At 42.0% G+C, this 72,089-nt stretch overlaps 4 protein-coding genes across 8 annotated transcripts in view; 1 reads left to right on the forward strand and 3 right to left on the reverse strand.

Annotated features, from left to right (window-relative positions):
* Window positions 1-2,909, reverse strand: part of LOC115173462 (C-type lectin domain family 4 member F) — a 10,982-nt gene extending 8,073 nt beyond the window's left edge. For 2 of the 4 annotated variants that reach the window (XM_029731539.1, XM_029731537.1), the window contains exon 1: window positions 2,571-2,907. In XM_029731539.1, coding sequence (XP_029587399.1) covers window positions 2,571-2,646 — 76 coding nt within the window. In that variant the 5' untranslated portion in view covers window positions 2,647-2,907. Of the gene's footprint in view, window positions 1-2,570 lie in introns of all 4 variants that reach the window. The other 2 variants (XM_029731538.1, XM_029731540.1) reach the window with 2 other exon arrangements.
* A 19,015-nt stretch (window positions 2,910-21,924) lies between these two features.
* Window positions 21,925-32,578, forward strand: LOC115173465 (CD209 antigen-like protein D). 2 transcript variants are annotated; one of them, XM_029731545.1, is made up of 8 exons: window positions 21,925-22,338; window positions 26,608-26,694; window positions 29,656-29,778; window positions 30,117-30,188; window positions 30,303-30,377; window positions 31,270-31,433; window positions 31,546-31,673; window positions 31,773-32,578. In XM_029731545.1, exons 1-8 carry the CDS (start codon window positions 22,263-22,265, stop codon window positions 31,939-31,941), a joined length of 894 nt encoding a protein of 297 aa, XP_029587405.1. In that variant the 5' UTR covers window positions 21,925-22,262; the 3' UTR covers window positions 31,942-32,578. The 2 variants fall into 2 exon arrangements, with proteins under 2 accessions (XP_029587405.1, XP_029587406.1); XM_029731546.1 differs by having other exon boundaries at window positions 26,614-26,694.
* Window positions 32,579-46,448: 13,870 nt separating this feature from the next.
* Window positions 46,449-55,353, reverse strand: LOC115173466 (CD209 antigen-like protein D). The gene is made up of 8 exons (XM_029731547.1): window positions 55,208-55,353; window positions 51,486-51,572; window positions 49,134-49,256; window positions 48,717-48,788; window positions 48,528-48,602; window positions 47,475-47,638; window positions 47,232-47,359; window positions 46,449-47,132 (listed from the first exon to the last, which is right to left on the reverse strand). The coding sequence occupies exons 1-8, from the start codon at window positions 55,275-55,277 to the stop codon at window positions 46,964-46,966; spliced, it is 888 nt and encodes a 295-aa protein (XP_029587407.1). The 5' UTR covers window positions 55,278-55,353; the 3' UTR covers window positions 46,449-46,963.
* A 13,759-nt stretch (window positions 55,354-69,112) lies between these two features.
* The window catches only part of LOC115173467 (C-type lectin domain family 4 member E), a 4,065-nt gene continuing 1,088 nt past the window's right edge, over window positions 69,113-72,089 (reverse strand). Inside the window, exons 2-7 of the mRNA XM_029731548.1 lie at window positions 71,902-71,988; window positions 71,457-71,579; window positions 71,234-71,287; window positions 70,676-70,827; window positions 69,636-69,766; window positions 69,113-69,436 (exon numbers count right to left, since the gene is read on the reverse strand). Coding sequence (XP_029587408.1) covers window positions 69,244-69,436; window positions 69,636-69,766; window positions 70,676-70,827; window positions 71,234-71,287; window positions 71,457-71,579; window positions 71,902-71,988 — 740 coding nt within the window. The 3' untranslated portion in view covers window positions 69,113-69,243. The remainder of the gene's footprint in view (window positions 69,437-69,635; window positions 69,767-70,675; window positions 70,828-71,233; window positions 71,288-71,456; window positions 71,580-71,901; window positions 71,989-72,089) is intronic.

Raw genomic sequence — 72,089 nt, forward strand, 5'->3', positions numbered from 1 at the left:
CAGCACTTCTAAGGACGATTTGAAACGCGTGTCTTGCTTTGTTTTCTATTGGATTAACTGGTAGTTAAAATGACTAAATAGAAAATATATTATTATTTTATGGTGATTAAACCAATGTTCTCATTACATTTCACAATAATCAGATTTTGAATCAATGGTTGTGTGGTGAGAGATGTTTACAATCCAAATGAATGCACAATGACAGGTTGAGTGAAAGACTGACTGAGTTACAAGTGTGACCAGTTTAGTTGTACTAAGAGTTGTGAAAATGTACCAGATACTTGTGAAAATTTGACCAAAGCGACAAAGTAAAACTGTAATGTAAAATAATCAGCACAGATCACTGATAAGGCATGAAGCGTACATGAAGTGTTGCATGCAAACCAGCTAACAAATGTGTTTCCTGCAAACCCTTTGAATTGTAGTCTCTAAAATCTCTTTGTGATGCAAGTCATTTTTGTCCTAGCAAACATGTTTTGAAATAGGGTATGAATATGTTTTGTCAAATAAAGTTAGTGTATTATAAATATAATTTTTGAAGGGGCCATCTGGGGATTTTTTGGTAAACTGCTGAGGGATGGGGCTGGAGGAATATAACCTCTCAAGTTCATAGATGGAGCTATGGGAGCAAGGATGGACCACCCATGACCATGAGATAAAAATTATAGTTTTAACCATGATTTGAAGCCATACAGTGTTTGTTTACAATTATTGAATATAAACAATGGCGTAAAACAAGCTTACATTTGCCTGATGGGGTAATACAGTTGAACTAAGCTGATGAGGCGTTTATAAGTAATACTCTTCAAGAATCAACAGCTATATAGCATTCATTTAAAAAACTGATCCTAGATTGCCCCCTAAAGATTATAGATATATATATACTGCTCAAAAAAATAAAGGGAACACTTAAACAACACATCCTAGATCTGAATGAAAGAAATAATCTTATTAAATACTTTTTTCTTTACATAGTTGAATGTGCTGACAACAAAATCACACAAAAATAATCAATGGAAATCCAATTTATCAACCCATGGAGGTCTGGATTTGGAGTCACACTCAAAATTAAAGTGGAAAACCACACTACAGGCTGATCCAACTTTGATGTAATGTCCTTAAAACAAGTCAAAATGAGGCTCAGTAGTGTGTGTGGCCTCCACGTGCCTGTATGACCTCCCTACAACGCCTGGGCATGCTCCTGATGAGGTGGCGGATGGTCTCCTGAGGGATCTCCTCCCAGACCTGGACTAAAGCATCCGCCAACTCCTGGACAGTCTGTGGTGCAATGTGGCGTTGGTGGATGGAGCGAGACATGATGTCCCAGATGTGCTCAATTGGATTCAGGTCTGGGGAACGGGCGGGCCAGTCCATAGCATCAATGTCTTGCTCTTGCAGGAACTGCTGACACACTCCAGCCACATGAGGTCTAGCATTGTCTTGCATTAGGAGGAACCCAGGGCCAACCGCACCAGCATATGGTCTCACAAGGGGTCTGAGGGTCTCATCTCGGTACCTAATGGCAGTCAGGCTACCTCTGGCGAGCACATGGAGGGCTGTGCGGCCCCCCAAAGAAATGCCACCCCACACCATGACTGACCCACCGCCAAACCGGTCATGCTGGAGGATGTTGCTGGCAGCAGAACGTTCTCCACGGCGTCTCCAGACTCTGTCACGTCTGTCACATGCTCAGTGTGAACCTGCTTTCATCTGTGAAGAGCACAGGGCGCCAGTGGCGAATTTGCCAATCTTGGTGTTCTCTGGCAAATGCCAAACGTCCTGCACGGTGTTGGGCTGTAAGCACAACCCCCACCTGTGGACGTCGGGCCCTCATACCACCCTCATGGAGTCTGTTTCTGACCGTTTGAGCAGACACATGCACATTTGTGGCCTGCTGGAGGTCATTTTGCAGGGCTCTGGCAGTGCTTCTCCTGCTCCTCCTTGCACAAAGGCGGAGGTAGCGGTCCTGCTGCTGGGTTGTTGCCCTCCTACGGCCTCCTCCACGTCTCCTGATGTACTGGCCTGTCTCCTGGTAGCGCCTCCATGCTCTGGACACTATGCTGACAGACACAGCAAACCTTCTTGCCATAGCTCGCATTGATGTGCCATCCTGGATGAGCTGCACTACCTGAGCCACTTGTGTGGGTTGTAGACTCCATCTCATGCTACCACTAGAGTGAAAGCACCGCCAGCATTCAAAAGTGACCAAAACATCAGCCAGGAAGCATAGGAACTGAGAACTGGTCTGTGGTCCCCGCCTGCAGAACCACTCCTTTATTGGGGGTGTCTTGCTAATTGCCTATAATTTCCACCTGTTGTCTATTCCATTTGCACAACAGCATGTGAAATTTATTGTCAATCAGTGTTGCTTCCTAAGTGGACAGTTTGATTTCACAGAAGTGTGATTAACTTGGAGTTACATTGTGTTGTTTAAGTGTTCCCTTTATTTTTTGGAGCAGTGTATATATTGCCAGATAGAGGAAGCTTTATGTTGAACATTCTGCACATCCTGAGCATACAGCATGATTATAAAAATAGATTTTAGTTACAGATTTTAGTTTAGTGCTTACCACCATCTTTTCCTTCAGTCCTTTGGTGCTTTTTGAACTTCACATCAGCGTGGACTATTCCTTCAGACATACTCATCTAAACACTTACACCAGACACTTATTACATCAACTTAAATAGACACTTATTTTATATGATGGGGACAGAGGGAGGGACTATGTTGAAAAAAAGAATTGTGCAATGACATGACTTCTCTTTTCTCTCTTTGCAGCATTAATTTTACTAACCAACTAAAATCAGTTATTAATACAAGTACTAATTAATAAGTGGTAGGCATATTGATATTGTAAAGACCTTAACCCAACACGTAGCGACCTTGTATTCCACACTGGAAATCACCAAGCTGCTGAATGGCGTTATTGTTGTAAACCTACCATAACAGCAAGTGGTACACACACACACGCAGACCCACACACACACAGCTGATATAGCTTTCCTGCCTGACACTGAATTGGCTCTAGAACTTCTCATCTATTGTTATATCTCTGGTAGACAATCACACTCCTTTTAAACGCCTTAGAGTTCAAAATAGAACAAATCCTTGGTTCCCTATAGAACTTTCAGATCTCATTATGATGAGAAATCAGGCCTGGGCCAAGGTTCGAAAACTGACTGGCAGTGTTTCAGGCTATTGTGAAATACTGTAGATATACTTCCTCAATGAAGAAAGCTACCTCAAGCTACTTTCTAAGCTCTATCTCAGAGTCTGCTGGTGATCCGTCAACATTTAGGAAAATAGTTAATGCACTGAAGCGTGGAAATTCCTCTCCTTCCCTGCCTAAGCAAGTTGTGTCAGACTTTCTTTAAAGATAAAATAATGGTTAAAAGCCTGGGCAAAAGACTTGCTGGCATGAATGACCAGTTCCTGAAGGAAATTGCAGAACGGCACAAAGTTCTGTAACCAATTTAAGGAAAATAGATTGAAAGGGAAACGTGTAGCTCGCGTCGTGGATAAACTGTATATTGATAACCAGTTGTTCAAAGACAGACTACTCCATGGCTATTTTTTAAAAATTACAAAGTTCTCAGAGGAGGCAAATAAGGAAACACAGAATTGTAGCCCGGTTATGGACTGTAAAAGTACAACAACGAAAAAATTGCTTTTCTATCTTCAAAAATAATGAATTGGACCACAAAAGCACTAATTCAACATGGTGGAGATAAAAACTCAGTAAACAGAAGGAACAGTATGTGTGGATGGATGGTGTGGTGTGTGTTTGTTGGTGTGGCGTTGAGTGAGAAAGGAAATGGTTGCATATCCCAGAACCAATGTATTGCTGTGAGCGGGTGTGTGAGAGAGCTTTCAATGTTGTTCAGATGATGGATATACTTTTATAATGAATTATACATCTTATTTATTGTCCTTTCATTGTGGAACAGCATTTATAAATAAATTATACATCTAATGTATTTATTGTCCCATCATGGGGAACGAAATGTTACAAATAATTTATACATCTCATTTATGATCCTATATTGATGGAACGGTCCACAACCCTATACACCCACCTGAACGACCCAGATACTAAGGAGAAGTCCCCAGATACTAAGGAGAAGTCCCCAGATACTAAGGAGAAGTCCCCAGATACTAAGGAGAAGTCCCCAGATACTAAGGAGAGTCCCCATCTGTTTTATGGGCCTGCTGTAAGCGGCCTGTATGCAGACAAAATGCGGTCAGAGACCTAGAGCAGCAACGCCCCCTCAAGATTCTGAGCCTGCCTGGTCCTGCAAAGCCAAAGCCCCCTGAAGGGAGAGGATAATATAAAAGGAAATTCTCAAACCTGCTAATGAGAACCTTGACGACCTTGTACCTAGCCGGTGGGGGATTCCGGTGGGGTGACCCACCCAGGCAGTGGCAGTGCTGGCAACACTAGCTGCAGTAACCCATGGGGGGAGGCGGTCACACTCGGACATTCAGAGAGGGGTATATTATTGTGGCCATGGTGGCACACAATCAATATTCTGACTGCACAGAGATGCTTGGGAATATGGTCAATACCATCATCTAGAACGTGACAATGGTTAATAAAACCCATCGTTTTTTCACAGTTTCGCAGGCCTTCTCATACAGCTGCAACTGTATATGCAGTCGTAAATCAAGACCTTTCTTGAGTTGGGCTCTGGGATGGTGCAACTGTTGAGAATGTGAGTCTATGGTTGTTGTGGGGGGAAGGGGTTGAGTGTGTATGAGTGTGTGTATCCCACAACGGTTGCGAGGGAGTAAAGATGTTAGGGACGATATAGGATTACAGGATGATCCACAATAATTGTTAGCTAATATAATAATTGCTTGCCATAATGTAATTTTGGTAATGGCAAGAGGTAAAAATCCTTTGCATAAATTGCCTATATTACTACAAATATGAATAGCTAATTATGGAAAATAAGATAAACAGGATTTAAAATATGGCTACATATAATACGAGGTGAGGGCGATGGAAATGCATTTCGCGGTTGATCTGCTTCTGTTCTGTGGGGAGCACACAGTGCCATTTTCAAAGGATGGATCCAGGTCTATCCGGGGCTATGGGATCTGGGGAGTCGGGGGTGTTCTGCCGGGCATTGGGATGACAAACCAACTCAGGATGAGGAGGGCTTTTAGCAGGTGGAATAGTGGGGACCAATAGGAGGTTTACTTAGTAGTTATGCAAATATCATGGTGAATTTCAAACACAGATTCAACCACAAAGACCAGGGAGGTTTTCCAATGCCTTGGAAAGAAGGGCACCTATTGGTAGATGGGTAAAAACAATAACAGAAGCAGACAATGAATATCCCATTGAGCATGGTTAAGTTATTATTACACTTTGGATGGTGTAGCAATACACCCAGTCACTACAAAGATACAGGCGCCCTTCCTAACTCAGTTGCCGGAGAGGAAGGAAACTGCTTAAGGATTTCACTATGGGCCCAATTGTGACTTTAAAACAGTTACAGAGTTTAATGGCTGTGATAGGAGAAAACTGGAGCTGGATCCACAAGATACAAGGCAGGGCTTAACGTGACCACGTCCTCGAGTAGAGTACGGCCATAAGGTACTCCCGTTACTCCTATGATGAATTGCCTACTTTTCTCATAATCTGACAACGGCAGTATTCTTTTTTTTTTAAAATCATTTCATAAACATTTTGGATATGCTTGGTTGGTCATTTTTTATCAACTTCTATGTTGATTAAGAAGACAATCTACATCATACCTAAAAACACTTTCATTATAAACGTAAACATTTTAGTATGAACAGAGACTGTTGCATGGAATGCACGTCATGATTAACAGCCAATGAGACGATTTCAACTGTATACACAACTTACAGTTGAAGTCGGAAGTTAACATACACCTTTGCCAAATACATTTAAACTCAGTTTCACAAATCCTGACATTTAATCAGAGTAAAAATTCCCTGTCTTAGGTCAGTTAGGATCACCATTTTATTTTAAAAATGTGAAATGACAGAATAATAGTAGAGAGAATTATTTATTTCAGCTTTTATTTCTTTCATCACATTCCCAGTGGGTCAGAAGTTTACATACACTCAATTAGTATTTGGTAGCATTGCCTTTCAATTAACTTGGGTCAAAACGTTTTGGGTAGCCTTCCACAAGCTTCCCACAATAAGTTGGGTGAATTTTGGCCCATTTGTCCTGACAGAGCTGGTGTAACTGACTCAGGTTTGTAGGCCTTCTTGCTCACACACGCTTTTTCAGTTCTGCCCACAAATGTTTTATAGAATTGAGGTCAGGGCTTTGTGATGGCCACTCCAATAGCTTGACTTTGTTGTCCTTAAGCCATTTTGCCACAACTTTGGAAGTATGCTTGGGGTCATTGTCCATTTGGAAGACCCATTTGCAACCAAGCTTTAAATTCCTGACTGATGTCTTGAGATGTTGTTTCAATATATCCACATAATTTTCCTTCCTCATGGTGCCATCTATTTTGTGAAGTGCACCAGTCAAAGCACCCCCACAACATGATGCTGCCACCCCAGTGCTTCACGGTTGGGATGAGGTTCTTTGGCTTGCAAGCCTCCCCCTTTTTCCTCCAAACATAATGATGGCCATTATGGCCAAACAGTTCTATTTTTGTTTCATCAGACCAGAGGACATTTCTCCAAAAAGTACGATCATTGTCCCGATGTGCAGTTGCAAACCGTAGTCTGGCTTTTTTATGGCGGTTTTAGAGAAGTGGCTTCTTCCTTGCTGAGCGGCCTTTCAGGTTATGTCGATATAGGACTCATTTTACTGTGGATATAGATACTTTTGTACCCGTTTCCTCTAGCGTCTTCACAAGGTCCTTTGCTGTTGTTCTGGGATTGATTTGCACTTTTCGCACCAAAGTACGTTCATCTCTAGGAGACAGAACGCGTCTCCTTCCTGAGCGTTATGACGGCTGAGTGGTCCCATGGTGTTTGTACTTGCATACGATTGTTTGTACAAATGAACGAGGTACCTTCAGGCGTTTGGAAATTGCTCCCAAAGATGAACCAGACTTGTGGAGGTCTACAATTTTTTTTGTGAGGTCTTGGCTGATTTCTTTAGATTTTCCTATGATGTCAAGCAAAGAGGCACTGAGTTTGAAGGTAGGCCTTGAAATACATCCACAGGTGCACCTCCAATTGACTCAAATGATGTCAATTAGCCTATCAGAAGCTTCTAAAGCCATGACATCATTTTCTGGAATTTTCCAAGCTGTTTAAAGGCACAGTCAACTTAGTGTATGTAAACTTCTGACCCACTGGAATTGTGAGACAGGGAATTATAAGTGAAATAATCTGTCTGTAAACAATTGTTGAAAAGTAGATGTCCTAACCGACTTGCCAAAACTATAGTTTGTTAACAAGAAATTTGAGGAGTGGTTGAAAAACACGTTTTCATGACTCCTACCTAAGTGTATGTAAACTTCTGACTTCAACTGTACATTTCCAACATACTTTACTTGACATGTCTGTCATGAAACATGAGTCAGTATAAAAACACATCAGTCAGCTTGCTAATCAATCAAAATCAGCTGCAATTAACCTGAGTGTCAACAGGCACTATTACGCTATTGGCCAATGTAACTCATCCCCATTCAAATACATGATTATTGATGACTAGAACTATGGTTTCCATAGCTACCCTTCACAAAGTGAAGCCTTGCTCTGTGGAGGTAGTCATCCTGGTTGACCTGTTTAAAGCGTTCTGGTTGAACACTAATGTATAACACTCCACAGTTTAACACTGTACAGTTACACTGTATACAGTAACTACTATTTAACTGGCCAATGGGGGAGCTGGCAAGTGAGACTACAATGATGATGGCTGGATTAGTCTCCATGGGAGAATGATCAGACATGCTCGTAGCACTGGTAGTAGTGGAGGGGGATGGAGCGATGGAGATTGCCAATGTAAGGACGAGAGGGGAACGAGAGAGAGTAGGTAGCTAAATGTTGAGAGTAGTTCTTACAGTGAGGGAAAAAAGTATCTGATGCCCTGCTGATTTTGTCCGTTTGCCCACTGACAAAGAAATGATCTGTCTACAATTTTAATAGTAGGTTTATTTGAACAGTGAGAGACAGAATAACAAAAAAAAAATCCTGAAAAACAAGTCAAAAATGTTATAAAATGATTTGCATTTTAATGAGGGAAATAAGTATTTGACCACTCTGCAAAACATGAATTAGTACTTGGTGGCAAAACCCTTGTTGGCAATCACAGGTCAGACGTTTCTTGTAGTTGGCCACCAGGGCTGCACACATCTCAGGAGGGATTTTGCCCCACTCCTCTTTGCAGATTTTCTCCAAGTCATTAAGGTTTCGAGGCTGACAGGTTTCGAACCTTCAGCTCCCTCCACAGATTTTCTATGGGATTAAGGTCTGGAGACTGGCTAGGCCACTCCAGGACCTTAATGTGCTTCATCTTGAGCCACTCCTTTGTTGCCTTGGCTGTGTGTTTTGGGTCATTGTCATGCTGGAATACCCATCCACGACCCATTTTCAATGCCCTGGCTGAGGGAAGGAGGTTCTCACCCAAGATTTGACGGTACATGGCCCCGTCCATCGTCCCTTTGATGCGGTGAAGTTGTCCTGTCCCCTTAGCAGAAAAACATCCCCAAAGCATAATGTTTCCACCTCCATGTTTGACGGTGGGGATGGTGTTCTTGGGGTCATAGGCAGCATTCCTCCTCCTCCAAACACGGCAAGTTGAGTTGATGCCAAAGAGCTCCATTTTGGTCTCATCTGACCACAACACTTTCACCCAGTTGTCCTCTGAATCATTCAGATGTTCATTGGCAAACATCAGACGGGCATGTATATGTGCTTTCTTGAGCAGGGGGACCTTGCAGGCGCTGCAGGATTTCAGTCCTTCAAGGCGTAGTGTGTTACCAATTGTTTTCTTGGTGACTATGGTCCCAGCTGCCTTGAGATCATTGACAAGATCCTCCCGTGTAGTTCTGGGCTGATTCCTCACCGTTCTCATGATCATTGCAACTCCATGAGGTGAGATCTTGCATGGAGCCCCAGGCTGAGGGAGATTGACTGTTCTTTTGTGTTTCTTCCATTTAATAATAATCGCACCAACTGTTGTCACCTTCTCACCAAGCTGCTTGGCGACGGTCTTGTAGCCCATTCCAGCCTTATGTAGGTCGACAATCTTGTCCCTGACATCCTTGGAGAGCTCTTTGGTCTTGGCCATGGTGGAGAGTTTGGAATCTGATTGATTGATTGCTTCTGTGGACAGGTGTCTTTTATACAGGTAACAAGCTGAGATTAGGAGCACTCCCTTTAAGAGTGTGCTCCTAATCTCAGCTCGTTACCTGTATAAAAGACACCTGGGAGCCAGAAATCTTTCTGATTGAGAGGGGGTCAAATACTTGTTTCCCTCATTAAAATGCAAAACAATTTATAACATTTTTGACATGCGTTTTTCTGGATTTCTTTGTCGTTATTCTGTCTCTCACTGTTCAAATAAACCTACCATTAAAATTATAGACTGATCATTTCTTTGTCAGTGGCAAACGTACAAAATCAGCAGGGGATCAAATACTTTTTTCCCTCACTGTACATGTGTGATTCTTTACCACTCAAGAACAGTGTTATACTGTATTTTCTTTACCATGTCTTCACTGTGATATACAGGGGATGTAGGCTAGTCAGAATGGAACAGGAAGTTGCAGTTGAGGTTTACTTGATACCTATAAATAGCTGTGAGGTAAAAACTAGGATATTATCTTCTGATACAATCTCAAGTAATTCATTTTTTACCAGTAGAAGGTCTCAGGGGGAACTCCAAGTCGGTATGACTTTATGTCTACCTCTCTTTTCAAAACATTGGCTGTGACAGGACAAATCACAATGTGCTATAACATATTATATAAATCCTACCCTTTTGGCCCTGGAGCTCGCACGCGTCACACTTAGCCACCTGAGTGAGGAGACAATCATGATGTAGAAATACCAGTTAGAGCGTACCTCATAGAATAAGAACCCACATAACAGCTAAGGGCTGGCACAATTACAGTTTAACCCTGTGACCGACGGTTATGGATGAAGACCGCCACAAAAATAAAATAACCGCCATAAACGGGGAAGCTGGGCATGAGTGTGTTTGAGTCTGTTTCTGTGGTGACAGACTCTTAACAAAGAGCTGCTTCCGGTCACAACTTGCAGGCTTGTTTACGCTGCTGTGCGTTTTTGTTGCCGTTATTACTTTGCTACCTGACGGTTTTTACTTTTTCATTACCGTATATTTTTACTTTTTCCCCTCACTCAACTTTTTTTTTTCCTTCAACTTTCCTACCCCGGAGGTTTTATCTGGACATGGTTCGTCAGGACTTCAAACAGCCGAAGCTAAGTAACATTAACATGATGCCTTCTAATTGCAGTCGTTGTACTCATAATATACAGGAGAACGATCGCCTTACGGCAAGGATAACTGTGCTGCAAGGCCAGCTTCAGACGCAATCGTTAGGCAAGGGTCATTTCAGTGTAGGAAAGAATGAAACAGCGTCTGTGCCACCAGCAAGTACAGATAGTAACGTTAGTATAAACCCCCTCGCACGGTCCCCGCAGCCGGACAACTTTCTCATGGCTTCTGGAGGGAAACGCTGTAGGAATGCTCAACCGGTGTCGCTTATTCAGCCGACAGAAACTTTCAACCGGTTCTCCCCATTAAGCGAGTCGGAGTCGGAGGCCGAGACTTCTCTGGTCTCTGCTCCTCCCGTTGTGGGGTCTGAGACGCCGACAGCTCCCACCATTAGCTCTGACAAATTGAAAACCCTAGTCATTGGCGACTCCATTACCCGCAGTATTAGACTTAAAACTAATCATCCAGCGATCATACACTGTTTACCAGGGGGCAGGGCTACCGACGTTAAGGCTAATCTAAAGACGGTGCTGGCTAAAGCTAAAACTGGCGAGTGTAGAGAGTATAGAGATATCGTTATCCACGTCGGCACCAACGATGTTAGGATGAAACAGTCAGAGGTCACCAAGCGCAACATAGCTTCATCATGTAAATCAGCTAGAAAGATGTGTCGGCATCGATTAATTGTCTCTGGCCCCCTCCCAGTTAGGGGGAGTGATGAGCTCTACAGCAGAGTCTCAACTCAATCGCTGGATGAAAACTGTTTTCTGCCCCTCCCAAAAGATAGAATTTGTAGATAACTGGCCCTCTTTCTGGGATTCACCCACAAACAGGACCTGGCCTGCTGAGGAGTGACGGACTCCATCCTAGCTGGAGGGGTGCTCTCATCTTATCTACGAACATAGACAGGGCTCTAACTCCTCTAGCTCCACAATGAAATAGGGTGCAGGCCAGGCAACAGGCTGTTAGCCAGCCTGCCAGCTTAGTGGAGTCTGCCACTAGCACAGTTAGCGTAGTCAGCTCAGCTTTCCCCATTGAGACCGTGTCTGTGCCTCGATCTTGGTTGGGCAAAATTAAAAATGGCGGTGTTCGCTTCAGTAATCTTACTAGTATAAAGACCTCCTCCATTCCTGCCATTATTGAAAGAGATTGTGATACTTCACATCTCAAAATTGGGTTACTTAATGTTAGATCCCTCACTTCCAAGGCAGTTATAGTCAATGAACTAATCACTGATCATAATCTTGATGTGATTGGCCTGACTGAAACATGGCTTAAGCCTGATGAATTTACTGTGTTAAATGAGGCCTCACCCCCTGGTTACACTAGTGACCAAACCCCCCGTGCATCCGGCAAAGGCGGAGGTGTTGCTAACATTTACGATAGCAAATTTCAATTTACAAAAAAAAAAAACAATGACGTTTTCGTCTTTTGAGCTTCTAGTCATGAAATCTATGCAGCCTACTCAATCACTTTTTATAGCTACTGTTTACAGGCCTCCTGGGCCATATGCAGTGTTCCTTACTGAGTTCCCTGAATTCCTATCGGATCTTGTAGTCATAGCAGATAATATTCTAATTTTTGGTGACTTTAACATTCATATGGAAAAGTCCACAGACCCACTCCAAAAGGCTTTCGGAGCCATCATCGACTCAGTGGGTTTTGTCCAACATGTCTCTGGACCTACTCACTGCCACAGTCATACTCTGGACCTAGTTTTGTCCCATGGAATAAATGTTGTGGATCTTAATGTTTTTCCTCATAATCCTGGATTATCGGACCACCATTTTATTGCGTTTACAATTGCAACAAATAATCTGCTCAGACCCCAACCAAGGAAGATTAAAAGTCGTGCTATAAATTCTCAGACAACCCAAAGATTCCTTGATGCCCTTCCAGACTCCCTCTGCCTACCCAAGGACGTCAGAGGACAAGAATCAGTTAACCACCTAACCGAGGAACTCAATTCAACCTTGCGCAATACCCTAGATGCAGTTGCACCCCTAAAAATTAAAAACATCTGTCATAAGAAACTAGCTCCCTGGTATACAGAAAATACACGAGCTCTGAAGCAAGCTTCCAGAAAATTGGAACGGAAATGGCGCCACACTAAACTGGAAGTCTTCCGACTAGCTTGGAAAGACAGTACCGCGCAGTATCGAAGAGCCCTCACTGCTGCACAATCATCCTATTTTTCCAACTTAATTGAGGAAAATAAGAACAATCCGAAATTTCTTTTTGACACTGTATCAAAGCTAACTAAAAAGCAGCATTCGCAAATGGAGGATGGCTTTCACTTCAGCAGTAATAAATTTATGAACTTCTTTGAGGAAAAGATCATGATCATTAGAAAGCAAATTACGGACTCCTCTTTAAATCTGGGTATTCCTCCAGGGCTTCATTGTCCAGAGTCTGCACAACTCTGCCAGGACCTAGGATCAAGGGAGATACTAAAGTGTTTTAGTACTATATCTCTTGACATAATGATGAAAATAATCATGGCCTCCAAACCCTCAAGCTGCATACTGGACCCTATTCCAACTAAACTACTGAAAGAGCTGCTTCCTGTGCTTGGCCCTCCTATGTTGAACATAATAAACGTCTCTCTATCCACCGGATGTGTACCAAGCTCACTAAAAGTGGCAGTAATAAAGCCTCTCTTGAAAAAGCCGAATCTTGACCCAGAAATTATAAAAAACTAATCGGCCTATATCGAATCTTCCATTCCTCTCAAAAATTTTAGAAAAAGTTGTTGCGCAGCAACTCACTGCCTTCCTGAAGACAAACAATGTATACGAAACGCTTCAGTCTGGTTTTAGACCCCATCATAGCACTGAGACTGCACTTGTGAAGGTGGTAAATGACCTTTTAATGACGTCAGACCGAGGCTCTGCATCTGTCCTCATGCTCCTAGATCTTAGTGCCGCTTTTGATACCATCGATCACCACATTCTTTTGGAGAGATTGGAAACCCAAATTGGTCTACATGGACAAGTTCTGGCCTGGTTTAGATCTTATCTGTCGGAAAGATATCAGTTTGTCTCTGTGAATGGTTCGTCCTCTGACAAATCAATTGTAAATTTCGGTGTTCCTCAAGGTTCCATTCTAGGACCACTATTGTTTTCACTATATATATTTTACCTCTTGGGGGATGTCATTCGAAAACATAATGTTAAATTTCACTGCTATGCGGACGACACACAGCTGTACATTTCAATGAAACATGGTGAAGCCCCAAAATTGCCCTCGCTAGAAGCCTGTGTTTCAGACATAAGGAAGTGGATGGCTGCAAATTTTCTACTTTTAAACTCGGACAAAACAGAGATGCTTGTCCTAGGTCCCAAGAAACAAAGAGATCTTCTGTTGAATCTGACAATTAATCTGGATGGTTGTACAGTCGTCTCAAATAAAACTGGGAAGGACCTCGGCGTTACTCTGGACCCTGATCTCTCTTTTGAAGAACATATCAAGACTGCTTCAAGGACAGCTTTTTTCCATCTACGTAACATTGCAAAAATCAGAAACTTTCTGTCCAAAAATGACACAGAAAAATTAATCCATGCTTTTGTTACTTCTAGGCTCGACTACTGCAATGCTCTACTTTCCGGCTACCCGGATAAAGCACTAAACAAGCTTCAGTTAGTGCTAAATACGGCTGCTAGAATCCTGACTAGAACCAAAAAATTTGATCATATTACTCCAGTGCTAGCCTCCCTACACTGGCTTCCTGTTAAGGCAAGGGCTTATTTCAAGGTTTTACTGCTAACCTACAAAGCATTACATGGGCTTGCTCCTACCTATCTTTCCGATTTGGTCCTGCCGTACATACCTACACGTACGCTACGGTCACAAGACGCAGGCCTCCTAATTGTCCCTAGAATTTCTAAGCAAACGGCTGGAGGTAGGGCTTTCTCCTATAGAGCTCCATTTTTATGGAATGGTCTGCCTACCCATGTGAGAGACGCAGTCTCAGTCTCAACCTTTAAGTCTTTACTGAAGACTTATCTCTTCAGTAGGTCCTATGATTAAGTATAGTCTGGCCCAGGAGTGTGAAGGTGAACGGAAAGGCTGGAGCAACGAACCGCCCTTGCTGTCTCTGCCTTGTCGGTTCCCCTCTTCCCACTGGGATTCTCTGCCTCTAACCCTTTTACAGGGGCTGAGTCACTGACTTACTGGTGTTCTTCCATGCCGTCCATGGGAGGGGTGCGTCACTTGAGTAGGTTGAGCCACTGACGTGGTCTTCCTGTCTGGGTTGGCGCCCCCCCCTTGGGTTGTGCCGTGGCGGACATCTTTGTGGGCTATACTCGGCCTTGTCTTCGGACGGTAAGTTGGTGGTTGTAGATATCCCTCTAGTGGTGTGGGGGCTGTGCTTTGGCAAAGTGGGTGGGGTTATATCCTGCCTGTTTGGCCCTGTCCGGGGGTATCATCGGATGGGGCCACAGTGTCTTCTGATCCCTCCTGTCTCAGCCTCCAGTATTTATGCTGCAGTAGTTTATGTGTCGGGGGGCTAGGGTCAGTCTGTTACATCTGGAGTATTCTCTTGTCTTATCCGGTGTCCTGTGTGACTGTAAATATGCTCTCTCTAATTCTCTCTCTCTCTCTTTCTTTCTTTCTTTCTTTCTCTCGGAGGACCTGAGCCCTAGGACCATGCCTCAGGACTACCTGGCATGATGACTCCTTGCTGTCCCCAGTCCACCTGGCCATGCTGCTGCTCCAGTTTCAACTGTTCTGCCTGCGGCTACGGAACCCTGACCTGTTCACCGGACGTGCTTGTTGCACCCTCGACAATTACTATGATTATTATTATTTGACCATGCTGGTCATTTACGAACATTTTAACATCTTGACCATGTTCTGTTATAATATCCACCCGGCACAGCCAGAAGAGGACTGGCCACCCCTCATAGCCTGGTTCCTCTCTAGGTTTCTTCCTAGGTTTTTGGCCTTTCTAGGGAGTTTTTCCTAGGGAGTTTTTCCCAGCCACCGTGCTTCTTTCACATGCATTGCTTGCTGTTTGGGGTTTTAGGCTGGGTTTCTGTACAGCACTTTGAGATATCAGCTTATGTACGAAGGGCTATATAAATAAATTTGATTTGATTTTGATTTTTGATTTGATGAAACCTTTGTTGCTCCTTGCTGAAACAAGCAAGGTGTTTTAGCAAACAATGTTTGTTTTTAGCATCCTATAGGGACCTGACAGGAAGTGATCTAAGCAGCTACTTGAGTCAGTGTGTTTGGGTGTGTGTGGTGGTGTTAGAAGAGGAGAGTAGAGGAAGTTCTCTCTGCAAGCAGCAGCATACATCACAACCACAGAGGGTGAAGATCAGAACATAAAGATGATATCTTTGGTTCTGTTAAGAATTTGAGGGGATTTCTCAGCAGACCAAATGCAGACTAAACTTAAATAGCACATAGTGCAGAGTCTAATGAGGAAACCTGACAGGGTGTGATACAGGAGCTGCATTAATGCGCAGCAAACAGTATAAACCATAGGATTTTCATCAACCCAGTATAAAAAATCATGGTCTTTGCTCCCTTGACTTTACAGTGCAGAATGGGGAGATTAAAGGTATGCAGTATTTGTGTACGTGTCACTCACCACTCACCACAGGTAGAACTCATACAATCGGACAGAACAGCGGTGGGGATTCTCACTGTTCTCCCGCACCTCCTCTTTCTCCTCGTCCTCCTTCTTCCTCCTCTTCGCTGCCACACCGTCTGCATCTGCTACACACAAAGGTCCATGATTACATGTGAATCAAATTTGATCTATATCATTTTACTAAATGCATTAGTAAAAACAGCAACCCACACTTAAATCCCCGTTGTCAAGGCAACAGTGGCAAGGCAATAACTCCCTAGGTAGGAATAAACCTTGAGGGCAACACTCTCACATGACAACAGAAACATATGCAAAACACAGTATCAGAAAGCACAAAAAATGCATGAATGAGACAAGACAAAGATTTTTCCTTTAATGAGTCGGACGGGAATGATATAATCCAAACACCCGTATAGGCCCTCATCCCCGTCATTTACTGGAGAAAGAAACAGAGATTTTGCAGAAAGAGATCAGGGTGCCTTGTGAGGATCAGGCTACAAGTGGCCTATCTTCCTTTGCCTTTCGTACTGTTAGCTAACGTTAAATCACTGGAAAATAAATGGGACGAACTAAAAACATGTATATCCTATCAACGGGACATTAAAAACTGTAATATCTTATGTTTCACAGAATTGTGGCTGAACGACGACATTAGTAACATAAAGCTGGCGGGTTATACACTCTATCCGCAGGATAGAACAGCAGCCTCTGGTAAGACATGGAGCGGGGGCCTATGCATATTTGTAAACAACAGCTGGTGCACGATATCTAAGGACGTTTCAAGGTTTTTCTCATATGAGGTAGAGTATCTAATGATAAGCTGTAGACCACACTATCTACCTAGAGAGTTTTCACTCTGTATTTTTTGTAGCTGTCTACATACGACCACAGACTGATGCTGGCGCTAAAACCGCACTCAATGAGCTGTATACCGCCATAAGCAAACAGGAAAATGCTTATCCAGAGGTGGCGCTCCTAGTGGCCAGGGACTTTAAATCAGTTTTACCTCATTTCTATCAGCATGTTAAATGTGCAACCAGAGGGGGAAAAAAAAAAAAACTCTAAACCACCTTTACTCCACACACAGAGACGCGTACAAAGCTCTCCCCCGCCCTCCATTTGGCAAATCTGACCATAATTCTATTCTCCTGATTCCTGCTTGCAAGCAAAAATTAAAGCAGGAAGCACCAGTGACTCGGTCTATAAAAAAGTGGTCAGACAAAGCAGATGCTAAACTACAGGACTGTTTTGCTAGCACAGACTGGAATATGTTCTGGGATTCTTCTGATGGCATTGAGGATTACACCACATCAGTCACTGGCTTCATCAATAAGTGCACTGATGACTTCGTCCCCACAGTGACTGTACCTACATACCCTAACCAGAAGGCATGGATTACAGGCAACATTCGCACTGAGCTAAAGGGTAGATCTGCCGCTTTCAAGGAGCAGTACTATAACCGGAAAGCTTATAAGAAATCCCGCTATCCCGACGAACCATCAAACAGGCAGAGTCAATACAGGACTAAGATCGAATCATCCAACACCGGCTCCAACGCACGTCGGATGTGGCAGGGCTTAGAAACTATTACAGACTACAAATGGAAGCACAGCTGAGAGCTGCCCAGTGACACAAGCCTACCAGATGAGCTAAATAACTTCTGTGCTCGCTTCGAGGCAAATAACACTGAAACATGCATGAGAGCATCAGCTGTTCTGTGCGACTGTGTGATCACACCTTTCGCAGCCGATGTGAGCAAGACCTTTAAACAGGTCAACATTCACAAGGCCGCAGGGCCAGACGGATTACCAGGACGTTAACTCCGAGCATGTGCTGATCAACTGGCAAGTGTCTTCACTGACATTTTCAACCTCTCCCTGACCGAGTCTGTAATACCAACATGTTTCAAGCGCACAACCATAGTCTCTGTGCCCAAAAACACTGAGGTAACCTGCATAAATGACTACCGACCCGTAGCACTCACGTCTGTAGCCATGAAATGCTTTGAAAGGCTGATCATGGCTCACATCAACACCATTATCCCAGAAACCCTAGACCCACCCCAATTTGCATACCGCACCAACAGATCCACAGATGATGCAATCTCTATTGCACTCCACACTGCCCTTTCACACCTGGACAAAAGGAACACCTATGTGAGAATGCTATTTATTGACTACAGCTCAGCGTTCAACACCATAGTGCCCTCAAAGCTCATCACTACGCTAAGGACCCTGGGACTAAACACCGCCCTCTGCAACTGGATCCTGGACTTCCTGAAGGACCACCCACAGGTGGTAAGGGTAGGTAACAACACATCCGTCACGCTGATCTTCAACACGGGGGCCCCTCAGGGGTGCGTGCTCAGTCCCCTTCTGTACTCCCTGTTCACTCATGACTGCATGGCCAGGCACGACTCCAACACCATTATTAAGTTTGCCGATGACACAACCGACAACGATGAGACAGCCTACAGGGAGGAGGTCAGAGACCTGACCGTGTGGTGCAAGGACAACAACCTCTCCCTCAACGTGATCAAGACAATGGAGATGATTGTGGACTACAGGAAAAGGAGGGCCGAGCATGCCCCCATTCTCATCTACAGGGCTGTAGTGGAGCAGGTTGAGAGCTTCAGGTTCCTTGGTGTCCACATCACCAACAAACTAACATGGTCTAAGCACACCAAGACAGTCGTGAAGAGGGCACGACATTAGCTATTCCCCCTCAGGAAATTGAAAACATTTGGCATGGGTACCCAGATCCTCAAAAAGTTTTACAGCTACACCATCAAGAGCATCCTGACGGGTTGCATCACTGCCTGGTATGTCAACTGCTTGGCCTTCGACTGCAAGGCACTACAGAGGGTAGTGCGTATGGCCCAGTACATCACCGGGGCCAAGCTTCCTGCCATCCAGGACCTCTATACCAGGCAGTGTCAGAGGAAGGCCCTAAAAGTTGTCCAAGACTCCAGCCACCCTAGTCGAAGACTGTTCTCTCTGCTCCAAGAGGCTTCTAAACAGCTTCTACCACCAAGCCATAAGACTCCTGAACATCTAATCAAATGGCTACCCAGACTATTTGCATTCTGATATAGAATGCAGTGATGTGTACTGAACCTATCCGCCATAATAAATAAATACCAGTGGCAGCTGCATTCACATAGACAATATTGCCATAGTTTATAATTGGTATGTTGACTGACTGCTATTTAATGAAAGCCATGACCTATTCCTATTAAAGAAGCCCACTTTAAATCTTAATTTCTTATGTCATCAACAAGCTTTTTGAAAGACAGCAGTTCGTCAATCCAGATACCCAGATTTTTACAAGCGGGGACACTATCAACGAGGGCATCATCAAACGTACATATGCATAAATCATCAGATACATTTTTACGTGATTTGGAGAATAACATAGACTTGGTTTTACCTGCATTAAGTACCAATTTCAGTTCAACAAAGGGTTTCTGCAAAGCAATGAAGGTAGATTGAAGCTCCAAAAGAGCCTGGTCAGCTGTGGGGGCAACAGCATACACAACAGTGTCATCTGCATACTGGTATATGTAACATTTCTCTGCAGATAGACCAACATTGTTTTAATTAACCAGAAAAAGTACAAGACCTAAAATCAATCCCTGTGGGACGCCTTCCGTAATATCTAGGAAAACTGACTTAACACCATCAGAAAAAAAACGTATTGAAAAGAATGCCAGTGATTACAGATGTCATTCAGCCATGTCAGCCACGTTGTTTTTGTAATCTTCGAACCAATCACATGATGCCTGATCCATACTGATTGCAGACAATCTTTGAATCAATAAAGAGTGGTCAACAGTATCAAAAGCCTTCAATAAGTCAATAAAGAGGGCAGCACAGTGACTCCTCCTATCCATACCCTTTACCACATCATTTAACACCAAGGTTGCAGCCGAGATGATGCTATGACCCGCCCTGAAACCAGACTGGTGAACAATTAGAATACATCTCATAGCTAGGAAGAATCTAAGATGACAGTTGATTAATGATTCTACCATTTTTACTAAGCAATGTTAGGGCTGCGTCAATTCCATTCTGGTATCAGAACAAAATTTAACACTAGGCTACTGAATATATTTTCAGCTGTTTATTAATAGAATTAGTCAAGCAGAATAAATGGTAAATGCAATCTCGTATATACGGGTTCACTATAACACCTCGCAGGGCAAACAGAGAACTGAAAATGACATAAGTTCTTCATTAAATACTCTGACAGAGATAGTTCCCGCTCACTGCTGGCCTGTCAGAGGGAGGATGAGCGTGGTTTAAACTTACTCATCCTATCGTTGGCGTGCAGGCTGGTCCCAGCCTCTAGACGCATCTTTGTTGCCAAGCATAGTTGTCTTCTAGCTTATCTTCATGTGTGTACCCGAGAGTCAGACACCCAAGGACAGTGCCTGTTTTTATGCTACAGTTAGGACAGTTTCTGCTTTTGTGCTACAGCCATCTTCCATTCTACCAGCCCCTCCCGTACACCTGTCCTTGAGCGGCCCCAAAACCAGGCATTGTGTGTGTGTGTCAAGAGTCTACTCAGCCTACACTCCTACTAGCCAGCAACCCTCCAGTTAGTCATGTCTATTATATGTTGCTCAATCTATGTTAATACAATATAAACCTCAGTGCATTACAGTCCATTCATACTTAGGCCTACATCTACTGTAAATGGTAATGCATCACATCTAATAAGTGAAATAAAACCCAACAATAAGACAATTTCAAGATAGGGCGATAATTATTTAGGTCGGGGGGGGTCACCACCTTTGTGGAGAGGGAGCACATGGGCTGCCTTCCAAACCCTGGGGATAGCACCCGAGATAATCAGATAAAAAATGTGTCAATGACTCAGCTGCAGCAAGAAAGGATCCAGCAAATGAACCCCAGTTGATTCTTTCTTAAGCAAGGCATCTAGCACATCACAAGTAAAATGTTGTTGAACTGAAAAAGATTCTCTAGAAGTTGGCTGATCTTCCATCCAGCCAAGTAAAGGCTGAGAGAGAAAAGAGCAGTCGACTCAGTGACCTGTGTCAAGTAAACCACAATGTCTTTCAAATAAAAAGCTTGCCAAGATAAAATGCTGATTAAAAGCATCATAAAATGCTGATTTAAAGAGTCTGACAACTTTAGGCCACGCTTCAGTGCATTATCTATTTTCCAACATTTTGACAGATCACCAGCAGACTCTGAGATAGAACTTAGAAAGTAGCTTGAGGTAGCTTTCTTCATTGAGGAAGTACATCTACAGTATTTCACAATAGCCTGAAACACTGCCAGTCAGTTACCGAGTCTGTCACGGCTGTCGTAGGAATGAGCGGACCAAAGTGCAGCGTGTGTCGTTTCACATTTTAGTTATACTGTGAAACTATGCAATACATAAATAAACTGAATGAAAAACAACAAACCATGACACAGAGGTGAAACATACACTACTCAAAATTAATCTCCCACAAACCCAGGTGGGACAAACACCCACTTAAATATGACCTCCAATTAGAGACAACGATGACCAGCTGCCTCTAATTGGAGATCATCTCAAACAAAGTCCAACATAGAAATACAAAAACTAGAACAACCCAACATAGAAATACAAAACTAGAGCATAACAACATAGAAAAACTAAACTAGAAAAAACCCCTGTCACGCCCTGACCTACTCTACCATAGAAAATAACAACTTACTATGGTCAGGACGTGAAAGAGTCAGTTTTTCAAGTCTAACTTCTCAAAATGAGATCTGAAAGTTTTATAGGGAACCAAGGATTTGTTCTATTTTGAACTCTAAGGCGTTTAAAGGGAGTGTGATTGTCTACCAGAGATATAACAATAGATGAGAAGTTCTAGAGCCAATTCAGTGTCAGGCAGGAAAGCTCTATCAGCTGTGAGTGTGTGTGGGTCTGCGTGTGTGTGTACCTCTTGCTGTTATGGTAGGTTTACAACAATAACGCCTTTCAGCAGCTTGGTGATTTCCAGTGTGGAATACAAGGTCGCCACGTGTTGGGTTAAGGTCTTTACAATATCAATATGCCTACCACTTATTAATTAGTACTTGTATTAATAACTGAATTTAGATGGTTAGTAAAATTAATGCTGCAAAGAGAGAAAAGAGAAGTCCTTTCATTGCACAATTGTTTTTTTCAACATAGTCCCTCCCTCTGTCCCCATCATATAAAATAAGTGTCTATTTAAGTTGATGTAATAAGTGTTTGGTATAAGTGTTTAGATGAGTATGTCTGAAGGAATAGTCCACGCTGATGTGAAGTTCAAAAAGCAACAAAGGACTGAAGGAAAAGATGGTGGTAAGCACTAAACTAAAATCTGTCACTAAAATCTATTTTTATAATCATGCTGTATGCTCAGGGTGTGGAGAATGTTCAACATAAAGCTTCCTCTATCTGCCAATATATACATCCGTAATCTTTAAGGGGCAATCTAGGATCAGTTTTTTAAATGAATGCTATATAGCTGTTGATTCTTGAAGAGTATTACTTATAAACGTCTCATCAGCTTAGTTCAACTGTATTACCCCATCAGAACAAATGTAAGCTTGTTTTACCCCATTGTTTATATACAATGTAATTGTAAACAAACTCCGTTTGGCTTCAAATCATGGTTAAAACTATCATTTGTATCTCATGGTCATGGATGGTCTGTCCTCGCTCCCATAGTGCCGTCTATGAACTTGAGTGGTTACATTCCTCCAGCCCCATCCCTCAGCAGTTTACCAAAAAATCCCCAGATGGCCCCTTTAAAATTATATTTATACTACATTGACTTTATTTAACACATATTGATACCCTACTTCAAAACATGTTTGCTAGGACAAAAATGACTTACATCACAAAGACATTTTAGAGACTACAATTCAAAGGGTTTGCAGGAAACATATTTGTTAGCTGGTTTGCATGCAACACTTCATGTACGCTTCATGCCTTATCAGTGATCTGTGCTGATTATTTTACATTGCAGTTTTACTTTGTCGCTTTGGTCAAATTTTCACAAGTGTCTGGTACATTTTCACAACTCTTAGTACACAACTCGTTAGGTTCTTATTTTTCAGAGTAAATAACCCACAGACACTAGAGAAGCTTTAACCAAGTTTAATTCTTCCCAAAGGTTCTGTACAGCTGTAATCAGACAGTAAAACTTCTCACATCACAGTTATATACATCCTACTTAAGACACTCCCTCTCTCCAATCCTTAGTTTATGCCCAAGAGAAAGAAGGTAACCAGATACTAACCCTGATTACTCCTTTAAGGGTAACTGACCTCAGCCCTCACCTCCTGACCTCAACCCCTCCTTCACCTAATCCCCAGCTATTCATCCATCTTCTCTATATCAACACATCGTTCTCTTCTCCTCCAAACACATTCCAAAGCCTTCTGGCTTGCTACAGACTTTCTATTCAAGGCTTCGTCTCTATCATTTATTTCATATCTCAATGTTCAAAGTTTAGCCGATTCCAACACTCTAAACTGGTCACACTTGTAACTCAGTCTTTCACTCAAAACCTGTCATTGTGCATTCATTTGGATTGTAAACATCTCTCACCACACAACCATTGATTCAAAATCTGTTTATTGTGAAATATAATGAGAACATTGGTTTAATCAACATAACATAATAATATATTTTCTATTTAGTCGTTTTAACTACCAGTTAATCCAATAGAAAACAAAGCAAGACGCGTGTTTCAAATCGCCCTTAGAAGTGCTGAAAGTAAAATGCTGCAGTACTGTAAATTACAGTTCACGTTAGGCAATACACTTAAATTACCCAACAGAATTGACAGAAATGCTACAATTTCCATAATATCTATTCAATGTGTAATCAAAGGTGTGGTCAATGAAGATATCCTCTACAATAATTCATGCAAAAAAATACATGTTTTCCAGATATAATCGTAAATGAAACTAAGTAATTAAATGACTGAAAATAAAACATGAGGATTAGCACCCATTCGTTTGCGTGAACCCTGTCTTGAGCATTTGGCCATAAATTCTCATCCACAACACAGCGAATGTCCTCATTATTCATGCACCGCAGCAAAAACCTTTTGACATGGCTAATCCAAGCTTGACATTGGTCTGCATTGATGTCGTCGAATGCCTCATTCATGGCCAGAAGTAGGGCGGCACGCTCATAGGGATGGCGATCGTACAGCTTCCACCTCCATGCTGAAAAAGATTCCTCAATAGGGTTGAGCAAAGAAGAGTATAGGGCCATGAATTGGGGATGGGCCCAAAACCATGCCTGAACCACCTCTGCAGGGGGGAACCTGACATTGTCACACTCAGTGACATAGGTTACCCCTTCACCTTGACAGGCCTGCTCAATTTCATTGAGAAACACAGTGAGATGTGCAGCGTTGTAGGATCCAAGTAATGCCCTACATCCTGCCACACCATCCTCAGAAATAGCTGCGTACATTGAGATGTTTCCCCCACATTGTCCAGGCACTTGGATGGTTGCCAGTTGGACGATGAGTTTCCGCCCACGGCGCTGAGATTTGGCCAGGTTGAAGCCCACTTCATCAACAAATATATATTTGTGATGGTTCACAGCAGCATCACCCTCTAAAATATATTTTGGTTAGTTCTTTTTACAGTATAGTTACAATATGATATTGTCATGTAACAGTAATACAGTATATAGTGCTGTACCTGAACATACTCGGCCTGCAGTTGTTTCACCCGGTCGTTGTTTCTCTCAAAAGGCACCAGGTAAATGTGTTTCATAGATACCTGGTGCCTCTTCAAAAGGTGGGCCATTGTTGGTAGGCTGATGGATGTCACATTGGCAAAGGGGTCATCGTTCTCCTCAATGGCCTGCTTTATTTCGGACAGCCGTATGTCATTCCTGGCCCTCACCATTTCCACCACTGCCCACTCCTTCTGGTCGGTCAGCACACGGCCACGGCCATGGGGTCTTCTGTCGGTTCTGAGGGTAGAACAGAGTATACTGTCAATAGATCATACTGGAAGAATACAGTAACATGTTTTGTGAATTTACATGCATTACAATATGTCATTTACTGTAAATGTAAAGCATAGTGCATATCCTTAAGACTTACCGGTTTTCTTGGTGAAATTCTCAGGATCAAATTGACAATTGACCTTTTCAGATTGGGGTGAACTAATCTATCAGCCTCTGCCATAGTAAGGCCTCTGTTTATCACGTTCAACGACGATGGCCCTGATTTCATTAGACACAACAGTTCCCTGCCGTCTGCCTCCCTCTCTCTGATGTCCACCTCTTTGATGGGGCCCATGCCCACCTCTCTAACAAGCCCCTTGTCCACAAGCTCTTTGATTTCCACCTCTCCCTTGCTGTCTTTCCTGCTCCATATTGAAATCAATTACCGTAATTTCCGGACTATTAAGCGCACCTGAATATAAGCCACACCCACTGAATTAAAAAAAAACAATTATTTTAAACATAAATAAGCCGCACATGTCTATAAGCCGCAGGTGCCTACCGGTACATTGAAACAAATGAACTTTACACAGGCTTTAACGAAACACGGCTTGTAACAAAAAATAAAAGCTTTAGTTGTCTTTTTGCACTGAGTCAATTCCTCACGCTGCTGTTTCCAACGTCTTATCATCGACTCATTAAGACCAAGCTCCCGTGCAGCAGCTCTATTTCCTTTTCCAACAGCCAGATCAATCGCCTTCAACTTGAAAGCTGCATCATATGCATTTCTCCATGTCTTTGCCATGATGAGGGTGACAAAATGACTACCGTAATCAGAATGATGGGAAGTTTGAGAGCGCTCGATTTAATCTAAACAGTAAACCAAAAAGTTGTTTGACCATAACCCGTTCGGCAATTTCATTGGTCTAATGAAAGCTTCATGCCGCCAAAAAACTGAGCACGTCACAGAATGTTTTTTTTTTTAGAAAAAAAATTTGAAAGCGGGAAAAATCCATATATTAGCCACGTCATTGTTTAAGCCGCGAGGTTCAAAGCTGGGAAAAAAGTTGCGGCTTATAGTCCGGAATTTACGGTAGCAACAACTAGTAGTCCATTATGTATGATTATCATGCATCATACATGTCATTTAGATGTTTATACTTTACAAACACACTTTATTTCTGTAGTTCTCAAAATCCATTGATAGTGGACAAACCAGTTTAAAATTCATAGGTTTACCAAACGGTTAAGTGGTCAGCCATTAAGCGCAGTTGGATGAAGTGATGGTCAAATGTATTTAAACAAATGAAAAGAGAATCATATGAAAAGTATTGTGAGCATTGCATTGTGAAAAGGCAATGACTTTATATGAAAGGTATTTCTAGATGAAACAGTGATCAGGTTTGGTGAAAAAGTTACTGTGTTATTTGTGTTATTGCTTAGTCAATTGAAAATGTGCTTAAAGTTTTCAAACAACAGCCTTTTTCATGATCTGTTTTGAGTTTGTACAGAATTATACCGCATTCTTGTGAAAACAGAACCAAGGTGCTAAAAACGAATAAACTGAGTGTTAAAAATGCTGGTTCAGGAACAGCCAATGTGAAGAGAGGAGTTTTGTCTTGTGCTCACACTTTCATGGTTGCATTCCAGCAACAGCATCCACAGCGAATGACGCCACGTACTCTGAAATCTCAATTCCCAAAGACGGACGCAACCAACAATCTACCGACACTAATGGTATGTGTGTGTGAATGTGTGTGGGTGGGTGAATATGCGCGGGATTGTGTGGGTCAGATGAAGTCAGTGCAAAGTGCAAGCTAAGCAAAACAATGAGGAAGTTTCCTACATATGGGTGAAGAAAAGGTTTACAAGATGAACAGATTCTAATTGAGCATTTTCGTCAAAAACCTTGTTCCTATGAGTCATACACTGTGTACAAAACATGAGGAACACCTTCCTAATATTGAGGTGCACCCCCTTTTGCCATCAGAACTGCCTCAATTTGTCGGTACATGGACTCTACAAGGTGTCAAAACGTCCACAGGGATGCTGGCCCATGTTGACTCCAATGTAGTGTCAAGTTGGCTGGATGTTCTTTGGGTGGTGGGCCATTCTCGATACACTCAAGAAACTGTTGAGCTTGAAAAACTGAGCATTGTTTCCGTTCTTGACACACTCAAACCGGTGCGCCTGGCACCTACTACCATACCCCGTTCAAAGGCACTTTAATATTTTGTCTTGCCCATTCACCCTCTGAATGGCACACATACACAATCCATGTCTCAAATGTCTCAAGGCTTAAAAATCCTTCACCTTAACCTGTCACCTCCCCTTCACCTACACTAATTTGGTGGGTTTAACAAGTGACATCAATAAGGGATCATAGCTTTCACCTGGTCAGTCTATGTCATAGAAAGAGCAGGTGAGCAATCCCAGGTACTTCTCTGCCGCTGCCATTACAACTATTCTGTGACATTCGATTCATTTCTGCGGTACAATTAACAACCATGGCTATAAATGCTAAAAAGCCCACTGTACTGAAGCACCTATTCTTCCCATCACTCTTGATCTCCGCCTACTCACAGGAATGCTCTCACACTGTACCCATCTAACTCTACCACTCTCTTCACTGCTTAGGCATACAACACTTTCTGTTTTATTTTTGTTCCCCTTTCTTTCTCCCCAATCTCGCGGTATCCAACTGATAGTAGTTACAGTCTTGTCTCATCGCTGCAACTCCCGTACGGACTCGGGAGAGGTGATGGTCTAGAGCCATGCGTCCTCCGAAACACAACCCAACCAAGCCACACTGCTTCTTGACACACTGCCCATCCAACCCGGAAGCCAGCCGCACCAATGTGTCGGAGGAAACACAATACACCTTGAGTCCTGGTCAGCGTGCACTGCGCCCGGCCTGCCACAGGAGTCGCTAGTGCGCGTTGAGACAAGGATATATCCCTGCCGGCCAAACCCTCCCTAACCCGGACGACGCTGGGCCAATTGTGCGCCACCCCAATTGTGCGCCACCCCACAGCCTGGGCTCCAACTTTCTGTTCTATTCTGACCCTGGCAACCTCAATCTGCCTTTCTCTCACCGGACACCTCCGATCTCCATCCCCATGATCACCCTCACAATTAACACACACAACTTTCTCCACACATTCCTTCGTCTCATGCCGTCCTGCACACTTCTCACATCTGGGCATGTCCCTCCTACACACTGCTGCAATATGCCCATAAACATGACAGCTAAAACACAGTAATATTTTCGTAACAAACTCTCATGTGATAACTGACACTTCCTACCTTGACCTTATTTGGTAACGACTCTGCATCAAAACTCAGCATGACAGATGATGTCTTCTCCGTTTAACCACCGTATCTATGTCTCATCAAGTGGCGGGTGTCACAGACACTGGGAATCCTCCATTTCAACTGGTCCTCCTCAACACTTAATGCCACTCTCGTTATCACTCCTTTCAACGGCGCCTTGCTCCGGAGAGCAAAGCACGGCACAATTCTTCTCCCTAATCTCGTAATCCAGAGTGCCCTCTCCCTCTGGGGGGAGGAAACATAATACATCATTGAGTCCATTCCAAGTTACTTTCACCAACTCAACAGTCCCCAACCTCTCCTCCACCCAACCTGCCACCACATATGGATCAACCAAACAACAAGTATCCATTCCCTTCGGGCTCCCGAGTGGCGCAGAGGTCTAAGGCACTGCATCACAGTGCTAGCAGTGGTTTGATTCTGGGCTGTATCACAACCGGCTGTGATCGGGAGTCCCATAGGGTGGCGCAAAATTGGCCCAGTGTCATCCTGGTTAGGGTTTAGCTGGTGTAGGCTGTCATTGTAAATAAGAATTTGTTCTTAACGGACTTGCCTAGTTAAATAAATCTCACTGGGCCAAAATCAGCCTTGGGACAATCTTCGCCGCAGGTTCCTCACTCTCAAGTTCCATCTCTGAACTACTGGAGAACGTATCCCTGTTTTTGTACTTGACGCCCACCTTCTTCACCACTACTTCCCTCTACACTCAACTTCTACGCAGCAGTCATCACTGCACCTGCCGCCACATTTAATTGATCCTCACTCTCCTCCTGTCCCATCTCCTCAAGCTCTTCCAAAAGTTCTGTGTCATCCTCCATTAAATATTCACAAGAAATCTTCCATGTCTCTCCTTTTATCTGTCCTTCTCCTTCACCAGATCTTTCAGAAGGCCTGTGTAATCCCCCACTCCATGTTTATTCATAATATGCTCCACTTTCTTCCTTATTTCCTTTTCCGCCATCTTCCCTACTGTGGCCTTCGCCCAACACCCCGACCGCCTCTCTGCCCACTACGGATTGTTTGTCGACTCAATGATTTAGCCGGAGTGTATTTTCTCTCGCTTCAGTTAAAATAATGTTGTGGTTGCGTCATATTTCATTGTATACTTTCTGACGCTTGCATCAATGCATGCTTCAAAGTATGTACAAACGGAGTACGCATTTGAGAAGTGTCCTCCATGCTCCGTTTTGCATACTTTGATTTGGAATCATACTGTGAACCTCCCGTGTTCCAATTTGTGTGCTCTGAGCACAGTATGCATTTTGAGAAACACCCTCAGTGTACGTTTTCTTCATGTCTAACATACAATAAAATGAAGTAGCGAGTCTTATAGGTCAGTTTAATTCATTCTCTCTCTCTCCTCAGCTGGTGACTCTGATTCTCAGGAGGGGTCAAAGGTCAGAGCAGGTGGATGTGACCCTGTCAAAGTGGTCCTGGTGACTCTCTGTTTTCTTCTGATGGGGACGGTCATTGGACTTCGGTTCCTGTGTGAGTGACCTAGATAGTGGAGATGGCTAGTCTAAAGCAGACTCTATATCGGAGACAGATTCATAGAGGCTCTTGTCCAGAGCTATGAAAATACAGAAATATCTAGGCACATTTTTAGCACAAGAGCTGGAAAATCCCCACAGTAGTGCTTCAAATGGATTAATGTTTCATGCCAGGTCATTGTCTAATTTCTGTAACTGATACAAGATCCTGTATAAAAATGTTGGTGAATAAAATAGCTATTTAATACTTTTCACAATCAACTAATATTACATTATTATGCAGAAGAATGTTGGTCAGATTCCTACAATTTAAAATGTATGTATTTTTGCAATCAGATAACAGCAACCTGTCAACCAAAAACACAGAGCTCCAAATTCTGCAAGCGGCTTGCGATCGAAATCTTACAGGTTTGGAAAAAGCTTTTAAAGAAAATGTTCACATCGGTTTTCTAATATAACTGTTGTTTATATGTAGCTGGATGTAGGGAACATGAGTCAGAACTGTTATCTTTTGGCAACTAGATTTAATGATCAAAAACAGAGAGCTTCAAGAACTGCAAGACAAGATCAAAGAGCTTCAGGAGAAGGAATGTGCAGGTGTGTTGACACATATGACCCTCCAATTAAATTGTATTGTCTACCACTAATACAGCCTTTCCATTGAATCCAGTGACATTTTCATCCTTATTAAATAATATTAGAAAAAATTGCAGCTTTTGTTATTGCTAAAACACTCAGTGTTGGATAATTCCAAAAAGTATGGATTCCTATGTCACGCTGTGAAAATGATTCAGGTTGGCATTTATTGTCATGAATCTTGCCCTGGTGGCAGGTCTGCAGCATGGTCACCAGCTGGCACACGCACAAAGTCATAAAATCAGATTTGAACCCTAACCTTAACACTAATCTTAAACACACTGCTAGCCCAAACCTTAAATGAAGACCAAACAGCTCACTTTTGTTTTCATAATCTTTGTGTGGCCCAACTAGCAGAAATCACTCAGTTCTGCCATCAGGGCAGGATTCATGGCAATAAACTTCAACCTGTGAAAAAGCATAATTATCTTTATTCACAACAGTTTGGCAACAAAATGAAGAATTGAGAAAGCAGACAACTGCACCCTCTTGCCCTACAAACACAGATGAGATTATACTACGAGGGAATGTGTTTACTCAGATGTAGTAGGTTGTATTATGACCCAAGATAAAAACCTGTTTCAGATAGCAATCCTGAGTTAAACTCAAAACCACTTCAAATCAAGTTGTCAACTTCAGAGGCAGTCTATTTTTGTTTTAGTTCCTCCTTATTAATTGATGCAACAATATAGCATACTTGAATAGTTGTGAGATAATCCTACAGTATGTCTCATATCCACATGGATTGTACACCATTAGTAACATAAAACAAAAGGCATTTGACTATAGGTAGGCATAGAGATCAGTGTAGTGTACGGGGCACTGACAATGGTTATATCTGTTCTCTCCACAGGGAATAAAGACTATCCTAAACCTATGAACTGTGCTAAAGACTGGGAGTATTATGGGGGGAAGTGCTATTACTTCTCCCCTGATGAACTGACCTGGGCTCAGAGTCGGGATGAGTGTATCACCAGGGGGGGACACCTTGTCATCATAGGGAGCCTAGAGGAGCAGGTATGACTATTATTGATTCTCTCAGTTGTTTTGATGCACATTTTTCCTTTCCTCTACTAACATAGAAATGACAAATCTTGACATAATTCTCCAAACAATGTTTCTGGTGAAGAAATTCTTAGATCAGAAAATTGGTTCAAAAATAACTACGGAGCCTGAAGAGAAGTTCTGGATTGGGCTGACGGACAGTATAAAAGAGAACGAGTGGTTATGGGTGGATGGTTCATCTCTAAGCACAAGGTTTGAATGCATGTTCAAATCAATATCATAATACAATCACCCTAGATGAAAACGTATTATGATCATACCTCTTATGTATTATCATCCTTCACTCCATAGCTTCTGGATTGGTAACCAGGAGCCTGATGACTGGAAAGGAGAAAATCCCGACGGTGAAGACTGTGCTAGAATGGGGGAACCGGGTGGTACTAAAGACGCCAAGAGTTGGATAGATTTCAACTGTAATAAGACTCAAAGAAGAATATGTGAGACAAAATCCCCCTTGTGAAACAGTATCTTTAAGAAACTCAAAAGTTCCTTAAATATGTCTCTGAACAACAAGTATTTTTTGCTGGCATTGATAAAAAGAAGTGAGGAGAAACTGTATTGTGACTGGTTTACAGTAGATTACTGCTGATATTCACATCTTTATTTGTAAAACAAATGTTATGGTGTAAAACAAACCAAATCTCCAACTGAGTCTAATGAAAAACATGTCAGATATATTCAGTTCACACCTCTTCACTTCTCAGTAGGCTACAGGTGTTGGATCTTAATTTTCCCAGTATTGTTACAGCAACAGGATTTGAACTTTAGTCCTTCAATCAAATGTTGCTTGATTGGTGGTTAAGCTGTTACCTGGCCAAATTTAGGCTACATGAAAAGTGCAGTATTGTTAAGTGTGTGGGTTTAACATTTAATTTATGTAAATCATGAAGCATAACTGCATTTTGCGGTGCAGAAATATTCTCAGAAACAAGAGTGATAAAATAAAATCCTACACCTGTACACCATCCTCAGTGTGTTTTGTACATGTATATTTCTGCTTATCAGTGTTGTCTCTAGACCAGTCATTTGAGAAAAAAATATTGTGTATATCCAAACATCAGGAAACCATTGAATGAATAAAGTGTCAAAAGTAAAATCCTTTTTTTTTTTCAGCAGTGTATTTATTATAAAGACTAGTCTTACCTACTGTAGTTCAGGGGCTAGAAAAAGTAGATGCCAGAATGCCTACTGTACGCTTCTCTAGTGGTGTATTATGAGTATTCAAAAGGTAGATAGTAAATAATTGTCATTTGAGGTTTGACACAAAGCTTTAAAGTTGGTGTATTAAAGGGATTTATTAGTGTCCCCATACCCACCATTTACATGCTGCTTTACAGTAGAGATCACTATTCATTATTAGATTACCAAGATGGTGAAATGGAGCCTCATACATGGTCAGTGGCGATTTTAGCATGTAAATCTTAATGTGATAAACTCATCCATTTTTTTTTAACTTGCCAGCAAAGCCACAACACTAAACAATACATAAATAGCACTATAACGGTGACAAATAAACTGTTAGGGCCTACATAAAGCTGTCCCAACAGCAGAGTCCCAACACCTTATCACTGCTACACCTGGCTATCAGTGGAGCCTCATTTACTGCCTTTAAAAAAAAACAAAGCTGATATGGCTGACTTGCTTAAACAAATGTGGTTTCTACTGACAATTGAGATGTACAAACTATGGCATAAGGGGACGAGGAGCGAATAAGAAACAATCGGTAATTTATATTAAGACATTAAGGAGCGAGCTAGGACAGACGTAGTCCATTCGGAAAGTATTCAGACCCATTTCCTTTTTCCACATTTTGAACCCCCAGAAAGACCCTTTGCTATGAGACTCGAAATTGAGCTCAGGTGCATCCTGTTTCCATTGATCATCCTTGACGATTTGGAAAGGCACACACCTGTCTATATAAGGTCCCACAGTTGACAGTGTATGTCAGAGCAAAAACCAAGCCATGAGGTCGAAGGAATTGTCTGTAGAGCTCCGAGACAGGATTGTGTCGAGGCACAGATCTGGGGAAGGCTTCCAAAAAAATGTCTGAAGCATTGAAATTCCCCAAGAATACAGTGACCTCCATCACTCTTAAATGGAAGAAGTTTGGAACCACCAAGACTCTTCCTAGAGCTGGCCACCCTGCCAAACTGAGCAATCGGGGAGAAGGACCTTGTTCAGGGAGGTGACCAAGAACCTGCTCGTCACTCTGACACAGCTCCAGAGTTCCTCTGTGACGATGGGAGAACCTTCCAGAAGGACAACCAACTCTGCAGCACTCCACCAATCAGGCCTTTATGGTAGAGTGGCCAGACGGAAGCCCCTCCTCATTAAAAGGCACATGACAGCCCGGTTGGAGTTTGCCAAAAGGCATTTAAAGGACTCTCAGACCATGAGAAACAAGATTCTCTGGTCTGATGAAACCAAGATTGAACTCTTTGGCCTGAATACCAAGTGTCACGTCTGGAGGAAACCTGGCACCATCCCTACGGTGAAGCATGGTGGTGGCAGCATTATGCTTTGGGGAAGTTTTTCAGCGGCAGGGACTCGGAGACTAGTCAGGATCGAGGAAAAGATGAACAGAGCAAAGTACAGAGAGATCCTTGATGAAAACCTCCAGAGCTGGGTCGAAGGCTCACCTTCCAACAGGACAATGACCTTAAGTTCACAGCCAAGACAATGCAGGAGTGGCTTCAGGACAAGTCTTTGAATGTCCTTGAGTGGCCCAGCCAGAGCCAGGACTTGAACCCGATCGAACATCTCTGGAGAGACCTGAAAATAGCTGTGCAGTGACGTTCCCCATCCGACCTGACAGAGCTTGAGAGGATCTGCAGAGAAGAATGGGAGAAACTCACCAAATACAGGTGTCAAAGCTTGTAGCGTCGTACCCAAGAAGACTCAAGGCTGTAATCGCTGCAAAAGGTGCTTCAACAAAGTACTGAGTAAAGGGTCTGAATACTTATGTATATCATATATTTCAGTGTTTTATTTTTTTTTTAATGTTTTGCATAAATGTCTAAATACATGTGTCATTGTGTGTAGATTGATGAGGGGGAAAAACTTGTATCCATTTTAGAATAAGCCTGTAACGTAACAAAATGTGAAAAAGGTCAAGGTGTCTGAACACTTTCCAAAACCTATGATTCTAGGGAGCAAGACCAAGGCTCTTGATACTGTTCTGTCCCATCTTAGAGGTGACAGAGAGAGACCCTTCTTGTGTTTGTGGTCCGTATAATAAGGGAACCAATGTTCTCATGTGAATGTTCTCCTATTCTTCTTCCCCGCCCATGTGGTTGCAGAAAGAACTTCTCCATTTGCGCTACAAAGTACAATCACACTATGTACAAACCCATTAATTCATGATTTTTTTGTGATGGTAGTTCACGTTAGTTGAGAGAGGTGTAATCTTGATTCCCCCCTCCAACTAGGCCTACCTATACCATTGTCATCACTATATAAATCAAGACATGCAACCCGACAATAGACCAACAGCCTGACAAAAAGCAATATGACTTGAGTTCAAAGAACAGTATGTTTGGACTGTTGAATTTTGCATTTTCTCCGTTTGGGCGTGTAACTTTGTCCAGGTGACATCTCTTAAAACAGGTTGAGAATGAAGGACACTCTCCAATGTTATTCATTTATATTAGGTGACTGAGTACTAATACTGCTTGTGTGCACATTATATGCATTATAAACGAAGTATTATTTAAGAGTCTTGGTTACCTTTTATTGTGAAGTTGTAACTATCCATACAGTATAACCTGATCGAACATCTGAAGAGACCTGAAAATAGCTGTGCAGCGACGCTCCCCATCCAACCTGACAGAGCTTGAGAGGATCTGCGAAGATGAATGGGAGAAACTCCTCAAATACATATGTGCCAAGCTTGTAACGTCATACCCAAGAAGACCTGAGGCTGTAATCGCTGCTAAAGGTGCTTCAACAAAGTACTGAGTAAAGGGTATGAATACTTCTGTAAGACAATTCAGAATTTTTTTATACATTGGTAGAAATTCCTAAAAAAACGTTTTTTGCGTCATCATTATGGTGTGTTGTGTGTAGATTGATGAGGGACTAAGGCTGTAACTTAAGAAAAAGTCAAGGGGTCTGAATACTCTCCGAATGCACAGTATGTATTGCTATATACATAGGCATTATCATCAAGTTCTGAGTTTAAAACTAATCTTAATCTTCCCCCTCAGTCCTTTGGCGATTTATTGTATTAATATAGACACTTGCAGTCTCAGACATTGTTGATTCTCTCTGCCTTTCAGTAAGTCAAGATGAAGACTAGTTCTAAACACTCAGTGCAGAGACACTTACAGAAGCCTATACATCTCCCCAGAACAAAACACCCCAGCAGTTCCTCTATAGCAGGTCTTCTCATTCTCTGTAATACAGTGCCTTCAGAAAGTATTCACACCTCTGAAACTTGTCCACATTTTATTGTGTTACAGCCTGAATTTAAACATAATTAAATTGAGATGTTGTGTCACTGGCCTACACACACAATACCTCATAATGTCAAAGTGGAATAATGTTTTTAGAATATTTTATAAAATTAATAAAAAACAAAAAGCTGGTATCTCTTGAGTCAATAAGTATTCAACTCCTTTGTTGTAGCAAGACTAAATACGTTCAGGAATGAAAATGTGCAAAACAAGTGCATGGACTCTGTGTGGAATTATTTTTTGAAGTCTTCATCTCTGTACCCCACACATTGTATTTAACTAGGTAAGTTGACTGAGAACACATTCTCATGTACAACAACCAGGGTAGAGGAATGAGCCAATTGCAAGTCGGGGATGATTAGCTGGCCATAATGGTATGATGTATACATTTGGATTTAGCCAGGAAACAAGGGTTAACACCCCTACCGTAGGATCTTTAAAGACCACACCTGTTTTAACATCCCATCTGAAAGACTGCACCCTACACAGCAAAATTGTGCCCAATCACTGTCCTGGGGCATTGGGATATATTTTTAGACTAGAGGAAAGAGTGCCTCCTACTGGCTCTCCAACTTCAAGCAGCATCTGGTCTCCCATCCAGGGACTGACCAGAACCAACCCTGCTTAGCTTCAGAAGCAAACCAGCAGTGGGATGCAGGCTGGTATGCTGCTGGCATCTTTAAGGTCCCTCATTCGAGCAGTGAATTTCAAACACAGATTCAACAAAAAAAGACCAAGGAGGTTTTCCAATGCCTCACAAAGAAGGGCACCTAATTGTACACCCAGTCACTACAAAGATATAGGCGTCCTTCCTCACTCAGTTGCCGGAGATTTCACCATGAGGCCAATGGTAACTTTAACACAGTTACAGAGTTTAATGGCTGTGATGGGGGAAAACTGAGGATGGATCAACAACATTGTAGTTACTCCACAATACTAAACTAAATGAGAGTTTAAAAAATGAAGCCTATAAAGAATACAAATATTCCAGAAACATGCATCCTGTTCGCAATAAGGCACTAAAGTAAAACTGCAAAAAATGTGGCAATGAAATTAACTTTATGTCCTGAATACCAAGCGCTATGTTTGGGTCAAATCCAACACAGCACATCATTAAGCACCACTCTTCATATTTTCAAGCATGGTGGGGGCAGCATCATGTTATGAGTATGCTTGTCATCAGCAAGAACTACAGTAGGTCGTTTTTTAGGATAAAAAGAAACAGAATAGAGCGAAGCACAGGCAGAATCCTAGAGGAAAACCTGGTTCAGACTGCTTTCCAACAGACACAGGGAGACAAATTCACCTTTCAGCAGGACAATAATCTAAAACACAAGGCCAAATATAAACTGGAGTTGCTCACCAAGACGACAGTGAGTGTGTCTGAGGGGCCTAGTTACAGTTTGGATTTAAATCAGCTTGAAAATGGATGTCTAGCAGTGATCAATAACCAACTTGTCAGAGTTTGAATATTTTTTTAAAAGAATAACATGCAAATATTGTACTTACCCAGGAAGACTCACAGCTGTAATCACTGCCATAGGCGATTCTAACATGTATTGACTCAGGTGTGTAGATATTTCTGTATTTCATTTTCATTAAATTTGAAACATTTTCTAAAAACATTTTTTAACTTTGTCATTATTGGGTATTGTGTGTAGATTGATGAGGGGAAAAAACTATTTAATACATTTTAGAATAAGGCTGTAGCTTAACAAAATGTGGTATAAGTGAAGGGTTATGAATACATTCTGAAGGTGTAAACTCCATTTTACTAACTTGGTAATCTAACAATGAATAGTGTGACCTCTCAGGTTACTACAAAGCAGCAAACTGAAACACATTTTAACTTTGAAGCTGAGTCAAATCCTACAACACAATATTGAATTGCCTACCTTTTGAATATTCTTGATACATCACATTTTACATTTTAGTCATTTAGCAGACGCTCTTATCCAGAGCGACTTACAGTAGTGAATGCAGTGGGAATACGAACCCACAACCCTGGCGTTACACACACCAGGCTGGCATTGCAAACACCATGCTCTACCAACTGAGCCACAGGGATGACCATAGAAGAAGTGTACTGTAGGCATTCAGTCATCTCTAGTTTTTGTTGTCCCTATTACTGTAGCTAATCTTAAAACAATTTTTAAATAAAATGCTGAATAACAAACCTTTTACACTTTATTAATGATGTTTAGATGTTTAGATATTGTATGCACACAACATTGTTGTTTTCAATTGACCTTGGCCTAGAAACAACACTGAAAAGCAGAAATACAAATGTACAAAACACATTCAAGATGGTGTGAACAAAAGATATCTGACATGTTTTTTTGCCAGGCTAAGTTACAATATTGGTTTGTGTTACACCACAGTGTAATTTTTTTGTTTGTTTTAAATGTATGTATAAAATAAGCTGTCTGTGAACATCAGCAGTAATCTCCTGTAATCCACTCACCAATACAGTTTTTCTCATTATTAATGCGAGCAAAAAATATTCGAAAATACTTTTGTGTTGAGAGCAAAATTCAAGAAACTTTTAAGTTTCACAAATATACCATTTCATGCACTTGACATTGTCTTACATATTCTTCTTTGAGGCTTATCACAGTTGACATCAAACCAACACTTGAGGTCTTTAGTACCACAATTTCCCATTCTAACACAGTCTTTCTTCACTATTGGGATTTTCTCAATTTTCCTGGCCAGTTATCAGGCTCGTTGCCATACCCGAAGCTAGGGGAAAAAAGCTGGTAACACATAAATAAACAATGTTGTTTGGGTAACATGAACCCTCATGATTTGCCGAGTCATTTTGTGTTGTGTCAGTCATGGAAAACACATCACAATATACTTACACAGCAATATTTAACTGAAAGATCATGATTTATATATAGTGTTGTGATCTAAAGTAAATGAATAACTATTTGAATACAACATATCATGACGTCTAGAGGTCTGTTGTCCACCCAGAACCACGTTTTCTCTTGTTGTGTATCTGTTAGCCCGATGCAGAACTTGAGGTCCTGATCAGGCATCTTTTTATGAACTTGCTCATCTGAAAACGTCTTAACCAGAATCATTCATTGGAGATTAATATTAGAGTGCTGCTATGAATTAGGTTAACCCTTTGAGATATATGAGGTGTTACGTTCCCCAGTTTCTGTGTTGTGGTTTGTGTATTATCATGTATGTATTTCAGGAAATGGATTCCTGAAATTCTCTACGAACAGCTGATTGGTCAATCAACATTGATTGTTTGGAGAGCTGACCCCACCCCCCTCATCAGGACGCAGCTGTCTCCAATTACTAACTTCTTCTGAAGCTATATAAGCCCCAGTTCTGTTGCTCAGAAGGAGAGATGATTGCTGAGAGACAAGGCTAATGGCAGAGGGTTATAGCATGTTGGTTGTTTCTAAGAATTTTGGTATGTACAGCGTTCGTTGTTGCTGAGGGAGCTGATTGGTTGTGTGTGTCAATAGGATGCAGTGTTTTGATTATTGACTTACATTTGTGTAATTCTGTTTCATTTGTTCCCGGGGGGAAGGGGAAGGCACCAAGGGAGTGCTTAGGCAAGAGGCCCGCGGGCATACATATACCCGTAGTAGTTTGCTGTCTATGCACACTAGGAAAGACCTGGGCGGACCATCCCCTGTATTTTGGTTAGTGCACCAGGTGGTGCTAGTTAGGTAAGTAGTGGGTAGGCAGTTAAGGTAGGAGAGGGGGCTTTGATATTTACTTTCTTTGCTTTGGTTCCGTCCAGCCCCTTTTCCCCAACCTTACCACGTGAAGGAATAAATTCCCTGTTAACGGTATTCTCTGCCTATTCGTCATACTTGTTCACACCTACACTTCCCTACCTTATTCACAACAAGGAGAGTTAAGTTGTAGCAGGGTGTTGCGTTCCCTCTTTCTAGAGGCGTGCGTAACATGAGGCCTTAGTGAAAGGTGATTTAGGTGTACTTTAATATAAACTCATTCAATATTCAGTCATACCTGTTCCTGTTGGCTGTCTATGATGACCAGCCCCCCCCCCCCCTCTGGTAGGACATCTACTTTGTGCATGACACAAGTAATTTTTCCAACAATTGTTTACAGACAAATAATTTCGCTTATAATTCACTGTATCACAATTCCAGTGGGCCAGAAGTTTACATACACTAAATTGACTGTGCCTTTAAACAGCTTGGAAAATTCCAGAAATGATGTCATGGCTTTAGAAGCTTCTGATAGGCTAATTGACATCAATTGGAGGTGTACCTGTGGATATATTTCAAGGCCTACCTTCAAACTCAGTGCCTCTTTGCTTGTCATCATGGGAAAATCAAAAGAAATCAGCCAAGACCTCAGAAAAAAAAGTGTAGACCTCCACAAGTCTGGTTCATCCTTGGGAGCAATTTCCAAACGCCTGAAGGTACCTCGTTCATCTGTACGAACAATCATACGCAAGTACAAATACCATGGGACCACTCAAAAAAAGACAACAAAGTTAAGGTATTGGAGTGGCCATCCCAAAGCCCTGACCTCAATCCTATAGAAAATTTGTGAGCAGAACTAAAAAAGCTTGTGTGAGCAAGAAGGCCTACACACCTGAATCAGTTACACCAGTTCTGTTAGGAGGAATGGGCCAAAATTCACTCAACTTATTGTGGGAAGCTTGTGGAAGGCTACCAAAAACGTTTGACCCAAGTTAAACAATTTAAAGGCAATGCTACCAAATACTAATTGAGTGTATGTAAACTTCTGACCCACTGGGAATGTGATAAAATAAATAAAAGCTGAAATAAATCATTCTCTCTATTATTCTGACATTTCCCATTATTTTAAAATAAAGTGGTGATCCTAGCTGACCTAAAACAGGGAATTTTTACTAATATTAAACGTCAGGAATTGTGAAAAACGAGTTTAAATGTGTTTGGCTAAGGTGTATGTAAACCTCCGACTTCAACTGTATTATACAATACCAGTCAAAAGATTGGACACACCTACTCATTCAAGGGTTTTTCTTTATTTTTACTATTTTATACATTGTAGAATAATAGTGAAGACATCAAAACCATAAAATAACACATGGAATCATGTAGTAAACAAAAAAGTGTTATATTTTATATTCGATATTCTTCAAAGTAGCCACCCTTTGCCTTGACAGCTTTGCACATTCTTGGCGTTCTCTCAACCAACTTCATGAGGTAGTCACCTGAAATGCATTTCAATTAACAGGTGTGCCTTGTTAAAAGTTCATTTGTGGAATTCCTTTCCTTAATGTGTTTTCAGCCAATCAGTTTTGTGGTGACAAGGTAGGTGTGGTATACAGAAGATAGCCCTATTTGTCAAAAGATCAAGTCCATATTATGGCAAGAACAGTTCAAATAAGCAAAGAGAAACAACAGTCCATAATTACTTTAAGACATGAAGGTCAGTCAATGTGGAAAATTTCAAGAACTTTGAAAGTTTCTTCAAGTGAAGTCACAAAAACCATCAAGCAATATGATGAAACTGGCTCTCATGAGGACCGCCACAGAAAAGGAAGACCCAGAGTTACCTCTGCTGCAGAAGATAAGTTCATTAGAGTTACCAGCCTCAGAAATTGCAAACCAAATAAATGCTTCACAGAGTTCAAGTAACTGACACATCTCAACATCAACTGTTCAGAGGAGACTGCGTGAATCAGGCCTTCATGGTCGAATTGCTGCAAAGAAACCCCTACTAAAGGACACCAATAAGAAGAAGAGACTTGCTTGGGCCAAGAAACACAAGCAATGGACATTAGACCGGTGGAAATCTGTCCTTTGGTCTGATTAGTCCAAATTTGAGATTTTGGGTTCCAACTGCCATGTCTTTGTGAGACGCAGAGTAGGTGAACGGATGATCTCTGCATGTGTAGTTCCCACCGTGAGGCATGGAGGAGGTGTGATGGTGTGGGGGTGCTTTGCTGGTGACACTGCCTGTGATTTATTTAGAATTCAAGGCACACTTAACCAGCATGGCTACCACAGCATTCTGCAGTGATACACAAGCCCATCTGGTTTGCGCTTAGTGGGACTATCATTTGTTTTTCAACAGGACAATGACCCAACACACCTCCAGGCTGTGTAAGGGCTATTTAACCAATAAGGAGAGTGATGGAGTGCTGCATCAGATGACCTCAATCCAATTGAGATGGTTTGGGATGAGTTGGACCGCAGAGTAAAGGAAAAGCAGCCATCAAGTGCACAGCCTATGGTGTAACTCCTTCCAGACTGTTGGAAAAGCATTCCAGGTGAAGCTGGTTGAGAGAATGCCAAGAGTGTGCAAAGCTGTCATCAAGGCAAAGGGTGGCTACTTTGAAGAATCTAATATATATATATATATATATATATATATATATATTACACTTTTTTGATTATTTCATAGTTCTGGTGTCTTCACTATTATTCTACAATGTAGACAATAGTACAAATAAAGAAAAACCCTTGAATGAGTAGTTGTATCCGAACTTTTGACTGGTACTGTATATACCTCACATGCAACTCATAATAAGAATTCATGTGTGAGTTATTATTTGGTTTTACATTATTCAGTATATTGGACTTGTACAGCACCAACACACAGGTTTTTGATACTGCCCCATCTCAGAGGTGACATACTGTAGAATTGGGGGACCAATGTTCTTTTGTGAATGTTCTCATATTTTTCCTGCTGACCGTACGGCCGTTGGAGTGGGCTATGGCTATGGCCGTCTGGGAGAGAGGAGGAGCTGTTTATGGCTCTTCAGCGGTGTCCGGTGCGCCCTAACCTGGGGTCCCCTGGATAAGCGACCACTGGGATCCGGCACAATTACGCACATCACCGCACCACTCACCCTCACCATGGGACCCATGCACCAGGAAAGCCTTCCCTTCTTCATTACCACCGCACCCGTACACAAGGTAATCCTCTGCCTCCCGTGGCTCCAACATCACAACCCCACCATCTTATGGTCGAGCAGGAAAATCATCGCCTGGGGACCAGGATGTCATCGCCTGGGAACCCTGTGGTTCCACGCCGGTTGAGTGCCTACCAGACCATCAATTGGTCCTTCTGCATCGTTGGCCCCAAGCATGACTTCTGCCACACTCAGAACAACGGGAAACTAGGAACTGGAAAATCTCAGACTTCAGTCGGGAACTCGGCCTCTTTCTAGGGCTCCGACCTGAAGATCACTGACGTCATGATTCAACCTTGTTTTTTTCAGAGTTCACAGTTACCTTGAAAGCACCATAAATACAGAGAATGGCAGACTTTGATGACAAAATTTGACCACAAAGGACCGCCGCCCAACGTTCTTGTTCATGTGAGCATACTGTAGCTGTCACATCCGCGCCCACTACGTCCTCTGGTGTTCATCTGGTGTCTTCCTAACCTTCAGTTCTCCCCCTGTATACACTCTCTCTCTCCCTTGGTGTGATTGTGTGGTTGGAGACAGGTGTGCTGGAGTCAGAGCAGATCCCGACCAGCTGCAAATCATCCCATAAATCAAGACCTCTACATATACTCATCCCTGCCACTTCCACTCTGCCAGATTGTAATCTCTGCTCAGTCAGATATCATTCTAGCCTTTTGTCAAGATCCTGTTGCTCTGCTTTGCTCGTTTTCCTGTCTTACACCATTTTTGTCCTCTCCTTGCAGTTACCGCTCTGTCTCCTGTTCCACATCTCACCACCAACCACCTTGCTCTGGATATCACTCACCACCATTACCTTGGATTCCCCTCGGGACCTGTTCCCCTGTTCTACTCAGCCAACTCCAACCTCTCTACACTCCTGGTTTGTGTTACACATCTGAGCTACCCCGGTTCTGCACTCCCCATTTCTTTGATCAATAAACCTTTTTGTGCATTCATCCCGTCTTCCTCTTCTGAGTCCGCTCTTGGGTCCCCCCCCCCTTCGCTCATCGTAACAGTAGCACAAGGTGAGTCCAAAAATGTACTGTATGCTGCTACATAAATGACGTAATATGCTAGGGAGATATGTAAATTGTAGTTAAGAAAGTAATATTAACTGTATGTTGTGTTAGCTGTTAGTAGCCCACGTGCCTAACCCTGATAATTTGGTCCATAACTTAGCCTAATATTCTGACTTGGTGATGCACATGTAGTCTATAGACTGTCTTAGAAAGAATACTGTAAGAACGGCCCATGTTCTGAATTCTGTCGCTGTACATTTCAAAAATGCTGAACAAATAGTTCCATTGCATTTGGAAAGTATTCAGACCCCTTGACCTTTTTCCACATTTGTTACCTTACAGCCTTTTTCTAAAATGGAGCAAATAGTTTTTTACATCATTCTGCACACAATACCCCATAATGACAAAGCAAAAAACAGGTTTTTAGTATTCTTTTCAACTTTATGAAGAAACTGAAATATGACATTTGCATAAGTCTTCAGACCCTTAACTCAGTACTTTGAAGTACCTTTGGCATCAATTACAGCCTCGAGTCTTCGGTATGACGCTACACGCTTGGCACACCTGTATTTGAGGAGTTTCTCCCATTCTTCTCTGCAGATCCTCAAGCTCTGTCAGGTTGGATGGGGAGCAACGCTGCACAGCTATTTTAAAGTCTATCTGGAGATGTTTGATTGGGTTCAAGGCCAGGCTCTGGCTGGGCCACTCAACAACATTCAGATTTGTCCCGAAGCCACTCCTGTGTTGTCTTGGCTGTGTGTTTGGGGTTGTTGTCCTGTTGAACCTTCACCCACAGTCTGAGGTCCTGTGGGCTCTGGAGCAGGTTTTCATCAAGGATCTCTCTGTACTTTGTTCCGTTCATCTTTTCCTCAATCCTGACTGGTCTCCCAGTCCCTGCCCCTGAAAAACATCCCCACGGCATGATGCTGCCACCACCAGATGTGACGCTTGGCATTCAGGCCAAAGAGTTCAATCTTGGTTTCATCAGACCAGAGAATCTTGTTTCTCATGGTCTGAGTCCTTTAGGTGTCTTTTGGGAAACTCCAAGCGAGCTGTCATGTGCCTTTTACTGAGGAGTGGCTTCCATCTGGCCACTCTACCATAAAGGCCTGATTGGTGGAGTGCTGCAGAGTTGGTTGACCTTCTGGAAGGTTCTCCCATCTCCACAGAGGAACTCTGGAGCTGTGTCAGAGTGATCATCGAGTTCTTGGTCACCTCCCTGACCAAGGCCCTTCTCCCCTGATTGCCCAGTTTGGCCGGGCGGCCAGCTCTAGCAAGAGTCTTGGTGGTTCCAAACTTCTTCCATTTAAGAGTGATGGAGGCCACTGTCTTCCTGGGGAACTGCAATGCTGCAGACATTTTTTGGTACCCTTCCCCAGATTTGTGTCTCGTCATAATCTTGTCTCGGAGCTCTACGGACAATTCCTTCAACCTCATGGCTTGGTTTTTGCTCTGACATACACTGTCAACTGTGGGACCTTATATAGACAGGTGTGTGTGTGTGTGCCTTTATAAATCATGTCCAATCAATTGAATTTACCACAGGTTGATTCCAATCAAGTTGTAACAACATCTCAAGGATGATCAATGGAAACAGGATGCACCTAAGCTCATTTTCAAGTCTCATAGCAAAGTGTCTTTCTGTTTTTTTTTCAAAAAACAGTTTTCGCTTTGTAATTATGGGGTATTGTGTGTAGACCACTATAAAAAAAAATAATAATAATGGAATCCATTTTAGAATACGACTGTAACGAAAGAAAATGTGGAAAAAGGAAATGGTCTGAATAATTTCCGAACGGACTTCGTCTGTCCTAGCTCGCTCATTAATGTCTTAATCGAAATTACTGATTGTTTCTTATTTGCTCGTTGTCCCCTTATGCCATAGTTTGTACATCTCAATTGTCAGTAGAAACCACATTTGTTGAAGCAAGTCAGCCATATCAGCTATGTCTTTTTTAAAAGGCAGTAAATGAGGCTGAATGAACTGTTTCACTGCCAGACAAGGCTCCGCTGATAGCCAGGTGTAGCAGTGATAAGGTGTTGGGACAGCTTTATGTAGCGACTAACAGTTTATTTGCCACTGTTATAGTGCAATTTGTGTTGTTGTGTACTGGCATTGCTGGCATGCATCAACAAAAACAAGTTATTTACTGGCTAAATTCGCCACTGACCATGTATGAGGCACCATTTCACCATCTTGGTAATCTAATAATGAATAGTGATCTCTACTGTAAAGCAGCATGTAAATGGAGGGTATGGGGACACTAATAAATCCCTTTAATACACCAACTTTAAAGCTTTGTGTCAAACCTCAAATGACAATTATTTATTATCTACCTTTTGAATACTCATAATACACCACTAGAGAAGTGTACAGTAGGCATTCTGGCATCTCTACTTTTTCTAGCCCCTGAACTACTGTAGGTAAGACAAGTCTATAATAAATACACTGCTGAAAATATTTTTTTTACTTTTGACACTATTAATTCAATGGTTTCCTGATGTTCGGATATACACTTTTTTTCTCAAATAACTAGCCTAGAGACAGCACTGATAAGCAGAAATGTACAAAACACACTGAGGATTATGTACAGGTGTAGGATTTTATTTTATCTCTTGTTTCTGAGAATATTTCTGCACTGCAAATTGCAGATATGTTACATGATATACATAAATTAATTGAAAACCCACACTAACACACAGTTAATTAACAGTATTGCACTTTTCATGTAGCCTAAACTTGGCCAGGTAACAGCTTAACCACCAATCAAGCAACATTTGATTTAAGGACTAAAGTTCAAATCCTGTTGCTGTAACAATTTTCCCAGTATTAAGATCCAACACCTGTAGCCTACTGAGAAGTGAAGAGGCGTGAACTGAATATATCTGACATGTTTTTCATTAGACTCAGTTGCGGATTTGGTTTGTTTTACACCATAGCATAAAAAATGTATGTACAAATAAAGATGTGAATATCAGCAGTAATCTCCTGTAAACCCGTCACAATACAGTTTCTCCTCCTTTTATCAATGCCAGCAAAAAATACTTGTTGTTCAGAGACATATTTAAGGAACTTTTGAGTTTCTTAAAGATACTGTTTCACAAGGGGGATTTTGTCTCACATATTCTTCTTTGAGTCTTATTACAGTTAGCATCCAACCAACTCTTGCCGTCTTTAGTACCACCCGGTTCCCCCATTCTAGCACAGTCTTCACCGCCGGGATTTTCTCCTTTCCAGTCATCAGGCTCCTGGTTACCAAGCCAGAAGCTATGGAGTGAAGGATGATAATACATAAGAGGTATGATCATAATACGTTTTCATCTAGGGTGATTGTATTATGATATTGATTTGAACATGCATTCAAACCTTGTGCTTAGCGATGAACCATCCACCCATAACCACTCGTTCTCTTTTATACTGTCCGTCAGCCCAATCCAGAACTTCTCTTCAGGCTCCGTAGTTATTTTTGAACCAATTTTCTGATCTAAGAATTTCTTCACCAGAAACATTGTTTGGAGAATTATGTCAAGATTGATTGTCATTTGTATGTTAGTAGAGGAAAGGAAAAATGTGCATCAAAACAACTGAGAGAATCAATAATAGTCATACCTGCTCCTCTAGGCTCCCTATGATGACAAGGTGTCCCCCCCTGGTGATACACTCATCCCGACTCTGAGCCCAGGTCAGTTCATCAGGGGAGAAGTAATAGCACTTCCCCCCATAATACTCCCAGTCTTTAGCACAGTTCATAGGTTTAGGATAGTCTTTATTCCCTGTGGAGAGAACAGATATAACCATTGTCAGTGCCCCGTACACTACACTGATCTCTATGCCTACCTATAGTCAAATGCCTTTTGTTTTTATGTTACTAATGGTGTACAATCCATGTGGATATGAGACATACTGTAGGATTATCTCACAACTATTCAAGTATGCTATATTGTTGCATCAATGAATAAGGAGGGCCTAAAACAAAAATAGACTGCCTCTGAAGTTGACAACTTGATTTGAAGTGGTTTTGAGTTTAACTCAGGATTGCTATCTGAAACAGGTTTTTATCTTGGGTCATAATACAACCTACTACATCTGAGTAAACATTCCCTCGTAGTATAATCTCATCTGTGTTTGTAGGGTGCAGTTTTCTGCTTTCTCAGTTCTTCATTTTGTTGCCAAACTGTTGTGAATAAAGATAATTATGCTTTTTCGCAGGTTGAAGTTTATTGCCATGAATCCTGCCCTGAAGGCAGAACTGAGTGATTTCTGCTAGTTGGGCCACACAAAGGTTATGAAAACAAAATGAGCTGTTTGGTCTTCATTTAAGGTTTGGGCTAGCAGTGTGTTTAAGATTAGTGTTAAGGTTAGGGTTAGGTTTAGAATCAGATTTTATGACTTTGTGGGTGTGCGAGCTGGTGACCATGCTGCAGAGCTGCCTCCAGGGCAAGATTCATGACAAATGCCAACCTGCATCATTTTCACAGCGTGACATAGGAATCCATACTTTTAGGAATTATCCAACACTGTGAGTGTTTTAGCAATAACAAAAGCTGCAATTTTTTCTAATATTATTTTATAAGGATGAAAATGTCACTGGATCCAATGGAAAGGCTGTATTAATGGTAGACAATACAATTTAATTGGAGGGTCATATGTGTCAACACTCACCTGCACATTCCTTCTCCTGAAGCTCTTTGATCTTGTCTTGCAGTTCTTGAAGCTCTCTGGTTTTGATCATTAAAGCTAGTTGCCAAAAGATAACAGTTCTGACTCATGTTCCCTACATCCAGCTACATATAAACAACAGTTATATTAGAAAACCGATGTGAACATTTTCTTTAAAAGCTTTTTCCAAACCTGTAAGATTTCGATCGCAAGCCGCTTGCAGAATTTGGAGCTCTGTGTTTTCGGTTGGCAGGTTGCTGATATCTGATTGCAAAAATACATACATTTTAAATTTGTAGGAATCTGACCAACATTCTTCTGCATAATAATGTAATATTAGTTGATTGTGAAAAGTATTACAAATGACTATTCATTTTATTCACCAACATTTTTATACGGGATCTTGTATCAGTTACAGAAATTAGACAATGACCTGGCATGAAACATTAATCCATTTGAAGAAGTACTGTGGGGATTTTCCAGCTCTTGTGCTAAAAATGTGCCTAGATATTTCTGTATATTCACAGCTCTGGAGAAGAGCCTCTATGAATCTGTCTCCGATATAGAGTCTGCTTTAGACTAGCCACCTCCACTATCTAGGTCACTTACACAGGAAGACAAGTCCAATGACTGTCCCCATCAGAAGAAAACAGAGAGTCACCAGGACCACTTTGACAGGGTCATATCCACCTGGTTTGACCTTTGACCCCTTCTGAGAATCAGGGTCACCAGCTGAGGAGAGAGAGAGAGAGAGAATGAATTAAACTGACAGCCTGTAAGACTCACTACGTCATTTTATTGTATGTTAGACATGAAATCATCAAACATGAAGAAAAGGTACGCTGTGGGTGTCTTTCAAAATGCATACTACCGTACTTAGTGCATGCAAATTGGAGCAAGGGAGGGTCAGAGTATGATTCCAAATGGAGCATGGAGGGCACTTCTCAAATGCGTACTCCGTTTGTACATACTTTGAAGCATGCATCGATGCAAGCTTCAGAAAGTATACAATGAAATATGACGCAACCACAACATCATTTTAACTGAAGCGAGAGAAAATACACTCCGGCTAAATCATTGAGTCGACAAACAATCCGTAGTGGGCGCAGAGGCGGTCGGGGTGTTGGGCGAAGGCCACAGTAGGGAAGATGGTGGAAAAGGAAATAAGGAAGAAAGTGGAGCATATTATGAATAAACATGGAGTGGGTGATTACACAGGCCTTCTGAAAGATCTAGTGAAGAAGAAGAAGGACAGATAAAAAGGAAAGACATGGAAGATTTTTAGTGAATATTTAATGGAGGATCACACAGAACTTTTGGAAGAGCTTGAGGAGGAAATGGGACAGGAGGAGAGTGAGGATCAATTAAATGTGGCGGCAGGTGCAGTGATGACTGCTGCGTAGAAGTTGAGTGTAGAGGGAAGTAGTGAGGTGAAGAAGGTGGGCGTCAAGTACAAAAACAGGGATACGTTCTTCAGTAGTTCAGAGATGGAACTTGAGAGTGAGGAACCTGCGGCGAAGATTGCGGAGTAAGGGCTTTGTCCAAAGACTGATAAGGATGATTTTGGCCCAGTGGGGGTGAGATTTGCAGAGAGAATTGATTTATTTTATTTAACTAGGTAGAGACCGTTAAGAGCAAATTCTTATTTACCATGACATCTTACACAGGCCAAACTCTAACCAGGATGACACTGGGCCAATTGTGCGCCACCCTATGGGACTCCCGATCACAGCCGGTTGTGATACAGCCCAGAATCGAACCAGGGTCTGTAGTGACACCACAAGCACTGTGATGCAGTGCCTTAGACCTCTGCGCCACTCGGGAGCCCGAAGGGAATGGATCCTTGTTGTTTGGTTGATCCATATGTTGGGTGGAGGAGATGTTGGGGACTGTTGAGTTGGTGAAAGTAACTTGGAATGGACTCATGGATTTATTATGTTTCCTCCCCCCAGAGGAAGAGGGCGCTCCGGATTACGAGATTAGGGACAAGAATTGTGCCGTGCTTTGCTCTCCGGAGCAAGGCGCCGTTGAAAGGAGTGATAACGAGAGTGGCATTAAGTGTTGGAGGAGCAGTTGAAATGGAAGATTCCCAGTGTCTGTGACACCCGCCACTTGATGAGACGTAGATACGGTGGGCAAACGGAGAAGACATCATCTGTCATGCTGAGTTTTGATGCAGAGTCGTTACCAAATAAGGTCAAGGTAGGAAGTGTCAGTTATCACGTGAGAGTTTATGTTATGAAAATATTACTGTGTTTTAGCTGTCATGTTTATGGGCATATTGCAGCAGTGTGTAGGAGGGACATGCCCAGATGTGAGAAGGGTGCAGGACGGCATGAGACGAAGGAATGTGTGGAGAAAGTTGTGTATGTTAGGTGTGAAGGTGATCATGGGGATGCAGATCGGAGGTGTCCGGGGAGAGAAAGGCAGATTGAGGTTGCCAGGGTTAGAATAGAACAGAAAGTGTTGTATGCCTAAGCAGTGAGGAGAGTGGTGAGAAAGATGGGTACAGGGTGAGGGCATTGCTGTGAGTAGGCAGAGATTAAGAGTGATGGGTAGAATAGGTGCTTCAGTACGGTGGGCTTTTTAGCATTTATAGGCATGGTTGTTAATTGTACTGCAGAAATTAATTGAAAGTCACAGAAAATAGTTGTGGCAGCAGCAGAGAAGTACCTGGGATTGCTCACCTGCTCTTTCTATATTTCTATATGCAAAAGGGGGTGCACCTCAATATTAGGAAGGTGTTCCTCATGTTTTGTATACTTAGTGTGACTCATAGGAACATGGATTTTTGACAAAAAAGCTCAAATAGAATCTGTTCTGCATCTTGTAAACCTTTTTTCCACCCATATGTAGGAAACTTCCTCATTGTTTTGCCTAGCTTGCACTTTGCACTGACTTCATCTGACCCACACAATCCCACGCATATTCACCCACCCACACACATTCACACACACGTACCATTAGTGTCGGTAGATTGTTGGTTGCGTCCGTCTTTGGGAATTGAGATTTCAGAGTACGTGGTGTCATTCACTGTGGATGCTGTTGCTGGAATGCAACCATGAAAGTGTGAGCACAAGACAAAACTCCTCTCTTCACATTGGCTGTTCCTGAACCAGCATTTTTAACACTCAGTTTATTCGTTTTTGTTTTTAGCACCTTGGTCCTGTTTTCACAAGAATGCGGTATAATTCTGTACAAACTCAAAACAGATCATGAAAAAGGCTGTCGTTTCAAAACTTTAAGCACATTTTCAATTGACTAAGTACAACACACAAATCACACAGTAACCTTTTCACCAAACCTGATCACTGTTTCATCTAGAAATACCTTTCATATAAAGTCATTGCCTTTTCACAATGCAATCCTCACAATACTTTTCATATGATTCTCTTTTCATTTGTTTAAATACATTTGACCATCACGTCATCCAACTGTGTTTAATGGCTGACCACTTAACCGTTTGGTAAACCTATGAATTTTAAACTGGTTTGTCCACTATCAATGGATTTTGAGAACTACAGAAATAAAATGTGTGTTTTGTAAAGTATAAACATCTAAATGACATGTATGATGCATGATAACCATACATAATGACTACTAGTTATTGCTAATTGATTTCAACATGGAACAGGAAAGACGGCAAGGGAAAGGTGGAAATCAAAGAGCTTGTGGACAAGGGGCTTGTTAGAGAGGTGGGCATGGGCCCCATCAAAGAGGTGGACATCAGAGAGAGGGAGGCAGACGGCAGGGAACTGTTGTGTCTAATGAAATCAGGGTCATCATCGTTGAACATGTGATAAACAGAGGCCTTACCATGGCAGAGGCTGACAGATTAGTTCACCCCAATCTGAAAAGGTCAATTGTCAATTTGATCCTGAGAAAATTTCACCAAGAAAACCGGTAAGTCTTGAGGATATGCACTATGCTTTACATTTACAGTAAATTACATATTGTAATGCATGTAAATTCACAAAACATTACAGAATTCTTACAATATGATCTATTGACAGTATACTCTGTTCTCCCCTCAGAACCGACAGAAGACCCCATGGCCGTGTGCTGACCGATCAGCAGGAGTGGGCAGCGGTGGAAATGGTGAGGGCCAGGAATGACATACGGCTGTCCGAAATAAAGCAGGCCATTGAGGAGAACGATGACCCCTTTGCCAATGTGACATCCATCAGCCTACCAACAATGGCCCACCTTTTGAAGAGGCACCAGGTATCTATGGAACACATTTACCTGGTGCCTTTTGAGAGAAACAACGACCGGGTGAAACAACTGCAGGCCGAGTATGTTCAGGTACAGCACTATATACTGTATTACTGTTACATGACAATATCATATTGTAACTATACTGTAAAAAGAACTAACCAAAATATATTTTAGAGGGTGATGCTGCTGTGAACCATCACAAATATATATTTGTTGATGAAGTGGGCTTCAACCTGGCCAAATCTCAGCGCCGTGGGCGGAAACTCATCGTCCAACTGGCAACCATCCAAGTGCCTGGACAATGTGGGGGAAACTTCTCAATGTACGCAGCTATTTCTGAGGATGGTGTGGCAGGATATAGTACATTACTTGGATCCTACAACGCTGCACATCTCACTGTGTTTCTCAATGAAATTGAGCAGGCCTGTCAAGGTGAAGGGGTAACCTATGTCACTGAGTGTGACAATGTCAGGTTCCCCCCTGCAGAGGGGGTTCAGGCATGGTTTTGGGCCCATCCCCAATTCATGGCCCTATACTCTTCTTTGCTCAACCCTATTGAGGAATCTTTTTCAGCATGGAGGTGGAAGCTGTACGATCGCCATCCCTATGAGCGTGCCGCTCTACTTCTGGCCATGAATGAGGCATTCGACGACATCAATGCAGACCAATGTCAAGCTTGGATTAGCCATGTCAAAAGGTTTTTCCTGCGGTGCATGAATAATGAGGACATTCACTGTGATGTGGATGAGAATTTATGGCCAAATGCTCAAGACAGGCTTCATGCAAACGACTGGGTGCTAAACCTCATGTTTTATTTTCATTCATTTCATTACTTAGTTTCATTTACATTTACGATTATATCTGGAAAACATGTATTTTTTTGCATGAATAATTGTAGAGGATATCTTCATTGATCACACCTTTGATTACACATTGAATAGATATTATGGAAATTATAGCATTTCTGTCAATTCTGTTGGGTCATTTAAGTGTATTGCCTAACGTGAAAACTGTCATTTACAGTACTGCAGCATTTTACTTTCAGCACTTCTAAGGGCGATTTGAAACACGTGTCTTGCTTTGTTTTCTATTGGATTAACTGGTAGTTAAAACGACTAAATTGAAAATATATTATTATGTTATGTTGATTAAACCAATGTTCTCATTACATTTCACAATAAACAGATTTTGAATCAATGGTTGTGTGGTGAGAGATGTTTACAATCCAAATGAATGCACAATGACAGGTTTTGAGTGAAAGACTGAGTTACAAGTGTGACCAGTTTAGAGTGTTGGAATCGGCTAAACTTTGAACATTGAGATATGAAATAAATGATAGAGACGAAGCCTTGAATAGAAAGTCTGTAGCAAGCCAGAAGGCTTTGGAATGTGTTTGGAGGAGAAGAGAACGATGTGTTGATATAGGGAAGATGGATGAATAGCTGGGGATTAGGTGAAGGAGGGGTTGAGGTCAGGAGGTGAGGGCTGAGGTCAGTTCCCCTTAAGGGAGTAATCAGGGTTAGTATCTGGTTACCTTCTTTCTCTTGGGCATAAACTAAGGATTGGAGAGAGGGAGTGTCTTAAGTAGGATGTATATAACTGTGATGTGAGAAGTTTTGCTGTCTGATTACAGCTGTACAGAACCTTTGGGAAGAATTAAACTTGGTTAAAGCTTCTCTAGTGTCTGTGGGTTATTTACTCTGAAAAATAAGAACCTAACGAGTTGTGTACTAAGAGTTGTGAAAATGTACCAGATACTTGTGAAAATTTGACCAAAGCGACAAAGTAAAACTGCAATGTAAAATAATCAGCACAGATCACTGATAAGGCATGAAGCGTACATGAAGTATTGCATGCAAACCAGCTAACAAATATGTTTCCTGCAAACCTTTTGAATTGTAGTCTCTAAAATGTCTTTGTGATGTAAGTCATTTTTGTCCTAGCGAACATGTTTTGACGTAGGGTATCAATATGTGTTGTCAAATAAAGTCAATGTAGTATAAATATAATTTTAAAGGGGCCATCTGGGGATTTTTTGGTAAACTGCTGAGGGATGGGGCTGGAGGAATGTAACCACTCAAGTTCATAGACGGCACTATGGGAGCGAGGACAGACCATCCATGACCATGAGATACAAATGATAGTTTTAACCATGATTTGAAGCCAAATGGAGTTTGTTTACAATTACATTGTATATAAACAATGGGGTAAAACAAGCTTACATTTGTTCTGATGGGGTAATACAGTTGAACTAAGCTGATGAGACGTTTATAAGTAATTTTCTTCAAGAATCAACAGCTATATAGCATTCATTTAAAAAACGGATCCTAGATTGCCCCTTAAATATTACGGATATATATATTGGCAGATAGAGGAAGCTTTATGTTGAACATTCTCCACACCCTGAGCATACAGCCTTGATTATAAAAATAGATTTTAGTGACAGATTTTAGTTTAGTGCTTACCACCATCTTTTCCTTCAGTCCTTTGTTGCTTTTTGAACTTCACATCAGCGTAGACTATTCCTTCAGACATACTGATCTAAACACTCATACCAGACACTTATTACATCAACCCAAATAGACACTTATTTTATATGATGGGGACTGAGGGAGGGACTGTGTTGAAAGAAAAAAACAGCAGTTGCACAATGACATGACTTCTCTTTTCTCTTTGCAGCATTAATTTAACTAACCAACTAAATTCAGTTATTAATACAAGTACTAATTAATAAGTGGTAGGCATATTGATATTGTAAAGACCTTAACCCAACACGTAGCAACCTTGTATTCCACACTGGAAATCACCAAGCTGCTGAATGGCGTTATTGTTGTAAACCTACCATAACAGCAAGTGGTACACACACACGCAGACGCACACACACACAGCTGATAGAGCTTTCCTGCCTGACACTGAATTGGCTCTAGATCTTCTCATCTATTGTTATATCTCTGGTAGACAATCACACTCCTTTTAAACGCCTTAGAGTTCAAAATAGAACAAATCCTTGGTTCCCTATAGAACTTTCAGATCTCATTATGATGAGAAATTAGGCCTGGGATAAGGCTTGAAAAACTGACTCTGTCACGTCCTGACCATAGTAAGTTGTTATTTTCTATGGTAGAGTAGATCAGGGCGTGACGGGGTTTTTCTAGTTTAGTTTTTCTATGTTATGTTCTAGTTTTGTATTTCTATGTTGGATTGTTCTAGTTTTTGTATTTCTATGTTGGACTTTGTTTGAGATTATCTCCAATTAGAGGCAGCTGGTCATCGTTGTCTCTAATTGGAGGTCATATTTAAGTGGGTGTTTGTCCCACCTGGGTTTGTGGGAGATTAATTTTGAGTAGTGTATGTTTCACCTCTGTGTCATGGTTTGTTGTTTTTCATTCAGTTTATTTATGTATTGCATAGTTTCACAGTATAAATAAAATGTGAAACGCTGCACTTTGGTCTGCTCATTCCTACGACAGCTGTGACAGACTCGGTAACTGACTGGCAGTGTTTCAGGCTATTGTGAAATACTGTAGATGTACTTCCTCAATGAAGAAAGCTACCTCAAGCTACTTTCTAAGTTCTATCTCAGAGTCTGCTGGTGATCTGTCAAAATGTTGGAAAATAGATAATGCACTGAAGCGTGGCCTAAAGTTGTCAGACTCTTTAAATCAGCATTTTATGATGCTTTTAATCAGCATTTTATCTTGGCAAGCTTTTTATTTGAAAGACATTGTGGTTTACTTGACACAGGTCACTGAGTCGACTGCTCTTTCCTCTCTCAGCCTTTACTTGGCTGGATGGAAGATCAGCCAACTTCTAGAGAATCTTTTTCAGTTCAACAACATTTTACTTGTGATGTGCTAGATGCCTTGCTTAAGAAAGAATCAACTGGGGTTCATTTGCTGTGGCTTTCTTGCTACAGCTGAGTCATTGACACATTTATCTGATTTATCTCGGGTGCTATCCCCAGGGTTTGGAAGGCAGCCCGTGTGCTCCCTCTCCACAAAGGTGGTAACCCCCCCGACCTAAATAATTATCGCCCTATCTTGAAATTGTCTTGCTTAGTAAAAATGGTAGAATCATTAATCAACTGTCATCTTAGATTCTTCCTAGCTATGAGATGTATTCTAATTGTTCACCAGTCTGGTTTCAGGGCGGGTCATAGCATCATCTCGGCTGCAACCTTGGTGTTAAATGATGTGGTAAAGGGTATGGATAGGAGGAGTCACTGTGCTGTCCTCTTTATTGACTTATTGAAGGCTTTTGATACTGTTGACCACTCTTTATTGATTCAAAGATTGTCTGCAATCAGTATGGATCAGGCATCATGTGATTGGTTCGAAGATTACAAAAACAACGTGGCTGACATGGCTGAATGACATCTGTAATCACTGGCAAAAAGTTTTTTTTCTGATGGTGTAAAGTCAATTTTCCTAGATATTACGAAAGGTGTCCCACAGGGATTGATTTTAGGTCTTGTACTTTTTCTGGTTAATTAAAACAATGTTGGTCTATCTGCAGAGAAATGTTACATATACCAGTATGCAGATGACACTGTTGTGTATGCTGTTGCCCCCACAGCTGACCAGGCTCTTTTGGAGCTTCAATCTACCTTCATTGCTTTGCAGAAACCCTTTGTTGAACTGAAATTGGTACTTAATGCAGGTAAAACCAAGTCTATGTTATTCTCCAAATCACGTAAAAATGTATCTGATGATTTATGCATATGTACGTTTGATGATGCCCTCGTTGATAGTGTCCCCGCTTGTAAAAATCTGGGTATCTGGATTGACGAACTGCTGTCTTTCAAAAAGCTTGTTGATGACATAAGAAATTAAGATTTAAAGTGGGCTTCTTTAATAGGAATAGGTCATGGCTTTCATTAAATAGCAGTCAGTCAACATACCAATTATAAACTATGGCAATATTGTCTATGTGAATGCGCTGCCACTGGTATTTATTTATTATGGCGGATAGGTTCAGTACACATCACTGCATTCTATATCAGAATGCAAATAGTCTGGGTAGCCATTTGATTAGATGTTCAGGAGTCTTATGGCTTGGTGGTAGAAGCTGTTTAGAAGCCTCTTGGAGCAGAGAGAACAGTCTTCGACTAGGGTGGCTGGAGTCTTGGACAACTTTTAGGGCCTTCCTCTGACACTGCCTGGTATAGAGGTCCTGGATGGCAGGAAGCTTGGCCCCAGTGATGTACTGGGCCATACGCACTACCCTCTGTAGTGCCTTGCGGTCGAAGGCCGAGCAGTTGACATACCAGGCAGTGATGCAACCCGTCAGGATGCTCTTGATGGTGCAGCTGTAAAACTTTTTGAGGATCTGGGTACCCATGCCAAATGTTTTCAATTTCCTGAGGGGGAATAGCTTTTGTCATGCCCTCTTCACGACTGTCTTGGTGTGCTTAGACCATGTTAGTTTGTTGGTGATGTGGACACCAAGGAACTTGAAGCTCTCAACCTGCTCCACTACAGCCCTGTAGATGAGAATGGGGGCATGCTCGGCCCTCCTTTTCCTGTAGTCCACAATCATCTCCATTGTCTTGATCACGTTGAGGGAGAGGTTGTTGTCCTTGCACCACACGGTCAGGTCTCTGACCTCCTCTCTGTAGGCTGTCTCATCGTTGTCGGTTGTGTCATCGGCAAACTTAATAATGGTGTTGGAGTCGTGCCTGGCCATGCAGTCATGAGTGAACAGGGAGTACAGAAGGGGACTGAGCACGCACCCCTGAGGGGCCCCCGTGTTGAAGATCAGCGTGACGGATGTGTTGTTACCTACCCTTACCACCTGTGGGTGGTCCTTCAGGAAGTCCAGGATCCAGTTGCAGAGGGCGGTGTTTAGTCCCAGGGTCCTTAGCGTAGTGATGAGCTTTGAGGGCACTATGGTGTTGAACGCTGAGCTGTAGTCAATAAATAGCATTCTCACATAGGTGTTCCTTTTGTCCAGGTGTGAAAGGGCAGTGTGGAGTGCAATAGAGATTGCATCATCTGTGGATCTGTTGGTGCGGTATGCAAATTGGGGTGGGTCTAGGGTTTCTGGGATAATGGTGTTGATGTGAGCCATGATCAGCCTTTCAAAGCATTTCATGGCTACAGACATGAGTGCTACGGGTCGGTAGTCATTTATGCAGGTTACCTCAGTGTTTTTGGGCACAGGGACTATGGTTGTGCGCTTGAAACATGTTGGTATTACAGACTCGGTCAGGGAGAGGTTGAAAATGTCAGTGAAGACACTTGCCTGTTGATCAGCACATGCTCGGAGTTAACGTCCTGGTAATCCGTCTGGCCCTGCGGCCTTGTGAATGTTGACCTGTTTAAAGGTCTTGCTCACATCGGCTGCGAAAGGTGTGATCACACAGTCGCCCAGAACAGCTGATGCTCTCATGCATGTTTCAGTGTTATTTGCCTCGAAGCGAGCACAGAAGTTATTTAGCTCATCTGGTAGGCTTGTGTCACTGGGCAGCTCTCAGCTGTGCTTCCATTTGTAGTCTGTAATAGTTTCTAAGCCCTGCCACATCCGACGTGCGTTGGAGCCGGTGTAGGATGATTCAATCTTAGTCCTGTCTTGACTCTTTGCCTGTTTGATGGTTCGTCGGGATAGCGGGATTTCTTATAAGCTTTCGGGTTAGAGTACCGCTCCTTGAAAGCTGCCTGTAATCCATGGCTTCTGGATGGGGTATGTAGGTACAGTCACTGTGGGGACAACGTCATCAGTGCACTTATTGATGAAGCCAGTGACTGATGTGGTGTAATCCTCAATGCCATCAGAAGAATCCCAAGAATCAGGAGAAAATAATTATGGTCAGATTTTCCAAATGGAGGGCGGGGGAGAGCTTTGTACGCGTCTCTGTGTGTGGAGTAAAGGGGGTCTTGAGTTTTTTTTCCCCCCTCTGGTTGCACATTTAACATGCTGATAGAAATGAGGTAAAACTGATTTAAAGTCCCTGGCCACTAGGAGCGCCACCTCTGGATAAGCATTTTCCTGTTTGCTTATGGCGGTATACAGCTCATTGAGTGCGGTTTTAGTGCCAGCATCAGTCTGGTGGTATGTAGACAGCTATGAAAAATACAGATGAAAACTCTCTAGGTAGATAGTGTGGTCTACAGCTTATCATGAGATACTCTACCTCATGCTAGCAAAACCTTGAAACGTCCTTAGATATCGTGCACCAGCTGTTGTTTACAAATATGCATAGGCCCCCGCTCCATGTCTTACCAGAGGCTGCTGTTCTATCCTGCGGATAGTGTATAACCCGCCAGCTTTATGTTACTAATGTCATCGTTCAGCCACGATTCTGTGAAACATAAGATATTACAGTTTTTAATGTCCCGTTGATAGGATATACATGTTTTTAGTTCGTCCCATTTATTTTCCAGTGATTTAACGTTAGCTAACAGTACGAAAGGCGAAGGAAAATAGGCCACTTGTAGCCTGATCCTCACAAGGCACCCTGAACTCTTTCTGCAAAATCTCTGTTTCTTTCTCCAGTAAATGACGGGGATGAGGGCCTGTACGGGTGTTTGGATTATATCATTCCCGTCCGACTCATTAAAGGAAAAATCTTTGTCTTGTCTCATTCATGCATTTTTTGTGCTTTCTGATACTGTGTTTTGCATATGTTTCTGTTGTCATGTGAGAGTGTTGCCCTCAAGGTTTATTCCTACCTAGGGAGTTATTCCCTTGCCACTGTTGCCTTGGCAACGCGGATTTAAGTGTGGGTTGCTGTTTTTACTAATGCATTTAGTAAAATGATATAGATCAAATTTGATTCACATGTAATCATGGACCTTTGTGTGTAACAGATGCAGACGGTGTGGCAGCGAAGAGGAGGAAGAAGGAGGGCGAGGAGAAAGAGGAGGTGCGGGAGAACAGTGAGAATCCCCACCGCTGTTCTGTCCGATTGTATGAGTTCTACCTGTGGTGAGTGACACGTACACAAATACTGCATACCTTTAATCTCCCCATTCTGCACTGTAAAGTCAAGGGAGCAAAGACCATGATTTTTTTATACTGGGTTGATGAAAATCCTATGGTTTATACTGTTTGCTGCGCATTAATGCAGCTCCTGTATCACATCCTGTCAGGTTTCCTCATTAGACTCTGCACTATGTGCTATTTAAGTTTAGTCTACATTTGGTCTGCTGAGAAATCCCCTCAAATTCTTAACAAAACCAAAGATATCATCTTTATGTTCTGATCTTCACCCTCTGTGGTTGTGATGTATGCTGCTGCTTGCAGAGAGAACTTCCTCTACTCTCCTCTTCTAACACCACCACACACACCCAAACACACTAACTCAAGTAGCTGCTTAGATCACTTCCTGTCAGGTCCCTATAGGATGCTAAAAACAAACATTGTTTGCTAAAACACCTTGCTTGTTTCAGCAAGGAGCAACAAAGGTTTCATCACTTTGTTAAGAGTCTGTCACCACAGAAACAGACTCAAACACACTCATGCCCAGCTTCCCCATTTATGGCGGTTATTTTATTTTTGTGGCGGTCTTCATCCATAACCGTCGGTCACAGGGTTAAACTGTAATTGTGCCAGCCCTTAGCTGTTATGTGGGTTTTTATTCTATGAGGTACGCTCTAACTGGTATTTCTACATCCTGATTGTCTCCTCACTCAGGTGGCTAAGTGTGACGTGTGCGAGCTCCAGGGCCAAAAGGGTAGGATTTATATAATATGTTATAGCACATTGTGATTTGTCCTGTCACAGCCAATGTTTTGAAAAGAGAGGTAGACATAAAGTCATACCGACTTGGAGTTCCCCCTGAGACCTTCTACTGGTAAAAAAGGAATTACTTGAGATTGTGTCAGAAGAAAATGTCCTAGTTTTTACCTCACAGCTATTTTTGGTATCAAATAAACCTCAACTGCAACTTCCTGTTCCATTCTGACTAGCCTAAATCCCCTGAATAGCACAGTGAAGACATGTTAAAGAAAATACAGTATAACACTGTTCTTGAGTGGTAAAAAAATCACACATGTACAGTGAGGGAAAAAAGTATTTGATCCCCTGCTGATTTTGCACGTTTGCCCACTGACAAAGAAATGATCAGTCTATAATTTTAATGGTAGGTTTATTTTAACAGTGAGAGACAGAATAACAACAAAGAAATCCAGAAAAACGCATGTCAAAAATGTTAGAAATTGATTTGCATTTTAATGAGGGAAACAAGTATTTGACCCCCTCTCAATCAGAAAGATTTCTGGCTCCCAGGTGTCTTTTATACAGGTCACGAGCTGAGATTAGGAGCACACTCTTAAAGGGAGTGCTCCTAATCTCAGCTTGTTACCTGTATAAAAGACCCTTGTCCACAGAAGCAATCAATCAATCAGATTCCAAACTCTCCACCATGGCCAAGACCAAAGAGCTCTCCAAGGATGTCAGGGACAGGATTGTAGACCAACACAAGGCTGGAATGGGCTACAAGACCATCGCCAAGCAGCTTGGTGAGAAGGTGACAACAGTTGGTGCGATTATGTGCAAATGGAAGAAACACAAAATAACTGTCAATCTCCCTCGGCCTGGGGCTCCATGCAAGATCTCACCTCGTGGAGTTGCAATGATCATGAGAACAGTGAGGAATCAGCCCAGAACTACACGGGAGGATCTTGTCAATGATCTCAAGGCAGCTGGGACCATAGTCACCAAGAACGCAATTGGTAATACACTACGCCGTGAAGGACTGAAATCTTGCAGCGCCCGCAAGGTCCCCCCTGCTCAAGAAAGCACATATACATGCCCGTCTGAAGTTTGCCAATGAACATCTGAATGATTCAGAGGACAACTGGGTGAAAGTGTTGTGGTCAGATGAGACCAAAATGGAGCTCTTTGGCATCAACTCAACTCGCCGTGTTTGGAGGAGGAGGAATGCTACCTATGACCCCAAGAACACCATCCCCACCGTCAAACATGGAGGTGGAAACATTATGCTTTGGGGGTGTTTTTCTGCTAAGGGGACAGGACAACTTCACCGCATCAAAGGGACGATGGACGGGGCCATGTACCATCAAATCTTGGGTGAGAACCTCCTTCCCTCAGCCAGGGCATTGAAAATGGGTCGTGGATGGGTATTCCAGCATGACAATGACCCAAAACACACGGCCAAGGCAACAAAGGAGTGGCTCAAGAAGAAGCACATTAAGGCCTGGAGTGGCCTAGGCAGTCTCCAGACCTTAATCCCATAGAAAATCTGTGGAGGGAGCTGAAGGTTCGAGTTGCCAAACGTCAGCCTCGAAACCTTAATGACTTGGAGAAGATCTGCAAAGAGGAGTGTGACAAAACCCCTCCTGAGATGTGTGCAAACCTGGTGGCCAACTACAAGAAACGTCTGACCTCTGTGATTGCCAACAAGGGTTTTGCCACCAAGTAATGTTTTGCAGAGGGGTCAAATACTTATTTCCCTCATTAAAATGCAAATCATTTTATAACATTTGACAGTTTCTTCAAGTGCAGTTGCAAAAACCATTAAGGGCTATGATGAAACTGGCTCTCATGAGGACCGCCACATGAAAGGAAGACCCAGAGTTACCTCTGCTGCAGAGGATAAGTTCATTAGTGTTACCAGCCTCAGAAATTGCAGCCCAAATAAATGCTTCACAGAGTTCAAGTAACAGACACATCTCAACATCAACTGTTCAGAGGAGACTCTGCGAATCAGGCCTTCATGGTCAAATTGCTGCAAAGAAACCACTATTAAAGGACACCAATTAGAATAAGTGTCACGATAGTCGAAGAGATTAGACCAAGGCGCAGCGGGTTGCGTGCTCATCATTACTTTATTTAAACGTGAACACGAAAAAACTAAGACAACAAAGAAGCGACAGAATGACAGTTTCGCAGGCTATACTAACAGCAATGCAAAAAATAACTACCCACAGAGGGACAGGTGAAAAACAAGCTCCTTAAGTATGACTCTCAATCAGAAACAACGATGTACAGCTGTTCCTGATTGAGATCCACACCAGGCAAACAAAGAAATACACAACATAGACAACCTAGAACACAAAACAAGAACATAAACCAAAAACCCTGGAACACATAAATACAACACCCCTCTAAGTACACACACACACACCCCGAACCATATAAAACAAATACCTCTCTACCCAAATACCTAGCCCAAACCACATGAAACAAACACCCCCTGCCACGTCCTGACCAAACTAAAATAACAAATAACCCCTTATACTGGTCAGGACGTGACAATAAGAGACTTGCTTGGGCCAAGAAACACGAGCAATGGACATTAGACCGGTGGAAATCTGTCCTTTGGTCTGATGAGACCAAATTTGAGATTTTTGGTTCCAACCAGTGTGTCTTTGTGAGACGCAGAGTAGGTGAACGGATGATGTGCGCATGTGTGGTTCCCACCGTGAAGCATGGCGGAGGAGGTGTGATGGTGTGGGAGTGCTTGGCTGGTGACACTGTCAGTGATTTTATTTAGAAATCAAGGCACATTTAACCAGCATGGCTACCACAGCATTCTGCAGCGATACGCCATCCCATCTGGTTTGCGCTTAGTGGGACTATCATTTGTTTTTCAACAGGACAATGACCCAACATACCGCCAGGCTGTGTAAGGGCTATTTGACCAAAAAGGAGAGTGATAGAGTGCTGCATCAGATGACCTCCACAATCACCCGACCTCAATCCAATTGAGATTGTTTGGGATGTGCAAAAGGAAAAGCAGCCATCAAGTGCTCAGCACATGTGGGAACTCTTTCAAGACTGTTGGAAAAGAATACCAGGTGAAGCTGGTTGAGAGAATGCCAAGAGTGTGCAAAGCTGTCATCAAGGCAAAGGGTGGCTACGTTGAAAAATCTCAAATCTAAAATATATTTTGATTTGTTTAACACTTTTTTAGTTACTGTATGATTCCAGATGTGTTATTTCATAGTTTTGATGTCTTAACTATAATTCTACAAATCAAACTTGATTTGTCACATGTGCCGAAAACAACAGGTTACCATGGAATACTTACTTACAAGCCCTTAACCAACAGTGCAGTTCAAGAAGAGTTAAGAAAATATTTACCAAATAAACTAAAGTAAAAAAAATATAAAAAAGTAACACAATAAAATAACAATAACATGGCTATATACAGGGGTACCGGTACCGAGTCAGTATGTGGGGGTACAGGTTAGTTGAGGTAATTTGTGCATGTAGGTAGGGGTGAAATAACTATGCATAGATATTAAACAGCGAGTAGCAGCAGTGTACAAAACAAATGGAGGGAGTAGTCCGGGTGGCCGTGTGGTTAATTGTTCAGCAGTCTTATGGCTTGGGCGTCGAAGCTGTTAAGGAGCCTTTTGGTCCTAGACTTGGGTCTCCGGTTGCCGTGCGGGAACAGAGAAAACAGTCTGACTTGGGTGACTGGAGTCTCTGACAATTTTATGGGCTTTCCTCTGACACCACCTATTATATACAGTGAGGGAAAAAAGTATTTGATCCCCTGCTGATTTTGTACGTCTGCCCACTGACAAAGAAATTATCAGGCTATAATTTTAATGGTAGGTTTATTTGAACAGTGAGAGAGAGAATAACAACAAAAAAATCCAGAAAAACGCATGTCAAAAATGTTATAAAATGATTTACATTTTAATGAGGGAAATAAGTATTTGACCCCTCTGCAAAACATGACTTAGTATTTGGTGGCAAAACCTTTGTTGGCAATCACAGAGGTCAGACGTTTCTTGTCGTTGGCCACCAGATTTGCACACATCTCAGGAGGGATTTTGTCCCACTCCTCTTTGCAGATCTTCTCCAAGTCATTAAGGTTTCGAGGCTGACGTTTGGCAACTCGAACCTTCAGCTCCCTCCACAGATTTTCTATGGGATTAAGGTCTGGAGACTGCCTAGGCCACTCCAGGCCTTAATGTGCTTCTTCTTGAGCCACTCCTTTGTTGCCTTGGCCGTGTGTTTTGGGTCATTGTCATGCTGGAATACCCATCCACGACCCATTTTCAATGCCCTGGCTGAGGGAAGGAGGTTCTCACCCAAGATCTGACGGTACATGGCCCCGTCCATCGTCCCTTTGATGCGGTGAAGTTGTCCTGTCCCCTTAGCAGAAAAACACCCCCAAAGCATAATGTTTCCACCTCCATGTTTGACGGTGGGGATGGTGTTCTTGGGGTCATAGGCAGCATTCCTCCTCCTCCAAACACGGCGAGTTGAGTTGATGCCAAAGAGCTCCATTTTGGCCTCATCTGACCACAACACTTTCACCCAGTTGTCCTCGGAATCATTGATGTTCATTGGCAAACTTCAGACGGGCATGTATATGTGCTTTCTTGAGCAGGGGGGGACCTTGCGGGCGCTGCAAGATTTCAGTCCTTCACGGCGTAGTGTATTACCAATTGTTTTCTTGGTGACTATGGTCCCAGCTGCCTTGAGATCATTGACAAGATCCTCCCGTGTAGTTCTGGGCTGATTCCTCACTGCTCTCATGATCATTGCAACTCCACGAGGTGAGATCTTGCATGGAGCCCCAGGCCGAGGGAGATTGATAGTTATTTTGTGTTTCTTCCATTTGCACATAATCGCACCAACTGTTGTCACCTTCTCACCAAGCTGCTTGGCGACGGTCTTGTAGCCCATTCCAGCCTTGTGTAGGTCTACAATCCTGTCCCTGACATCCTTGGAGAGCTCTTTGGTCTTGGCCATGGTGGAGAGTTTGGAATCTGATTGATTGATTGCTTCTGTGGACAAGTGTCTTTTATACAGGTAACAAGCTGAGATTAGGAGCACTCCCTTTAAGAGTGTGCTCCTAATCTCAGCTCGTTACCTGTATAAAAGACACCTGGGAGCCAGAAATCTTTCTGATTGAGAGGGGGTCAAATGCTTATTTCCCTCATTAAAATGCAAATCAATTTCTAACATTTTTGACATGCGTTTTTATGGATTTTTTTGTTATTCTGTCTCTCACTGTTCAAATAAACCTACCATTAACATTATAGACTGATCATTTCTTTGTCAGTGGGCAAACGTACAAAATCAGCAGGGGATCAAATACTTTTTTCCCTCACTGTAGGAGCCGGTGTAGCCAGAGCTGGTGTAGTAGAATTCAATCTTAATCCTGTATTGACGCTTTGCTTGTTTGATGGCTCGTCTGAGGGCATTGCTGGATTTCTTATAAGCGTCCAGATTAGTGTCCCACTCCTTGAAAGCGGCAGCTCTAGCCTTTAGCTCAGTGCGGATGTTGCCTGAAATCCATGGCTGTGGGGACGACGTCATTGATGCACTTATTGATGAAGCCGATGACTGAGGTGGTGTAGTCCTCAATGCCATTGAATGAATCCCGGAACATATTCCAGTTTGTGCTAGCAAAACAGACCTGTAGCGTAGCATCTGCGTCATCTGTCCACTTCCGTGTTGAGAAAGTCACTGGTACTTCCTGCTTTCGTTTTTGCTTGTAAGCAGGAATCAGGAGGATATAATTATGGTCAGATTTTCTAAATGCAGGGCGGGGGAGAGCTTTGTATGCATCTCTGTGTGTGGAATAAAGGTGGTCTAGATTTTTTTCCCCTCTGGTTACTCATGTGACATGCTGTTAAAAATTTGGTGAAACTGATTTGTTTTCCTGCTTTAAAGTCCCCGGCCACTAGGAGCGCCGCTTCTGGATAGGCATTTTCCTGTTTGCTTATGGCCTTATAGAGTTGGTTGAGTGCGGTCTTAGTGCCAGCATCGGTCTGTGGTGGTAAATAGACGGCTACGAATAATATAAACTCAGCAAAAAAATAAACGTCCTCTCACTGTCAACTGCGTTTATTTTCAGCAAACTTAACATGTGTAAATCTTTGTATGAATATAACAGGATTCAACAACTGAGACAAACTGAACAAGTTCCACAGACATGTGACTAACAGAAATGGAACAATGTGTCCCTGAACAAAGGGGGGGTCAAAATCAAAAGTAACAGTCAGTTTCTGGTGTGGCCACCAGCTGCATTAAATACTGCAGTGCATCTCCTCCTCGTGGACTGCACCAGATTTGCCAGTTCTTGCTGTGAGATGTTACCCCACCAAGGCACCTGCAAGTTCCCGGACATTTCTGGTGGGAATGGCCCTAGCCCTCACCCTCCGACCCAACCCGTCCCAGACGTGCTCAATGGGATTGAGATCCGGGCTCTTCGCTGGCCATGGCAGAACACTGACATTCCTGACTTGCAGGAAATCACGCACAGACCGAGCAGTATGGCCAGTGGCATTGTCATTGTCATATGAGTTATTACAAATTAACTACAATATTTGTTAGTGTAATTACACATTTATTACACTGTAATACAGACCCCTTAAAATGAAGTCTTAGTCAAATAAATTATAATGAACTTTACAGGGTGGTGAAAGTTCAAGGTGATACGCTTGATGCTCCTACAGAAATAATATCGAGGGTCTTATTTTGGTGGCATGATGATCAATGCTTGGCTGTCATTTGACAAATAAAACATATCTCACTCTTTTGTCCATAATAATTGGCTATTTAGTGCACACGCCAATACTAGAGTGGGCACATCTGCTAAAACACTTTTTTTTTTCTTCACAAAACCATCAGTAGGGATGAAAATACTCTACGGAACCCCATTTAACTTGTATTTTTTATTTGGGAATGGGAATTTAACCACAAAAGTTATTTTATGTGCACTAGGTCATCACCCACAGCCTTTTATCCACAACATGTTAATTTGATGGAAACATCTCTGGTGGGAAAATGCGCATACTATTTTTATACCAATTTTTTTTTTTTTTTTTTTTTTTTTTTTTTTTTTTTTATATTTGCATGAACATCTGTCGCCAATTGGACGGAAACCTAACTTCTATCAACAATGGACTAATGAAATAAATACCAAAAGATAGTTTTGGGGTGGAGTTTTTCTTTAATAAAGAAAATGCTGAACTGAAGATATTTACATTTTAGTCATTTAGCAGACGCTCTTATCCAGAGCGACTTACAGTAGTGAATGCATACATTTCATTTCATGCATTTAAAAAAATAATAATAATTGTACTGGCCCCCCGTGGGAATCGAACCCACAAACCTGGCGTTGCACACACCATGCTGGCGTTGATATCTGACATGTTTTCTGTTAGGCTCAGTTGTAGATGTGGCTTGTCACATTATAGCATAAAACGCATAAAGCATAAACATATTGTTGATAACAAGCAGTCTGTAAACATCAGCAGTAAGCTACTGTAATACATTTACCAATACAGTTTATCCTCACTTCTTGTTATAAATGTATGTAAAGATACTTTTGTGTTCATAGCAAAATTCAATACTTTTTTTAATTTCACACTGATACTGTATCACAGGGGCGCAACTTTGGTTTTAGAAGTGGGAGGGACATAAAGTATTTTTTATTTTATCCAGTCGGATAAACACTTCAAACAGACTACCCGACTGCTCGGCGGCGTCCACAGTCCTAACGCACACCATTGCCTGTTTTGTATCACATTCCAATGATAAAAGTGGGGGGGACAAAAATGAAATTTCAGAATAACTTTTTCTCACATATTCTTCTGTGAGACCAACCACAATTGACATCAAACCAACTCTTGCCATTATCAGTACCAGCTTTTTCTCCCATTCTAGCACAGTCCTCACCGTCTGGATTTTTTCCCACCTTGTTGTCTCCTTGCCAGTCATCAGGCTCTTTCTTGCCATTTTTGGCAACAAACCAGAAGCTACAGAGGAATTACATTATAATTAATTCAGCCATCCATGTCCACATATTAACTGCATTGTTTGGGAATCCTCATCACTTCACCTGTATTTTTGTGTGTTGTCAATTATGAGAACACATCACAATACTCTAATACTGTAGAAGCAATACTGAATGATCATACTTTCGTAAATGTATTACTATTCAAAATAACTTCTGACCTGTATTTTGAATCTAGAGGTGTGTCGTCCACCCATAACCACTTTCCCTCTTCTTTTTGGTCTGTCAGTCCGATCCAGAACTTGTCTTCACCATTACTCATTATTGCACCAACTTTCTTATCTAAGAATTTCTTCACCAGGAACATTGATTGACAAATTATATTAGAGTGCTACAATGGGTTAAATGGACAGTCACCCAAATGTTGTCTTACAGTGATAGATAGCAGTCTATGGACAAGACGAGTACATCCAAGAACAGTAATCCACGCTTTTGTGGAACCTAAAGCTCAATGACTAAAACATTTTTTATTTTATTGGTTTTGGTTATGAAATGCTAAAATGAGCGGTTGGTGACAAAAGGGAAAGGGGGATACCTAGTCAGTTGTACAACTGAAATGTGTCTTCCGCATTTAACCCAACCCCTCTGAATCAGTGAGGTGCGGGGGGCTGCCTTAATCGTCATCCACGTCGTCGCCGCCCGGCTAACAGTGGGTTAACTGCCTTGCTCAGGGGCAGAATGACAGATGTTTACCTTGTCAGCTCAGGGATTCGATCCAGCAACCTTTCGGTTACTGGCCCAACGCTGTAACCACTAAAAGCGAGGTATACAAAACAAAAGCGTGCTTTGCAGTCTCTCCTTGTCCATAGACTAATTTCAGTTTAGCCTAATAAAGCAACAAATACAAAATGATGTAATTGATTGAATTATCCTTTTAAACACAGTCAAACATGGTGTAATTTAATTTTTGTAGATTGCATGTTTAATTGCATGTGCTTTATATATATATATATATATATATATATATATATATATATATATATATAAAAAAAAATTTTTTTTTTTCTCCATTAGACTGTCATGGTACTGAGCCCTCATAATAAAATGTAAAGCACTTTTAAATCTTATAAACCCATTGGCTCAATCTGTAATTTGTGGATACAAAATCTATTGCCGACCACAGCCTTAATTAATGAAAGATAATATGGAAGGACAGATGCAATGTATTATTTAATTCCCATTCAATAGTTCTGATAACTACCTGCTCATCCTGGCTGTCTATGATGACCAGCTGTCCTCCCATGGAGACACATTTATCGCGACTCTCAACCCAGGTCAGAGTATCATTGGAAAAATAATAGCAGTTTTTCCCCTGACACATCCAATCATGAGCACATAATGGACGCTTATCCTCTGTGGAGGAAGGGAACAGAAATAACCTGGTGATAAATACGTCTTTGTCTATAGTCCCTTATCAAAATCAAGTATTTGTAACATACTATATGAATAGTTTAAAAAAATTTTTTATCTTACTGATTGTTTAAGATCCATACTGACATGAAAACACGACTTAATATGCATATACTTAGCCTCAGCCTAAGTGGGATAAGAAAAAAGCAGAAATAGACTGAAACCTAGGCAATAAAATGAGGTTTGAAGTGACTTCCATTTTCTTTTTTTACCATGGAATTTCTTATACTAATTCCAATTCCTTAATGGAGTTCATTCTATAATATAAAACATAGACCTATGTAACAAAGCACTTTTTGGAATGACTGAATCTTGTGCCACTATTTATTTGGACATTCTCGCATAGTACCTGTGATTGTACAGCAAGTTCTCTGCTCAATCAATTCTTGATTATGTTTCAAAACTGTTGAGGAAAAAAGAAAAAACCTAGTCACATTTTGTACTCAGACTTCCCCTTCTGTCTTCTGGTTAAATCAGATGTAACTTTTTTGCATCGTGACATCAATCATTTCCTCATAACTGAGAGGGTAAAGACTCTAGACTCCACTATGGGTCTACTCTATAGTACTTACAGAGAACCCCAAGTCCAATGACAGCACCCATCAGAAGAACACAGAGAGTCACCAGAACAACTCTGACAGGGTCACATCCACTTGGTTTGACCTTTGACCCCTCCTGAGAATCTGGGTCACCAGCTGAGGGGACAGAGAGAGAATAGGAATACTACTTAGTTTTATTGTATGTTAGACATGAAATCATCAAAACATGAAGAAAATGTATAATTCGTGGAACAAGGAACATGGTTTTTGAGGCTATGGAGACAAGGATGATGAACTTTTTTTCTCAACCATATGTGGTTGAGAAATGTTCCGTTTCCTGAAAGAAAACGTCCTCATTGTTTTGCCTTGCTTGCAATTCTCACTGACTTCATCTGACCCACACAACCACGCACACATTCACCGCACCCACACGTAACCACACACGCAGGCACTCACCCACCCACACACACACACTTACCATTAGGGTTGATAGATGGCTGGTTGCGTCCGGTTCTGGAAATTGAGATTTCAGTGTGTGTGGTATCATTCGCTGTGGATGCTGTTGCTGAAATGTAACCATGAAAGTGTGATAATAAGACAAAACTCCTCTCATCACATTGGCTGTTCAAGAACAAGCATTTTTGACACTCAATTTGTTAATGTAAA

The sequence above is a fragment of the Salmo trutta genome, chromosome 34 (genome assembly GCF_901001165.1).
Source record: "Salmo trutta chromosome 34, fSalTru1.1, whole genome shotgun sequence".
NCBI classification, from domain to species: Eukaryota; Metazoa; Chordata; class Actinopteri; order Salmoniformes; family Salmonidae; genus Salmo; species Salmo trutta.

Coding starts and splice junctions, on each gene's coding strand:
- LOC115173465 (XM_029731545.1), top strand. CDS start 22,263: ATGAGTATGTCTGAAGGAATAGTCCACGCTGATGTGAAGTTCAAAAAG. Junction 22,339..26,607: donor GACTGAAGGAAAAGATGGTG/GTAAGCACTAAA, acceptor GTTGCATTCCAG/CAACAGCATCCACAGCGAAT. Junction 31,434..31,545: donor TAGGGAGCCTAGAGGAGCAG/GTATGACTATTA, acceptor TTTCTGGTGAAG/AAATTCTTAGATCAGAAAAT.
- LOC115173466 (XM_029731547.1), bottom strand. CDS start 55,277: ATGTCTGAAGGAATAGTCTACGCTGATGTGAAGTTCAAAAAGCAACAA. Junction 47,360..47,474: donor TAGGGAGCCTAGAGGAGCAG/GTATGACTATTA, acceptor TTTCTGGTGAAG/AAATTCTTAGATCAGAAAAT. Junction 47,133..47,231: donor GGTTCATCGCTAAGCACAAG/GTTTGAATGCAT, acceptor TTCACTCCATAG/CTTCTGGCTTGGTAACCAGG.